Source organism: Lethenteron reissneri, chromosome 12, assembly GCF_015708825.2.
Source record: "Lethenteron reissneri isolate LAM-NWPU_2019-01 chromosome 12, ASM1570882v1, whole genome shotgun sequence".
In the NCBI taxonomy this organism is placed as follows: domain Eukaryota; kingdom Metazoa; phylum Chordata; class Hyperoartia; order Petromyzontiformes; family Petromyzontidae; genus Lethenteron; species Lethenteron reissneri.
The window spans coordinates 731864-787067 of NC_083790.1; the positions used below are offsets into that span (position 1 = coordinate 731864).

The 55204-nt window shown below is 58.5% G+C and overlaps 2 protein-coding genes across 7 annotated transcripts; one reads left to right on the forward strand and one right to left on the reverse strand.

Moving 5' to 3' along the window:
* Positions 1 to 287: 287 nt before the first annotated feature.
* Positions 288 to 33186, forward strand: AK1 (adenylate kinase 1). 5 transcript variants are annotated; one of them, XM_061550329.1, is made up of 15 exons: positions 288 to 450; positions 9889 to 10084; positions 10878 to 11132; positions 11287 to 11459; positions 11765 to 11878; positions 12435 to 12626; positions 13080 to 13170; positions 17620 to 17690; positions 23115 to 23169; positions 29352 to 29732; positions 30184 to 30219; positions 30360 to 30523; positions 30845 to 30961; positions 31964 to 32155; positions 32541 to 33186. In XM_061550329.1, exons 1-15 carry the CDS (start codon positions 391 to 393, stop codon positions 32607 to 32609), a joined length of 2166 nt encoding a protein of 721 aa, XP_061406313.1. In that variant the 5' UTR covers positions 288 to 390; the 3' UTR covers positions 32610 to 33186. The 5 variants fall into 5 exon arrangements, with proteins under 5 accessions (XP_061406313.1, XP_061406314.1, XP_061406315.1 ...); XM_061550330.1 differs by lacking the exon at positions 29352 to 29732 and having other exon boundaries at positions 289 to 450; XM_061550331.1 differs by lacking the exons at positions 288 to 450; positions 9889 to 10084; positions 10878 to 11132; ... (2 more) ...; positions 12435 to 12626; positions 13080 to 13170 and adding an exon at positions 16821 to 17164.
* Positions 33187 to 34079: 893 nt separating this feature from the next.
* Positions 34080 to 53865, reverse strand: ZZZ3 (zinc finger ZZ-type containing 3). 2 transcript variants are annotated; one of them, XM_061550328.1, is made up of 11 exons: positions 53727 to 53865; positions 50206 to 51713; positions 49585 to 49723; positions 48893 to 49043; positions 47514 to 47884; positions 46866 to 46967; positions 45205 to 45300; positions 43873 to 44052; positions 43616 to 43750; positions 37938 to 38038; positions 34080 to 37850 (listed from the first exon to the last, which is right to left on the reverse strand). In XM_061550328.1, exons 2-11 carry the CDS (start codon positions 51654 to 51656, stop codon positions 37703 to 37705), a joined length of 2874 nt encoding a protein of 957 aa, XP_061406312.1. In that variant the 5' UTR covers positions 51657 to 51713; positions 53727 to 53865; the 3' UTR covers positions 34080 to 37702. The 2 variants fall into 2 exon arrangements, with proteins under 2 accessions (XP_061406312.1, XP_061406311.1); XM_061550327.1 differs by having other exon boundaries at positions 43873 to 44055.
* Between the last annotated feature and the right edge of the window lie 1339 nt (positions 53866 to 55204).

Consider the following 55204-nt stretch of genomic DNA (forward strand, 5'->3'; position numbering starts at 1 on the left):
GGGGAGAAAGGGGAGAAAGGGGAGAGACGGGGGGAGGGGGAGACGGAGGGGGGGGAGACGGAGGGAGAGAGAACAGCGAAACAGAGCGAGAGATGCACACAGCGAGAGAGAGGAGAGTGAGAGACACGGAAAGAGGAGAGAGTGCGAGAGACACGGAGAGTGTTAGAGACGAAGAGAGTGAGAGGCACGGAGAGAGTGAGAGAGACACGGTGAGAGTGTGAGAGAGAGTGTGAGGAGTGAAAGGGGGAAGAGACGGGACAGAGCGAAGAGGTGGACGAGAGGGGTGGTGGTGGTGGGGGGGGGTGACCCCCTGGTCGGTATAATCCGAAGCAGCAGGGAGACCCTGGGCTCAGATCGGTTCGGCTGCAGCGGAACTCGCCCCCAGGCGCCATGAGCACCAGCGAGGCGAAGGACTACCTGGCCAGGAAAGACATCCCCCAGCTGTTCGAGGTGGGTGGCCAGCACCACACCAGTCTACAAACCCCACCAGATACTCGTTTAAGGCTGAGTCGACGTAGGGGACGCCCACATATAATCAGATAATCGTCACCGGGGTTGGTGGCCGTGAGTGGGGACTGGACCTCGGCTCTCGCCCGAGTCGCAGCCTTAGTGCGGTAACCACTGCGCCACCGCTCCCCACACACACACAATGTACACACTGCAAAAATGTACATACGCAAACATGCAACACATACACACATGCACCACGCAATACATGCTCACACATACCCATTGCATACATTGCATAGGTACATGCACAATCATTACATACAAATCACACGTACACATTGCTATATATGCACCACACATCACATACACTATACCACTACAAATACACACATTATAAACACACATCAAATACATACATAGACACACACCACATACATCACATACACACATCACGTGCATAACATACAGACATGACTACGTACACACATTACATACACACCACATGCATATCACAAACCACATTACACATCATTCGTAGGTCTGTGCATGATGATGATTCAGTGCGGATGAGAACGCGGTGAGGTGGTGGCGTGAAGGAGGGGGTGGTGAGTGGGTGGTGAGAGGTGGTGAGTGGGTGGTGGGGGGTGGTGAGGGGGTGGTGAGGGAAGGAGGAAGGGGGCGGGTGTGGGGGGGGGGTCTTATCGCTGAATGTTTGGTAGAACCCATCAGCAATTACGACTGCATCTCGCGGGGGCGTCTGGGTGACAACATCTGTGTGTATGTCTGTGTGTATGTTTGTGTGTGTGTATGTTTGTGTGTGTGTATGTTTGTGTGTGTGTATCTGTGTGTGTGTCTGTGGGGAGCGGTAGTGTAGCGGTTAGCGCGCTGCGCTATGAACCTGGCGACCCGGGTTCGATTCCCGCTCACGGCTAACACCAGTGACGATTATCTGAACCGGTCCTGGGCCTCCCCTAGGTCGACTCAGCCTTAAATGAGTACCTGGTGCGGTGTGTAAACATCGCCACTAGGGAGACAAAGGCGGTCGGGCGTGGTGCTGGCCACCCACCCCCTCGTGTACCGTTCCGGCCTTCATAGGTGCTCGCTAACAGCACTTGCCCCTACAGTCTGTTCAGGCTATACGGGGGATCTTTATCTTTGTGTCTGTGTGTCTGTTTGTGTGTCTGTGTGTATGTATGTGTGTGTCTGTGTGTGTTTGTCTGTGTGTGTTTTTTGTGTGTGTCTACGTATTCATGCTGAGCTACGAACCCGGTGAACCGGGTTCGATTCCCGCTCACGGCCACGAACACCAGTGACGATTATCTGAACCGGTCCCGGACCTCCCCTAGGTCGACTCGGCCTCAAATGAGTACGTGGCGCGGTGTGTAAACATCGCCACTGGGGAGACAAAGGCGGCCGGGCGTGGTGCTAGCCACCCACCCCCTCGTGTGCCGTGCCGGCACTTGCCTGAACAGTCTGTTAAAGGTTACGCGGGTGATCTTTGTGTGTTTTTAGAGCGGTGGCGCAGCGGTTAGCGCACTTCGCCACGAACCCGGCGACCCGAGTTCACGGCGAACATCAGTGGCGGGTGTTAACTGAACTGGGGTTTGGACCTCCCCTAGGTCGACTCGGACTTAAATGAGTACTTGGTTCAGGCTGTAAACATCCGCACAGGGGAGACAAAGGCGGCCGGGCGTGATTCTGCCCACACCGTCCCCTCGTGCGCACTGTCGGCGAACAGAACCTGCCGCCAGTATTCTGTGAAGGCGATAAGGAGGGAGGGTCGTTGTGTGAGTGTGTAGGAGGTGTAGTGTCATGGCAGTTAACCAAGGCTTCTGCTAAGAACGCCACTGGGCAGGGGGCAGGAGGCAAAGTCACCCTCCAGCAACAGCTGAATGCACGAGGAGCGACGCTCACAAGAGCGAGCGGAGCGCCGGGCAGATAAAACTCGGCGAGGTAGCACAGTGGGATCGGTGCACCAGGTGGTGCGTCTCCCGGTCATCTCGTGGTGGCGGTGACACCGTGAACCTCCTCGTGACATCAGGCAACGAGAGCCTTACACACGTCTCGTGGTCGCCTCGAGGTGCACCTAGCCTGGCACAAGCTGCGTGGTGACGTTGCCGCCACTTCGTGAAGAATGGCGGCTGCTGTTGTTTGCATGCTCGAGTGATTAGATGGCAACATGTGAGAGTGTGTGTGTGTGCAGCGTGTGTGGGTGTGTGAGTGTACGGGTGAATGCATGTTGGTGTGTGAGTGAATGTTGGTGTGTGAGTGCATGTTGGTGTGTGTGAGTGCATGTTGGTGTGTGTGTGAGTGAATGTTGGTGTGTGTGTGAGTGAATGTTGGTGTGTGAGTGCATGTTGGTGTGTGTGTGAGTGCATGTTGGTGTGTGTGAGTGCATGTTGGTGTGTGTGTGAGTGCATGTTAGTGTGTGTGTGAGTGAATGTTAGTGTGTGTGAGTGCATGTTGGTGTGTGTGAGTACATGTTGGTGTGTGTGTGAATGTTGGTTTGTGTGTGAGTGCATGTTGGTGTGTGTGTGAGTGAATGTTGGTGTGTGTGTGAGTGCATGTTGGTGTGTGTGAGTGCATGTTGGTGTGTGAGTGAGTGAATGTTTACTGGGCAGGTGGAGTTTGATTCCCGCTCAGGGCTACCAACATCGGTGACGGATGTCTGAACCAGTCCCGGACCTCCCCTAGGTTGACTCAGTCTCAAATGAGTACCCCGTTCGGTGTGCAAACATCGCTACTGGGGAGATAAAGGCGGCCGAGCGTGGTTCTGGTCACCCACTACCTCGTGCGCCGATACGGCCTTGATGCTCACTAACAGCACTTGCCCCAACAGCCTGTGTAGGCTACACGGGGGACCTTTGTCTTTGTGCGAGTGTGTGTTTTCATGGGGGTGTGTGTGCGTGTGTCAGCGATCGTGTTTGTGTGTGTTTGCGTTGGTGGGGGACGGCTGTGTAGAGGTGAACTCACTGGGCTACGAACCCGGCGGGCCGAGTTAGATCCCCTCTCACGACTCGGGCCTCCCTTGAGTCGACTCAGCCTGAAACGAGTAAGCCTACCTGGTGCGGTCTGTAAGAACATCAGCACTGGGGATACGGAGGCAGCCTTCAAACTAAACGAGAAGTATTACGTCTGGTAGATGTATTAAATCGGTGTGCGTAACGAACCCGCCACCTGAGTTTGATCCCCGGCCACCGCTAATTAACATCAGGGAGAAATTGGTTTCTGAATCGGTCCTGGACCTCCGCTAGGTCGACTCAACCTTAAAATATTACCAGCCGTGGTGCGTCGTCAACACGAAGCGGCCGGGGCGTGTTGCTCCCTAACAACACTTGCCCCAACACGTCTATAAAGGCTACCTAGGAGACATTTGCCTTTGTATGTTGATGATTGTGTAAGTGGGTGTCTTGGCGTTGGTGGGTTACTGTGTGTGTCCGTGTGAATGTATGCGTGTAAATAAGTGTTTGGGAGTGTGTGGAGCGGTGGCGCAGCGGTTAGCGCACTGGGCCACGAACCTGGCGACCCGAGTTCAATTCGCGCTCACGGCCGACAATCAGTGACTAATATCTGAAACGGTCCTGGGACTCCTATAGGTCGACTCAGCATTAAATGAGGTTCTGTAAAACACCAACCAGCGCTGGGGAGACAAAGAGGGCCGGGCGTGGTGCTGCCGTGACGGCCCATTATAGGTGCTCGCATCGTGGTGTGTGTGAGTGTCGCATCTTGGTGTGTGTGCGTGTGTGAGTGTCCCATCTTGGTGTGTGTGTGAGTGTGTGAGTGTCCCATCTTGGTGTGCGTGTGTGAGTGTCCCATCTTGGTGTGTGTGTGTGAGTGTCCCATCTTGGTGTGTGTGAGTGTGTGAGTGTCCCATCTTGGTGTGCGTGTGTGAGTGTCCCATCTTGGTGTGCGTGTGTGAGTGTCCCATCTTGGTGTGCGTGTGTGAGTGTCCCATCTTGGTGTGAGTGTGTGAGTGTCCCATCTTGGTGTGAGTGTGTGAGTGTCCCATCTTGGTGTGTGTGAGTGAGTGTCCCATCTTGGTGTGTGTGTGAGTGTCCCATCTTGGTGTGTGTGAGTGTGTGAGTGTCGCATCTTGGTGTGTGTGTGTGAGTGTCCCATCTTGGTGTGTGTGTTAGTGTGTGAGTGTCCCATCTTGGTGTGCGTGTGTGAGTGTCTCATCTTGGTGTGTGTGAGTGTGTGAGTGTCTCATCTTGGTGTGTGTGAGTGAGTGTCCCATCTTGGTGTGCGTGTGTGAGTGTCCCATCTTGGTATGTGTGTTAGTGTGTGAGTGTCCCATCTTGGTGTGCGTGTGTGAGTGTCCCATCTTGGTGTGTGTGAGTGTCGCATCTTGGTGTGTGTGCGTGTGTGAGTGTCCCATCTTGGTGTGCGTGTGTGAGTGTCCCATCTTGGTGTGTGTGTGTGAGTGTTGTATCTTGGTGTGTGTGTGAGTGTTGTATTTTGGTGTGTGTGAGTGTTGTATCTTGGTGTGTGTGTGTGAGTGTTGTATCTTGGTGTGTGTGTGTGAGTGTTGTATCTTGGTGTGTGTGAGTGTCGCATCTTGGGTTGTGAGTGCGTCGCTGAGGCTCCCGCGCCGTAGCTCCTCCTCCTCCTCGCCGCTGACACTAATTGCTGATTAATTGGGTTAATGACTCGCGCGTTAGCCACCGCCGCTGTCTCTCGCGAGACAGCTGTTACGAAGCGAGCGTCGTCAACACCTCTGGGCTGAGTGCTCTCAGCGGGCACCTATTAAGATCAACTCGGCAGCGCCCTGCGCCCGTCCGCTTTTGTATCCCCCACATCATCCGTGCCGATCCCTTACACGAACCACAAACCCGCGTAGTCATATCGACGAGCTGACAAGACTTCATCATGTCACGGAGCGAATTGCCACCGCCAGTTGTAGAAATTCCACATTCCCATGATGGGACGACCACCTGTGACGTCGCGCAAATAATTTCTCAGTTTTATCGGAGCTGGGGTTCGTAACGGCCGTGTCAGAGACACAGATCCGGCACCGCTGTGAGCCTGGGTTCGACTCCGGGGTTCGACTCCGGGGTTAACCGGCCCAAGGAAGCAGCGACCGGCGGCCGAGTTCGCGGGTGGAGAGCGCTGGTCGCCAATCAGTGGCGCACACTCCGATCCATCAGGACGATCGTCTCACATTAAATCCACTTCACGGGAACAATACTTTCCACTTGAATTACGCGAACAGCCGGCTAATGATTTTTTTTTTGAATCGCACAATGGGGATTAGAAAAACATTCAGCCCGTCCGCACGACCAACCCAACCAACCACTCGCTCCATTAAACCTTCCCGTCCGGTGCAGTGCACCAGGCACGTGCGATGGAATGGGGCCTTTGGTGCAATGGATGGCATGCAGCCCCACCTCCCCACCCATCCAATGTGCCCCCCTATTTGTGTCGGCTCGGCGTCTGAGCCCCGACGCAGTTGCACCGCCTGCGCACTCGACAGCTACCCCGCCGCGTGCGCTCACCGAATGGCGCGCGATCCTTTTGCTGCCACGCGCCGTGTTTTGTAAACCCAATGAGTTGAGCTCACGAAACGCTCTCCCCCCCCCTCGCTCTCCCCCTCTCTCTCGCTCTCTCTCTCCTCCCCCTCTCTCTCGCTCTCTCTTTCCCTCCTCTCTCGCTCTCCGGTCTTTCTTTTTCTAATCGGTTGCCCCCCGTCGCCCCACCCGGAGTGGCTCGGACCCCACGTGGCGCCGAGTAAACAGCGCGGGACGCGACGCGAACATTGGGCGCAGTGCGAACCAAGCCCTGGGCTCGAGACGTGCGCGGAAGTTCCCCTGTCCGTCTCGGGCCAAGTTTCAAATATATTGATAATCTACAGAGTAATCGATAACCCACGTAGGCTCTGAATGTCAGATAAATTGTTGATTTTGTAAACAAATATGTAAATTAATGAAAAGAGGTAAAGGTGCAGCCCGGCAATTGCTTGCTCAAGGCCCTGCTGACAGAAGGGCCTCGTCTATGGCGAACTGTGGATGGTATTTCGGCCGACTCTGAGACGTGGAGCAGACGTGTTGGAGTCGGTGGGCGTACCGACATTTTACCCCACCATACGTGACCTGCCCATCAACTAAACTGCGATGTACCCATTTGTAGCACTGGGCAGAAGGGGGCGGTGGGTGTGGAGATTTGTGAGACTTTACCCATTCATGCATTCAACTGCCGCTACGGGAAATGGAATCGAAGCGGTGACCCTGTGGATCGCAAGTCCAGCGTGCTGCGAGCCATCACACCGCGTTGACACCTCCTGTGGATGAATGCATAGTGACATACTCACACACACAACGCTCGCACGTTCTGTGCCGGGTGTAACAGTGCGAGGTGTGTATCTGTGTGACTGCAGGATACTTACTGTGGAGTCAAGGCGACGGTCCACGGCCGGGCATAGACACAGACATCCGCGGAAGCTCGCGCGCAAAAGCCACTCGCGGGCCACGGACTTGCGCAGATTTCTAAAAATGGGCTCGAGTGAGGTTCACATCGACTTCTAATTAGGCGCGGCTGCTGTCCTACACGGAGAGATAATTATAATCACTCTAATTACCGATGCAGCACGCCTCGTATCAGGGTCAGCGCTGCGTCAGTGGGGCAAGCCCCAAGTCCAACCACAGCGCGGCCCAACGCGGAGATGAACCACAGCCCGAGTCCCGCTGCTACCCCCGTGCTATATTAACAGGGGGTTACATCATCGGCCGATAACCTCGACTCTGCCCAACATGGGGATAAATCATGGCCCCAACTCCAACCTAGAGACTGTCTAACACGGGGCTAAACCATAGCCCTAACCCGGACCCTAACCTTGACATTGCCCAACACGGAGTTAAACCATAGCCCTAACCCGGACTCGAACCCTGACGCAGTCCATCACGAGGCAACACGGGCCTGGTGGCCATTTGCACGAAACACCATGAGTGGAGTGTCTCTGTCAAGGCGTTAATGTCACTCGGCTGTCACGAACAGCGAGTGGCCTTGGGCAGGACGCGCCACGGGCAGGAGGAACGGGAGCCGGGGGTCGAGACGAATGGTGGAGCGGCAGTCGCAGCAGGGAACGCGCCCGAGAGGACGTGCACCGCGGAGATGGAGCGGTGCGCTCAGCCCGCGTGCAGTTACACACGAGAGGGATTGTTGCATCGCGGGACCGCGAGGAGTGGTGACGACTTGGGGGATGGCTTCACCCAGTGGATAGAGCACGGCTGATGATATTGAACCGGTCACCCTGACCCTTAAATCAGGGTTAGGGCCAAAAGTCCTGACCCTGACCCAGCCCAAAGGGGGGAGGTATAGATGTGAATTTACGATATTTGTTTTTATTCAACTGGATCAGACCGTTCAGCTGGTGGGAAGGCGCTGTCCCAGGTGCTGAATGCACTCACAGTGACCCCACACTGACCAGCGTGGCCTGCTGACGAGATACCGAATGTCTTAAACGATTCAGAGTTGAACCAATGCTGCTGAAACTATGCACTCATAGAAGGCCTTGTGGTTGATGGGATGTGCAAACCTACCTGCGATCCCGCACTGCGTAGGCAGCGAGAGTTGGTGGATCACCGCACGAATGCCAAAATATCACGACACTCCCTTCGCGTGCGCATCGGGGAGGTGCCGTGCCCCTGGCTTGCCAGCTGAACGCAGCACAGCGAAGTGTGGAATCATAACGCCTGTCCCCTCTGTACGGTGGGATCGAGTGTTGCCCCCTCGCATGCGTGGGTTTTCTCCGGGTGCTCCGCTTTCCTCCCACGTGTAAAATAATCTCTCCCTGCTAATTGCCTGGAAACATCTTAGTACGTAGAGAACAGCAGAGCGAGTGTTGGTAACGCCGGCGCACCGCCTGGCTGCAGCCTTCCAGCTCTCGTCCGTGGTTCCTCTTCAGCGATTGTCAGATGCGATTTGCATGAATGACGCCAGCTCAATATAAAACTACTAATTCTTTGTCTTGCTTTACAGTAGGGGCAGACTCGAATCGTATACTCGTTTATTGTCTAATATTCTCCGCAATGACGCGAACGATTATTTAGCGTGGTGAAGACTGGTCAAATACCTCTCCCCCCCCGCCACCACGACCCGCACAGGGGTGGGGTGACAAAGGGGGCTGTGCGTGCAGATTACACTCCGCTCAGTACCCGCCCGCCCGCCCGTGCCAATGCAACCCAGCGTCACGAGTCGGCTAATGGCGAGCGCCGTAAGGAGCTCTCGATAATTGCGACCGGCCTAAGTACATCGTTTGTCATTGAGACCCCGTGCACTCTCGCAGAGGGCGACGTGAGAACAGTTGCATTGTTCGGCTGGTGGCGGCGGTGGTGCTGGTGGCTTCGCTGCTGCGCGTGGCTGCCTGTTGCACCTGCAGCACTGTGGGGGCAGCGTGCCAGGGTTGGTGGATCACCGCACAGATGGCTGTGAAACTCGGTTCTCGTGGGCGTAGAGGAGGAGCCGTACCACGCCTCGCGGGGTAGAAGGCAGTACAGCAAGTGGACTAATATCATCCGTCCCATCTGTTCGGGATAGAGTGGTGCCGATTCGCATGCGTGGGTTGTCTCCGGTTTCTTCCCGCATGTATCAACAACTCATTCAATTGGCTGAAAACATCTTCAATGACACTCGAGCCAGAGTCTTTCGTCAAATGTATGTACGTTGAACTTCTTTCGCGCCGTACGCAGCCAACCGTGCTAATTGGAGCTCAAACGCGCATGGTGGGGCATCGCTTCATCTCAGTTGGCAGCCTCAAGCCAGCGCCGTACGTTCCGCATTCACATGACAGGAGCAAGTCCATCCGCGTGAGCTCGAACACACAATCACCTCCACCACCCCCCACGATTCCTCCATCAGACCCCCGCCCCCTGCACTTCCTCCGCATCCCTCCACCTTGGCCCACCTCTCATTCCCCCTTTGATGCTCATTAGGGTTGCCATGGCAGCTGTGGATGGGAGCGAGTCGGGCTGGAGGCAATCTCTGATTGGCGCTCGCGACGATCAATCGCCCGCGGTGATTATTCGACAGGAAGCGACTGTGGGCGTCGTCTGCATTGCCATTGTCTCTGTGCAAATTTTATTCTCAATGGTGACATCGGTGTCACGAGATGAAACACGAGGTCCATTTGGAACTCTCGCCGAGCAGTGCGTCATCACAACCACCACCAACCACACCACCGCCACCACCAACAGCACAACAACCCCAGCTCAACCACAACCACTACTCTCCAGGGTGACGCCACCGTCACCACCACGACCCCACTACCACAAGCAGCAGCAGCACCACCACCACCGCCGCTCCGGCTCAACCACCACCACTACAACCAAACCACCGCCATCCTGGCTACACCACAACCACCACCGCCGCTCCCCCCTTACAACCCGGCCCCCCACTCCCGTGCCCCCCTCTCTCTCCACCACCCCGTGCCCCCCTGCTGTGTAGAGCATGCTCACGGGGCTCATGTTCCACCGGCCCGACGACCCCCTGGGCTTCCTGGAGGGCTGCGTGCGCCGCGTGCGCGACCTGGGGGGCCCCTCGCGCGTGCGCTGGGACACCTTCCTGGCCGCGGCCTCCGAGCGCCGAGCGCTGCCCCCCATCAACGGCTCCCAGGCCAAGAAGGGGGTCTGCCGGCCGGCGGGTGAGGCCCCCCCCCCCCCACACACACGGGGAGAGGGAGGGGTCAGGGAGGAGAAGGGGACAGGGTTACAAGGTGTTCAGGAAAGACGGGACGTGCACGGGGTTCATCAGAGAGTTCAGTGGGATGGGGGGGGGGTACAGAGAGGGGGTTCATGGAGGTGCGGGGTTACGGGGAGAGAGGGGATTGGGTATAGGGAGAGAGTGGTCTTGGATAGAAGGGTCGGGCGGAGTGGAGATGGGGGAGAGAGCTCATTGGGGGAGGGGATAGCGATCAGAGTTGGGGGGTAGGGGGGGGGGCGAGAGGAGGCCCGGGAAGGAAGAGATAAGAGAGGAGGCTTGGGGGAGGAAGTGAGAGCAATGGTGCTGAACGAGTCATCACACAATGGTGGTGATGGATGATTATTACCATTCATAATGGATAGGTGACTAACAGATGATGATAAGAGGTTATATGACGATGGTGATTACTATTATTATTGTTGAATCTGGCCGGGTGGCTCAGCGGCAGGGCCAGTGGCTACCGATAGAAAGGTTGCGAGTTTAAATCCTGGCTGGGTGGATTGGCTTGACTCTGCCCATCATCCTACCCTGTGGGGTCGATAAAATGAGCACCACTTTGCGAGCGAAGTCAGCATATGAATGAATGAACAGGGGTGATCTCATGTATACTGGCACTCGCCATAGGAATGTGGAATGTCCACCATTGGCTCAGGACTGCAATCAGCAGAAGATCCCTCGACCGAAGGTAACCCGGTCTCGTGGCGTTCTCACTCGTCCCCCCTTTGTTCTCGTAGCAGCTGACGGGGGTCTGTCCGGTCTCCCCGGGCTCCCCGGGGGCGCCGGAGGAGTTGGGGTCTCGGGGGCATCCGGGGTGGGGTCCGGGGTGGGGTCAGGGGGGGTCCCGCACCGCCGGTACGAGCGGCTGCCCCCGATCCGGGCGCAGTTCTCCATCGACAGCGACTCGGACCTCACGGAGACGTCGGGCCTCATCCACGAATACGACGTGTTCGACCCGAGCGCGGCGCGGCCCAAGATCATCTTCCTCATCGGTGAGCGCGCCACGGGGCGCCGGTCATCGCCAGTGCCATCGTCATCATTAATGAAAGAACATAATCAACTTCGTGCTGTGACCAGTGCGGTGTCGCGACCGGGGCGGTGTCGTTACCGGTTCGGTGTCACGACCGGGCGGTGTTGTGACGGCAGGCGGGCCGGGCAGCGGCAAGGGCACGCAGAGCGCGCGCCTGGCCGAGCACTTTGGGCTGCTGTGGCTCTCCGTGGGCGAGATCCTGCGGCAGAAGCTGCTGGAGCACGCGTCCAGCGACCGCAAGTGGGGCCTCATCGCGCAGATCATCTCCAACGGAGAGCTCGCCCCACAGGTACCGCGTGACGAGGGGCGACGAGGTGCGACGAGGTGGGATGCAACGTGGCATGATATATGATGGGCACAGCTACGATGAGATGAGATACGAGGCAATAAAATACAACGACGTGGAAGATGCAACGCGAGAATGAGAAGCGATAATATGAGATAATGAGGGTTTGGTTAGTGATGCAAAAATTGGGTCTTGACCCGCGTTATTTGTCTGCTGGAGCGATGGGTGGGATTGTGGCGGGGCGCAGGAGCGATGCGTGGGATTGTAACGGGGTGCGCGAGCGATGGGTGGGATTGTGGCGCGTGCAGGACACGACCATTGAGGAGCTCAAGCACCAGTTCTTGCAGCAGGCGGAGCGGCGTGGCTTCGTGGTGGACGGCTTCCCCCGCGACATCGGCCAGGCGCTCGTGTTCGAGGAGCAGGTAGGGTGGGGAGCAGGGCGGTGGGGGGGGGGGGGGCAGAGATAATAATCATAATAACAATAATAAATCGGATCAACGTTGGGAGGACGTTGCGGTCAAGGCGCTGGTTTCCCCTCCTCCGCCAGATCCAGCAGTAGAGAAGCATAGCAGCGGCCTCCTCCATCTGCCTTGACTGTCGCGCAGAGACCCAGAGACTCGCATAGAGACCAATAGACTCGCAGAGAGACCCATAGACTCGCACAGAGACCCATAGACTCGCACAGAGACCCATAGACTCGCAGAGAGACCCATAGAGCTGCCCTAACAGTCTCTTCCCCTTGGTCACGGCACTCACGACGACCACTCCGATGCCTCTGTCAGCAATCTGTTCTGCACACACGAGCCGGTAATCGAACCCAGGCGGTCCGTGCCGCGAGGCACGAGCATTTTACCGCTGCGCTGGCGCATCCCTGCCTGCCTGGGGCCCAGTTTTGATTTGTGAAGAGCGACCGATTTAAACTTTGATTTTACGTTGAAAGTGACCCTGGCGGTCTCCCCCATCGGACGCCCTCAACAGCTGGGCTCCCCGGACCTCGTGGTGCTGCTGCGCTGCTCCTCGGCGAGGATGCGCGAGCGCCTCGAGCAGCGAGCGGCGCGGCACGGGCGGCCCGACGACAACGCGCGCGCCATCGAGCGGCGCGTGCACACGCACCGGCACAACATCGCGCCGCTCGCCAAGTACTACCGCGACAAGGGGCTCCTCGCCACGGTGAGCGCTCGCATCCCCACGCGCGCGGACTCGCCCTGGCCACAGCGGCTCGCTCGCTCGCTCGCTCTGGCGATCGCTCTCTCTCCTCTGTCTCTCTCCCCCTGCGCCTCACTCTCACTCTGCCCCACCATGCAACTCGCTCGCCCTCCCTGTCGGTAGCGTGGAGTGGTTGACCCAGTGAACTATATGGGCCTCCTCACCCCCCCCACCTCCCCCCCGCACCTCCCCCCCGCACCTCCCCCCCACCTCCCCTCCACCTCCCCATCCCATTTCACTCGTGGGGCTTACATTTTCACGGAACATTTCCTGGGGTCCCGAGGGGTGGGGGGGGGGGGGTTGGGCGGGATTTTACAGAGTGGCCCCACTGCATCCCGCGTATCACCACTGACGGTCGCCCATGGGGCCCCGTGGATCCCTGTGGGTCCCCGTGGCCCCCGTGTCTCCGCTGTGCAGTTCGACGCGAACCGGGACGAGGGGGAGGTGTTCGCTGATCTGGCCCAGGTCCTCGAGGAGAGGCTCTTCCCGCAGTGTCTGTCCTCGGCTGGTGAGCGACATCACACGACCTGACACATGACCTGACACACGTCCAGACACAACCTGGCTTGACCCGACCTCATTTGTTACGATCTGGTGTGAGCCACAGCGTGACCTTATCTGACCTGTGCATACCTGACCCAACGTGCCTCTCTCTCTCCCTTAAACGGGTTGGAGGACAGACGAGAGGTGGAGACATCGTGTTGACCGCTAGGTAAAGTGAGCCGGGCTTGGTCCGGACGCGTCACGGGGGGTCGAGACTAACGACGGAGTGGCAGCCGAAGGAGGGAACGCGTCCGAGAGGACGCCCAGTGTGGAGACGGAGCGATTAAGTGAGCCCTTGTGCAGGAGCCAATCGTCAGAGATAGAGACCTCCATCACCACGGCAACCCACATCACCGTGCTCCCTGGGGACCACAAGTTCAGACCGTGACCTCATGCATCTCATTTAGGCATGGATTGCTTGGTGGCTGTGGGGTGGGAGGAGAGAGGGAGGGAGGGAGGGAGAGGAGAAAGAGGCAGGAGAGAGGATGAATGGAGAGATTGGTTTGTCACTGAGAATTTGTTATTTCACCTGGTAAAGGGCCCACTGAGCTATGTAGTTCTTATTTACACGCTTTTATTTAACTCACTCTGTCTGTTGTTGTTGTCTTTGTTGTTGTTGTATCCTCAAATCTTGTAACTCAATTTTAACCCACTTCCCAATGTGATATCGACTGAAAACTAGGCAAACGTATGTTATACTAATGACAATACTATATTCTATCATAAAAATAAAAAACATGTATTTAAAAAAAAAAGAGAGAGGAGTGAGGGGGGACGGAGGGCGGAAAGAGGAGAGGGGGTGGCGAGAGAGGAGACTCAGAGAGAGTCGTGGTGGCTGGGGGAGGAGCGAGAGAGGTGAGGCAGTGGGAGAGGAGAGGGCGGAGATGGGGAGTGTGAGATGAGAGTGGGGTTCATGGGCGGGGGGAGGGGCTCGGTGGGAGGCGGTGGGAAAGGGGAGGGTTCGGGTGACGTCACGCATGCTAATGAGGGGGTGTGGCGGCACGCGGTACCGCCCCCCTGGCCAGGCTCACGGAGGCGCACATCCGAGCTCGGAATTCGTCAGAACTTTTACCAAACAAAAACATGTTGACGTCTGATGAGACTTAATAACAAAGTAGGCGTCACAGTGAAAATGAAATCACCGTGCCTCAAGTTCACGGCGAGCAACGTAGACGCTTTCCGTGTCGAATGTCGCCCCCTCGTGGTGCACCCCTCAGCTGCAGCGGCTCGCCACTGAGGGAGCCACTCAGGGGGCAGCAGCAGCAGCAGCCTCCTGCTGCGGGCAACAGTGGGGCACGGGGAGGGGAGGGGGGAGGGGGAGAGAAGGGGGGGGGGAGGGGGGGGGGAGGGAGGAGAGGAGGGGGGAGAGGGGGGGGGAGAGGATGGGGGAGGGGAGGGGGGAGGGTGAGGAGGGGGGAGGGTGAGGGGGGAGGGGAGGGGGAGAGGGGAGGGGGGAGAGGGGAGGGGGGAGGGAGGAGGGGGGAGGAGAGAGGAGGGGGGGAGAGGCGAGGGGGGAGAGGTGGGAGGGGGGAGGAGACGGGGAGAGGGGAGGGGGTGAGGGGAGGGGGAGAGGGGAGGGAGAGAGGAGGAGAGGGGAGAGAGGAGGGGGAGAGGGGAGGAGGGGGGAAGAAGGGGGGAGGAGGAGGGGGGGAAGGACACAGGATCTCCCGTTGTGGGAGTAGATGAGAGGGAGCATAGAGAGAGAGAGGCAGTGGTTAGAGAGGAAGAAAAAAAAGAGAGGAAGAGAGAGCGGCGGTGATGAGACAGGAGAAAGACAAGGATGGAGAGGGGAGAGTGTGGGAGGCGGGGAGAGTGTGGGAGGGAGACGGGGAGTGGTGGTGGTGGTGGTGGGAGAGGCGAGAGGGGAGAGGAACTAGGGGCAGCTGCTGCCAGCGGCGATGTTCGCCTCTCTGCTCCTGTTGCTGCTCGCGCCTATAAGGCCATGGCTGCACCGCGCAGGTCTCACGGTGTGAGAGAGTGTCAGGGTGAGAGTGTGTCCGAGTGTGTGTATCTGAGAAGGTGTGAGTGTCTGTGTGTGTGGGTGTGTCTGAGGGAGAGAGTATCTGTGTGTGTGTCTGAGGGAGAGAGTGTGAGTGTCTGTGTGTGTGTGGGTCTGTTTGTCTGAGTGTGAGAGTGTGAGTGTCTGTGTGTGTGGGTCTGTGTGTCTGTGTGTGTGTGGGTCTGTGTGTCTGTGTGTGAGAGTGTGTCTGAGGGAGAGAGTGTCTGTGTGTGTGTCTGTGTGTCTGAGACTGTAAGTGTGGCTGAGAGAGTGTCTGTGTGTCTGAGTGTGAGAGTGTGAGTGTCTGTGTGTGTGTGTGAGAGAGTGTGGCTGAGAGAGTGTGTCTGTGTGTCTGAGTGTGAGAGTGTGAGTGTCTGTGTGTGTGAGTGAGTGTGGCTGAGAGAGTGTGTCTGTGTGTCTGAGTGTGAGAGTGTGAGTGTCTGTGTGTGTGTGTCTGTGTGAGAGAGTGTGGCTGAGAGAGTGTGTCTGAGTGTGAGAGTGTGAGTGTCTGTGTGTGTGTGTCTGTGTGAGAGAGTGTGGCTGAGAGAGTGTGTCTGTGTGTCTGAGTGTGAGAGTGTGAGTGTCTGTGTGTGTGGGTCTGTGTGTCTGAGGGTGTGAGGGTGTCTTTGTTTGTGCGTGCGGGTCAATGTGTGAGACTCTTTAACAGTGCACCTTGTACAGTGTGCAATGGGGAGACAAAGGCGGTCGGGCGTGATGCTGGCACGCCACCCCCCATGTGCCCGTGCCGGCCTTCCCAGGTGCCCCTAACCGGCTCACAGGCCCCAGCAGTCTGTACGGGGGGTCGTGTGAGAGAGACAAGTGTGCGAGTGTGTTTAACCGAGGCTATACGGGGGACCTTTAGCTCTGTGTGTGCGCGCTGCATAATTCCTCTCATCTCGCACTCACCGATAATCCGCCTCCCGCACCAACTAATCCATCCACTAACGACGAGTGCGGCGTGGCGAAGCGCTCGCTGTCAACACGGCTCAGCCGTGGTCAATCCACTGCTGGACGAAGACACCCCCAAGCCCTGCTGACACCTCTCCCCATCTTGCGATGTAATAACAACCACGAACCCTCCCCCCGCCGTCTCACCTGTCTCAATAATTTAAATGATAACGGAATGCGCTGGACTGTAAGGCGTCATTGTTAATCCACGCTGGTCATTGCGGGTTGTTGGAAGGTGGGGATGGCGGGAGGTGACGCACAGGAACTGTTCCGATATCACCAACTCGCTGCCACTGGTGTTGGCCGTGAGTGTAAATCGAACTCGGGTCGCCGGGGTGGTTCGTGACGCAGCGCGCCAACCACGGCACCACCGCTCTCTGACCCGTCTCGCCTCCCTCATGGAATACTCGCTCGCGGTTGGCTGGAGCGGTTAAACCGGCGATAAATACTCTCTCGCGATTGGCCGGAGCGGTTAAACCGGCGATAAATACTCGCTCGCGATTGGCCGGAGCGGTTAAACCGGCGATAAATACTCGCTCGTGATTGGCCGGAGCGGTTAAACCGGCGATAAATACTCGCTCGCGATTGGCCGGAGCGGTTAAACCGGCGATAAATACTCGCTCGTGATTGGCCGGAGCGGTTAAACCGGCGATAAATACTCGCTCGCAATTGGCCGGAGCGGTTAAACCGGCGATAAATACTCGCTCGCGATTGGCTGGAGCAGATAAACCGGCGATAAATACTCACTCGCGATTGGCCGGAGCGGTTAAACCGGCGATAAATACTCACTCGCGATTGGCCAGAGCGGTTAAACCGGCGATAAAAACTCGCTCGCGATTGGCCAGAGCGGTTAAACTGACAAATTCTCGCTTGCAGTTAAACCGACTAAACAGCGTGGTGTGTGACAATCGATGCATGAATCGAATCCATTTTGAGTGGATTGCAGCATGGTACAGAACCAAAACAGAGTAACCCATTCCACATATATTCTGTACAACCGTCGGTGTGAAAAGTAAGTGTACTGTATATTGCTGATATATGAAAATGTGTTATCTTGTCAATGGTGCCATATGTAGTTATTAGTTGTTTATCATGTAAAGTCAGTTCACAAATACGTAAAAATAGTCGTTATGAATAGGATATGTGGCAAAAAAACATGTATGAGTACACATGCGAGAGACGATGACCAGTCAGAGACGCCATCTGGCGCCTGAATGTTTGCCGTTGAACGTAAAACATTTCGTGGCTTCATGGTTCAGTTCGTCAAATCATTACAAAATAATTATTAATTAAGAGATTGCAATTACGACGCGTTCAATGTTGTGTGTGCTCTGACCTGTGATCAATTCCCGACGAATTATTTTCCGGGGCTAAGTCCCGAACAGCTCCGTCCGGAGTGATTCCCTTCACCCTGCCCATGCCCCCCACCCCGCCCCCCTTCCCCTCTCGTGGCCCATTTCCCTTCAGGTTTCGTGGATCTGGACCTGAGTTTGATTGGGGAGGCGGGAGACGCGGAGACCCAGAACCCAGACTCAGAGGTGAGGGTGGCCAAGCGTCAGAGACAGTCTATATATAGACTGCATAGACTGTATACAGACGAACATTCCGTATATACACTGCAGTGCAATACAGCCATAGCCGCTGTTCGCCATTAAGTGGCGGCGACGTCGCCACGGTGCTCGTGCCAGGCTAGGTGCACGTTGAGGCCGTTACGTGAATCGTGGAAGGCTCTCTGTATGCCGACAGGAGGTCACGGCACAGACCCACGGGTGCCATGGTGCTGTTAGCGAGCAGCACCATGAAGGCCAGCCGGCACACGAGGGGGGGGGGGGTTCGGAGTTAGCCCCCCAATGCTGATGTTTTTTTTTTATACCGCACCAGGTACTCATTTGAGGCTAAGTCGACCTAGGGGAGGCCCAGGACCGGTTCAAATATTCGCCACTATTAATATTGGTCGTTAGCTTTGAAGCGAACGCCGGGTGCGTAGCGCAGTGCACCAACCACTGCACCACCACTCCCCCCCCCACACACACACGTCTGCGTGCACACGCACACACACGTGTGTGTGTGTGCGTGCGCGTGTCCACTGCTGCGCGTTAATTTGGGCCGCCCGTGACGCTGGAGTCGCCCGGACAGATTTGGCTCTTGGCTTCGATATATTCGGCCCTGCGCCTTATAGAGGCGTGCAGGGGGTGAGTGCAGGGGGTGCGTGCAGGGGGTGAGTGGAGGGGGTCAGAGACAGGAGGTGGGGTCTGGGAAGGGGTCCAAGGCGGTGTAGCGGGCCTTGGTGTCGGGTTCCAGGACACCCCGCACCCCTTTACCGCCTTGGAGCGGGGGGCAGATGACCTCCAAATGTGTAATCGCCTGGTCAGACAGGGACACTGGTCACTGTCTTGTCTTAGCGATGCACTGGTCAGTCAGTGGCCAGACGGAGACGTTGGTTAGGCGCGGGTCAAATGAAAGCATCACCCTGCCCGAGAGAGTGTTGGTCGTGGTGAGGAACGAGCGGAAATTCCACGTTACCCTGGCCAGGACGCAATAACCGTTGCATCGACCCCAGGGGAAGGATGGTTTGGTGATGATGCAACGACGATTGTGATGATGGCTTGAACCAAGGGTCAGCAGCCTGCGGCTGGGGAGGGAGCTTCGTGACTTTAGTTATTGACGACCACCGTCTCGCATTCACCGCGCATTGCGACTGCTCTTGAAATGTTGAGGGGGGTTTTGCACTTCCTCTTGTCATTTTGGTTGGCGACCCTCGGCCTAAGTGGGCAGCCGACTCTCAACAGCCTCGCGGAGTTGCTAAGGGGGACCACAAGGACCCCCATGGAGAGACCACGCGGCTCTTATACACCCTTCGGTGTTCGCGTGGAACGCATTTGCAGAGCCGGCGGGTTTAAAAATAGAGGCGAGAGGCCGGAGAGAGAGAGAGGATAGAGGGGGAGAGGAGTAGAGAGATGTCGAGAGAGGAAAGAGAGAGCGAAGGGAATGGTGCGGTGTGGAGAGGAGAGACGAGGCTGCATTGTAGATAAGAGAGAGAGAGCGCACGCGCGGATAGAAATAGGAGACGAAGGGACGAGAGATGACTGAGAGAGGGGATTGAGATCGAACGAGAGAGCCAGGAGAGAGAGCGGGAGAGAGGGGGGAGATCGAGTTGGACGTATATAGAGAGTGGGAGAGTGGGTGGAGAGTGGGAGGAATAGAGAGAGGGGGGGGGGGGGGGTGAGAGGGAGGAGAGAGACACACACAGAGCATAAAGGGCGGCGCCAGGGAGCATCTCGGTTCCCCGCTCCTCGCTCCGTAGCACCCGGCAGCAGCAGCAGCAGGTACCACCCTGCGACACGGCGGCGTCCTGCACGGGCCACGGGGTGCCGGGAGGGTGCAGGGGGGTGCAGGGAGGTGCAAGGGGCTGCAGGGAGGGTGCAGGGAGTCGTGTCGATAATCAAGGGTGTGTGTACTGTGTAGGCAGTGCAGGCTGGTGCAGGGAGGTGCGGGGAGGGAGCGAGGGGGAGATGTGTAACGTCGGAAACATGCAGGGCGGTCATCTCGAGGGAGATGATGCATGGGATGTTGCGTGGGGATTGAGAGAGTGCAGCAGGGAGGTGCAGCAGGGAGGTGCAGCAGAGGCTGTCGGCCCGCATGCACGCAGCGAGTGTGCGAATGCCTGTTAAGGTGGCTCGCCTCGGGTTTATAAACACAGCAATGGTAATGATGCCGATGCTGATGGTGATGCCGATGCTGATGGTGATGCCGATGCTGATGGTGATGCCGATGCTGCTGCGGCTGCTGCGGCTGCTGTGGAAGGGAGGGAGGGAGACGAGGTAGGCCAGCGACGCTGCGGCAGTGAGCGCGGGAGGGGCGGCGCGGTCCAAGGACGAGGGACAAGGAGACACACGGAGACAACCAGAGAGGGAGACAGAGAGACAGGGAGACATGGGGGGTAGAGAGCCAGGGACAACCAAAACACAGCAATGGATAAAGAGGGGCAAGAGACGTGCGGACGAGACCTAGACACGCGGACAGATGGGGAGACCGAGAGACAAGGAGGCACAGGGACACAGCGACAAGCGGGCGAGACGAATGCGGGTCAACAATGAGACGAGAGAGACGCGTCGAGGGGTAGGGAGACGGACCGGGAAACAGGACGAGAGAGGGCGGCCCTGGCATGGGAACGTCCAGTGGGCGGCTGTATTATTTATAGTCGGGGTCTTGGGCGGGGTCATGGGAGGGGCTCGTAACGTGACCCCCCGCGGGAGGGGAGGGGGGGGTTGGGGGGGTATTTGAGCAGGGGGCGGGGGAGCGGTGTGGGGGGGAGGGGGAGACAGGGAGATTAGACAGAGAGAGAGAGAGAGACACAGGGAGATAGACACAGAGAGACAGGGAGACACAGGGAGATAGACACAGAGAGAGACTGGGAGACACAGGGAGATAGACACAGAGAGAGAAGGGAGACACAGGGAGACACAGGGAGATAGACACAGAGAGACAGGGAGACACAGGGAGATAGACACAGAGAGAGACAGGGAGACACAGGGAGACAGGGAGACACAGGGAGATAGACACAGAGAGACAGGGAGACACAGGGAGATAGACACAGAGAGAGACAGGGAGACACAGGGAGCTAGACACAGACAGACAGGGAGACACAGGGAGCTAGAGATACAGAGAGACACACGGAGACAGAGACACGAGGAGACACGGGGAAACATGGAGATAGAGGCACAGGGAGACAGGGAGACACAGGGAGACACAAGGAGACACAGGGATACACAGGGAGATAAAGAGACACAGGGAGACACATGGGAAACATGGAGATAGAGACACATGGAGACAGAGAGACACAGGGAGACATAGAGACACAGGGAGACAGGGAGACACAGGGAGAGAGGCGGTTGGATGCTATGGGCAGCAGCAGAAGCTGTTGCAGCAGAGGGAGGAGCACGTGGCTGCGTTTTTGCGGATGGCATCGAGTTTCCCTGCATGCCGCAGGGGCGGGCGTGGTGGTGATAGTGATGGTGCACGCCTGTGGATCCAGCACTCGGCAGGAGGCGAGGGTTGATGGATCACATAGAGGTTTGTGAGACTCCCAAACCAGCTGGCCTGCTAGGTAGTTGTACAGCTTCTGGGAGTGTAGCAAGTGGGATTGTAAACCCGACTGTGTGAGGAGCGTTGGGCGTTGTTATCCCCTCGTATGCGTGGTGGGTTTTCTCCGGACACTCCTCCCACAAGCAAACATTCCATGAATGGGATTGGCCAAACATCCAAATGTAGCAGGAACCTCTGAAGAATGTATTGAGACTCAGGGAGGAATTTCCTAAATAAACAACATTATTAATATCAGTATTTTATATAATGGGATGCGTCTGAGAATACGTCCAGCGTAGCGATGGAGTGATGAAAATCAGTTGTTATTATTATTATTACATCGCAGATTCGTGATAGGTGGGAGGCGGCTTGGGGAGGCCTTCATCCAGCAGTGGATTGAACATGTCTTGCTGATCACGATGATTTTTTACGGATGCGAAAATGCCGCTCGGAAGCCTGAACAGTTGCAGCATGCAGCACTGACACTCACTTCCGGCTGCAAGTGAAGCGCAATATTCTAAGTACGAAGAGTGGCCACAGCGCTTCACTCACTCCCCCAGGGGGTGCCTCCCCAGTGACGAGGGGACATGGGGTGTTGGCTGGGGTGAGGTGGACGGGGGGGAGGAGGGAGAGATGGACCACGCAAGCATCCGCCCGCTCTCATCTCGCTCCGTTGCCATGGTTGCATTAATGTGATCCGTTGCCATGGCGATGGAGGCTGGGGGGTGGTATGTCACAGCCCCGTGCTCCGGAGACTGGGGAGCAATGCGTGTTTGCGGAGAGGGAGGTTTGAGGGTTGGAGGGCAGTAAACACGAGCGTCTGGAGAAAACCCACACAACGTCAGAGTGGATATCAAAACAACGACCCCACCCCCACGTATTCACAGAGTTGCTGCTGCAAGTTGCTCACAACAACCGGTTGCGGAGACGTCCCACGCGTGAGCGATTCGGGTTGCACGCGACCGCTCAGGCGTGGCCTCTGGCTGTCGGCCCTTGACTGGTCACTGAGACGGTTTCTCATTCATAAGTAATGACCTGCATTCATTCAGTAATTCATTCGTAGAGGCGCTGGCTATATATCCACACGCACAGCCCTGGTGTAAATCCACTGCTGGATGAGGGCCTTCCCACGCCCGTCTGGATCACGGCGGCTATTTGTCCATACTTCCCCATTCCGGTCGGTGTGGGTTGGCTGGTGTAGGTGGGTGTGGGTTGGCTGGTCTAGGTGGGTGAGCGTGGACGGATTTGTAGCGCAGCGCGCCAAACACCGCGCTTCCGCCACCGCAGAGAGAGAGAGAGTTCGATTCCCGGGCACGGATAACATCGGTGGTGATTACCTGACTCCCTAAGTAGACTCAGCCCTAAGCGAGTAGCTGGTGCGGTGCATGTAAACAACAACACTGAGACAAAGGTGGCCGGGCGTGGTACTGGACACCCACACCCTCGTGTACTGAGCCGGCCTTGATAGGTGCTCGATAGCAGCACTTGCCCCAACAGTCTGTCAAGGCTATATGGGGGATCTTGTCTATATGGGGGATCATGTCTATGTGCGTGTGTGTGCACGTGTGCGCGCCTGTGCGTGTGCACGTGCGTGTGCACGTGTGTGCGTGTGCACGTGCGTGTGTACGTGTGTTTACGTGTGTGCGTATGTGTCTGCGTGTGCACGTGTGTGCGTATGTGTCTGCGTGTGTGTGTGCACGTGTGTGTGTACACGTGTGTGCCCACATAAACTAGGGAGACAAAGGCGGCCGGGCGTGGTGCTGGCCACCCACTCCCTCGCGTGCCATGCCGGCTTTCATAGGTGCTGCTCGTTCACAGTACTTGCCCCAACAGTCTGTGGAAGCTTATGGGTGATCTTTGTCATTGTGTGCCCACAGCGATCAGACATCACAGCAGCAGCAGAGAGGGACGACAGAGAAGGAGCCATGGCAGGTGAGGCCTTGAGGGGACGGACGACAGTCGCGGGGTTAAACGTCTGCTCTTCCACTCACCACTCACCGCACCCTCTCACCACTCACCTCACCCACTCACCACTCACCTCACCCACTCACGCATCGTGGTCTCATTGATGGGTACGGCAGAGACGCGTGGCAGTGGAATCGTCTGGAGTTTGGAGGTGAGGAACGTGGGGAGGTGAGGGGCGTGGGGAGGTGAGGGGCCTGGGGAGGTGAGGGGCCTGGGGAGGTGAGGGGCGTGGGGAGGTGAGGGGCGTGGGGAGGTGAGGGGCCTGGGGAGGTGAGGGGCCTGGGGAGGTGAGGGGCCTGGGGAGGTGAGGGGCCTGGGGAGGTGAGGGGCGTGGGGAGGTGAGGAACGTGGGGAGGTGAGGGGCGTGGGGAGGTGAGGGGCGTGGGGAGGTGAGGGGCCTGGGGAGGTGAGGGGCCTGGGGAGGTGAGGGGCCTGGGGAGGTGAGGGGCCTGGGGAGGTGAGGGAGGTGAGGCGTGGGTGAGGGGCGTGGGGAGGTGAGGGGCGTGGGGAGGTGAGGGGCCTGGGGAGGTGAGGGGCCTGGGGAGGTGAGGGGCCTGGGGAGGTGAGGGGCCTGGGAGGTGAGGGCCTGGGGGAGGTGAGGGAGGTGAGGCCGTGGGTGAGGGGCGTGGGGAGGTGAGGGGCATGGGAGGTGAGGGCGTGGGATGTGAGGGCGTGGTGAGTGAGGCGGGGGAGGTGAGGGGCGTGGGGAGGTGAGGGGCGTGGGGAGGGTGAGGGGCGTGGGTGAGGGTGCTGGGGAGTGAGGGGCAGTGGGGAGGTGAGGGGCGTGGGGAGGTGAGGGGCGTGGGGAGGTGAGGGCGTGGGGAGGTGAGGGGCCGTGGGGAGGTGAGGGGCGTGGGGAGGTGAGGGGCGTGGGGAGGTGAGGGGCGTGGGGAGGTGAGGGGCGTGGGGAGGTGAGGGGCGTGGGGAGGTGAGGGGCGTGGGGAGGTGAGGGGCGTGGGGAGGTGAGGGGCGTGGGGATGGTTGAGGGGCTTGGGAGGTGAGGGGCGTGGGGGAGGTGAGGGGAGTGGGGAGGTGAGGGGCGTGGGAGGTGAGGGCGTGGGGAGGTGAGGGGCGTGGGGAGGTGAGGGGCGTGGGGAGGTGAGGGGCGTGGGGAGGTGAGGGGCGTGGGGAGGTGAGGGGCGTGGGGAGGTGAGGGGCGTGGGTGAGGTGAGGGTGGGGCGTGGGGAGGTGAGGGGCGTGGGGATGGTGAGGGGCGTGGGGAGGTGAGGGGCGTGGGGGAGGTGAGGGGCGTGGGGAGGTGAAGGGGCGTGGGGAGGTGAGGGCGTGGGGAGGTGAGGGGCGTGGGGAGGTGAGGGGCGTGGGGAGGTGAGGGGCGTGGGGAGGTGAGGGGCGTGGGGAGGTGAGGGGCGTGGGTGAGGGTGAAGGGGCGTGGGGAGGTGAGGGGGGTGCGTGGGACGGTGAGGGGGCGTGGGGAGGTGAGGGGCGTGGGGAGGTGAGGGGCGTGGGGAGGTGAGGGGGGGTGGGGAGGGTGAGGGGCGGGGGAGGTGAGGGGCGTGGGGAGTGTGAGGGGCGTGGGGGAGGTGAGGGGCCGTGGGGAGGTGAGGGGCGTGGGGAGGTGAGGGGCGTGGGGAGGTGGGGGAGGTGGGAGGTGAGGGGCGTGGGGAGGTGAGGGGCGTGGGGAGGTGAGGGGCGTGGGGAGGTGAGGGCGTGGAGGTGAGGGCGTGGGGAGGTGAGGGGCGTGGGGAGGTGAGGGGCGTGGGGATGTGAGGGGCGTGGGGAGGTGAGGGGCGTGGGAGGTGAGGGGCGTGGGGAGGTGAGGGGCGTGGGGAGGTGAGGGGCGTGGGGAGGTGAGGGGCGTGGGGAGGCGGGGGGCGTGGGGAGGCGAGGGGCGTGGGGAGGAGAGGGGCGTGGGGAGGTGAGGGGCGTGGGGAGGTGAGGGGCGTGGGGAGGTGAGGGGCGTTGGGGAGGTGAGGGCGTGGGGAGGGTGAGGGGCGTGGGGAGGTGAGGGCGTGGGGAGGTGAGGGGCGTGGGGAGGTGAGGGGCGTGGGGGTGAGGGGCGTGGGGAGGTGAGGGGCGTGGGGAGGTGAGGGGCGTGGGGAGGTGAGGGGCGTGGGGAGGTGAGGGGCGTGGGGAGGTGAGGGGCGTGGGGAGGTGAGGGGCGTGGGAGGTGAGGGGCGTGGGGAGGTGAGGGGCGTGGGGAGGTGAGGGGCGTGGGGAGGTGAGGGGTGTGGAGGTGAGGGGCGTGGGGAGGTGAGGGGCGTGGGAGGTGAGGGGAGTGGGGTGAGGGCGTGGGGAGGTGAGGGCGTGGGGAGGTGAGGGGCGTGGGGAGGTGAGGGGCGTGGGGAGGTGAGGGGCGTGGGGAGGTGAGGGCGTGGGGAGGTGAGGGGCGTGGGGAGGTGAGGGGCGTGGGATGGGGGGTGGGGAGGTGAGGGGGCGGGGTGAGGGGCGTGGGGAGGGGGTGAGGGGCGTGGGGAGGTGAGGGGCGTGGGGAGGTGAGGGGCGGGGTGAGGGGGGGCGAGGGGAGGTGAGGGGCGTGGGGAGGTGAGGGGCGTGGGGAGGTGAGGGGCGTGGGGAGGTGAGGGGCGTGGGTGAGGGGCGTGGGGAGGTGAGGGGCGTGGGGAGGTGAGGGGCGTGGGGAGGTGAGGGAGGGGGGTGGGTGAGGGGGTGGGGAGGTGAGGGGCGTGGGGAGGTGAGGGGCGTGGGTGAGGGGCGTGGGGAGGTGAGGGGCGTGGGGAGGGGAGGGGCGTGGGGAGGTGAGGGGCGTGGGTGAGGGGCGTGGGGAGGTGAGGGGCGTGGGGAGGTGAGGGGCGTGGGTGAGGGGCGTGGGGAGGTGAGGGGCGTGGGGAGGTGAGGGGCGTGGGGAGGTGAGGGGCGTGGGGAGGTGAGGGGCGTGGGGAGGTGAGGGGCGTGGGGAGGTGAGGGGCGTGGGGAGGTGATGGGGCGGGGAGAGGTGAGGGGCGTTGGGAGGTGAGGGGTCGGGGGTAGGTGAGGGGCGTTGGGAGGGTGAGGGGCGTGGGGAGGTGAGGGGCGTGGGGAGGTGAGGGGGTCGTGGGGAGGTGAGGGGCTTGCGGAGGTGAGGGGCGTGGGGAGGTGAGGGGCGTGGGGAGGTGAGGGGCGTGGGGAGGTGGGGGCGTGGGAGGTGAGGGGCGTTGGGGAGGTGAGGTGACGTGGGGAGGTGAGGGGCCGTGGGGAGGTGAGGGCGTGGGACGGTGAGGGGCGTGGGGAGGTGATGAGGGGCGTGGGGATGGTGAGGGGCGTTGGGGCGCGGTGAGGGGCCGTGGGGAGGTGAGGGCTGCGTGAGGAGTGGGTGAGGGGCGTGGGGCGGTGAGGGGCCGTGGGGCAGGTGCGGGAGGTGAGGGCGTGGGGAGGTGAGGGGCGTGGGGAGTGTGAGGGGCGTTGGGGGAGGTGAGGGTTAGCGTTGGGGAGGTGAGGGGCGTGGGGGAGGTGAGGGGCCGTGGGAGGATGTGAGGGGCGTGGGGGGAGGTGAGGGGCGTTGGGAGCGTGAGGGGCGTGGGGCGGTGAGGGGCGTGGGGAGGTGAGGGAGGTGAGGCAGTGGGTGAGGGGCGTGGGGAGGTGAGGGACGTGGGGAGGTGAGGGAGGTGAGGCGTGGGTGAGGGGCGTGGGGAGGTGAGGGAGGTGAGGCGTGGGTGAGGGGCGTGGGGAGGTGAGGGGCGTGGGGAGGTGAGGGAGGTGAGGCGTGGGTGAGGGGCGTGGGGAGGTGAGGGAGGTGAGGCGTGGGTGAGGGGCGTGGGGAGGTGAGGGGCGTGGGGAGGTGAGGGAGGTGAGGCGTGGGTGAGGGGCGTGGGGAGGTGAGGGGCGTGGTGGAGGTGAGGAGGTGAGGCGTGGGGAGGGGCGTGGGGAGGTGAGGGACGTGGGGAGGTGAGGGAGGCGTGGGTGAGGGGGTGGGGAGGTGAGGGAGGTGAGGTGAGGTGGGATGAGGCGTGGGAGGTGAGGGGCGTGGGGAGGTGAGGGAGGTGAGGCGTGGGTGAGGGGCGGCGTGGGGAGGGTGAGGGGCGTGGGGAGGTGAGGGAGGTGAGGGCGTGGGTGAGGGGCGTGGGGAGGTGAGGGAGGTGAGGCGTGGGTGAGGGGCGTGGGGAGGTGAGGGGCGTGGGGAGGTGAGGAGGTGAGGCGTGGGTGAGGGGCGTGGGGAGGTGAGGGGCGTGGGGAGGTGAGGGAGGTGAGGCGTGGGTGAGGGGCGTGGGGAGGTGAGGGGCGTGGGGAGGTGAGGGAGGTGAGGCGTGGGTGAGGGGCGTGGGGAGGTGAGGGGCGTGGGGAGGTGAGGGAGGTGAGGCGTGGGTGAGGGGCGTGGGAGGTGAGGGGCGTGGGGAGGTGAGGGAGGTGAGGCGTGGGTGAGGGGCGTGGGGAGGTGAGGGAGTGAGGCGTGAGGTGAGGGCGGTGAGGCGATGGGTGAGGGGCGTGGGGAGGTGAGGGAGGTGAGGCGTGGGTGAGGGGCGTGGGGAGGTGAGGGAGGTGAGCGTGGGTGAGGGGGTGAGGGAGGTGAGGGGCGTGGGGAGGTGAGGGAGGTGAGGCGTGGGTGAGGGGCGTGTGGAGGTGAGGGAGGTGAGGGCGTGGAGTGAGGGGCGTGGGGAGGTGAGGGGCGTGGGGAGGTGAGGGAGGTGAGGCGTGGGTGAGGGGCGTGGGGAGGTGAGGGGCGTGGGGAGGTGAGGGAGGTGAGGCGTGGGTGAGGGGCGTGGGAGGTGAGGAGGTGAGGCGTGGGTGAGGGGCGTGGGGAGGTGAGGGGCGTGGGGAGGTGAGGGAGGTGAGGCGTGGGTGAGGGGCGTGGGGAGGTGAGGGAGGTGAGGCGTGGGTGAGGGGCGTGGGGAGGTGAGGGGCGTGGGGAGGTGAGGGAGGTGAGGCGTGGGTGAGGGGCGTGGGGAGGTGAGGGAGGTGAGGCGTGGGTGAGGGGCGTGGGGAGGTGAGGGGCGTGGGGAGGTGAGGGAGGTGAGGCGTGGGTGAGGGGCGTGGGGAGGTGTGGGGCTCAGCTGTAGTGAGCAAGCGGCAGCTGCGGATGGAGGAGCTCGGGGTCAATGGCCACCCCAAGGTGCCCATGCTCTCTGCCCGCGTGCCGGGGGTGCGCGCCCGTGGGTTTGATGGACGAGAGGTTGGAGCCGATCCACCGTGAGACCGCGTCAAGGCCGGGCGTGAGTGGGGTCCATGGCGGAGGGGGGGAAGGAGGGAGGGAGGTCAGTGGCGATACAGGAGCTGGGTGTGATCGTCGTGGAGACGATGTTCGATATTACACCTGGAGGTGACCTCGTCGGGCAGAACGGGCACCCGGGGGTGGAGCCCCGAGGGATGTGGCGACGAGGGCGAGACGGAGCGGGTTGAGAGGTAGGAGAGGAGCCAGGAGATGAGGTGCTCGCGGAGGTCGGGCTGAGTGGTGTGAAGAGCCGCAGAGAGGGCCAAGGGAATGGGGAGTGGGAGCCAGGTGGGGGAAGTTCCACATTTCTATGCCAGGGGGCAAATATATCCGTAGCCCACGACTCACAACCTTGTGATTGATTGCGAGGCAGTCGCTCGACCGCTGAGCTGGCCGGGTTAAAGGCAAACGAACTCCATGAACACCGATGGGGATGTCCAGTGCAGTACAAAAATTGTGGTTAACAAAAAACACTAAATACTGAATACATACTTAGCTAACGAACGTATCCATCCCTGATTACCCACAATCCACTGAGACAGGACGTCACCTGTGCTCGACTCCTCGCGCCGCACTGCATCTCCTCCACTTCCTCCTCCGGGAAGGAGACTCGCTCGCTCACGGACGACTTCTGCCGTCTCCCTCTCGGCGCTTTGTCAATCCAATGCTGGATGGGTGCCTGCCTCCCCGTGCCGCGTGGGTCGTGGGGGTTTCTCTCCATCTCAGCAGAGTCACCTCCACCCTCTGCTCGGCTCCACGTGGACCTTCCTGATCCTCCTGATCCTCCTCGTCCTGATCCTGATCCTCCACCACCTCCTCCTCCTCCTCGTCGTCGTTCCATGGCTTCTTCTCTGTGACCGGATCCACTTTATTTTCAAGTTTGTGTTCCTGCCGCCTTCCAATTTTTTGTTGCTTCATCCTCCGCGGCCTCCTTCTCCTCGGTTCGTTGCTCCGCTCCTTTCCATTTGCCGTGACCGGAGCGAGCGAGCGAGTTAGCGAGCGCGCAGCGAGGGGGGGCCCACCTCCCCGCTCGCTTTCTACCCCCAAGTCCCGACCGAGCAGGCCGCGGCGGCCACCACCAGGGGGTCCACTCGCGACGGTCCCGACGAAGATGATCCCGCAAGTCCCGGCGTCTACCAGGACCTCGTCGAGCTGGCGCACGAGAAGGAGGAGGCCTCCGCCGCTGCCAGAGCGAGGCGTGGGGGGGACCCCGCGGCACGGGAAGACGCGGTCGCGGCCGACCGAGCCTCGGGCCCTCCCAGTCTCCAGCCGGACGATGGCGACGACGACGTCGACGACGACGGCGAAGATCTGTCGTTTGACGACCCGCCTTCACCCGAGATGCCCCTGGGGGACGGGGACGGGCAGGAAGAGTCCCCCATCGAGGCGGTGCACGTCTTCCCGCTGGTCGGGAACGAGGACGCGGCAGGTGAGGAGGAGGTCACGAGGAGGAGCGGTTGATCCTGGATGGGTGGACTCCAGATGGACTGCAGGAGGATTCTAGGCGGGCCGTTTGTGACTTCGGCGCCGTGAGACGAAGGGAGAGGAGGGGCGGTGCATCGCCCATGAGGTGGGCGATGCACCGCCCCTCCGCGGGAGTTCAAGCGGGTGCAGAATGTGGCAGGCGGCAGGGAGCGATGGCGCGGAGGCGTCGGTGGCATCTTCTCGAGTTTGGCACTGCATGTAGTGACACACGCTTGCGCGTGTTCACGTCTACGTATCTGTATGTGCGTCTGTATCTGTGTTCATGTGTCCATGTGTCCATGTGTACGTGTCCGTCTGTCTGTGTGTGTGCCTGTCTGCTGTCCGTGTATATCTGCGTGCGCCTCTCTCTCCATCCGTCCATGCGTCCGTGTGCCTGCCTCCGTCTGCGCGTGCAGAGAAACTCAAAAACACCAAGATCGTGTTCGTGGTCGGTGAGTTCCCAGCTTCTCTTTGTTCAACTCGCACACCCTCACGGGCAACACACCAGCGGGGTTCGGACGACGGGGAGGTTCGAGGTGACCTTTTAAGTGGTAACCGGTGACCTCCCCCCCATGACCCCACAACCCGTCAGGTGGCCCGGGCTCGGGGAAGGGCACGCAGTGCGAGAAGATCGTGGCTAAGTACGGCTACACGCACCTGTCCACGGGCGACCTGCTGCGCGCGGAGGTCATGTCGGGGTCGGAGCGCGGGAAGCACCTGAGCGACATCATGCAGCGCGGGGAGCTCGTGCCGCTGGTATCGACTGCGCCTGAACCATCTCTCCCCTCGGGGTCTCGCTTCACTACCTGAACCGTGTCACCTGCACCATCTAATCCCGGCCTCGCATGTGAACCACCTGACCCAGTCTCTCCTGAATGTTCAAATGTCAATTTCCTCACCTGAACCGGTTAATTCCTAACCATCTGGCTTAAACCACATTAACTCAAATCATCTCACCTCAACTCGGGAACTTTAACCATCACACCCGCACCACGTTACATGAACTCAATTCTCACGCCTTAACCGCAATTCCTCCTCCCACCCACATGTGCTGTGCGTCTCAACTGTCGTACCTAGGACACGGTGCTGGACATGCTGCGCGACGCTATGATCGCTAACGCCGACAAATCCAAGGGTTTCCTGATCGACGGGTACCCGCGCGAGGTCAAGCAGGGTGAAGAGTTTGAGAAGAAGGTACGCCCGTGCCAGGCTAGGTGCTCTTTAAGGTCATCACGTGAAGGGCTCGCTAGGTGTTATGGGCTGACCGACTGGCAGATGCATCACCTGTGCTCCCCACTGTGCCAACTTACTGTATTTTAGCTGACCCGGTGCTCTGCTCGTTGTTGTGAGCGTCGCTCCTCCGAACTCCGCTGTTGTTGGGAGGGCAACTGCCTCCAACCGCCCAGTAGCATCCTTCACGAGCCTCCTCCACAGAGGCCCACCTTGACACCTCTGGTACCGGTCATCGGCAAGTCGACTAAGCTCCACTTCCTGCTGTACCGCATCAACCCAAATCTTCTCTAGCCCGTGTCACGCCCATTTAGCCCTCTCTAACCGGCCAAACAGAAACTGCTTGGGCAACCGGTGGTTGGGCATACAGGCAACATGAGCCAGCGAATGCAGCCTCACCTGCCGGAGGAGCTCACTGATGCAATGCCCTGGGTGTTCTCGGCCACAGCTATGCCCTCCCTTCTCTATGCTCATGAAACGTGGAGCTCTGTAAAGTAACATCCATGTCTGCTTGAAAAATCCAAGCTGGCCCTGCCTCGGAAGTTCAGAAGTTTATTATCCGAGTAACTTACCCATCGAGCTATTCAACTCTTTTTCAAGGGTGACTCAGCCAGCAGACAGACACGGCAGCAATAATTTAAGACCCATGATCACAGGGTGAGGAGCTTGCAGATCTATGAATGACGTGGACACGCAAAGCAAAACACCCCCCTGTACAGCTATAACATACTTTTATGGCAAGTGCTGTTAGCGAGTAGCACCTGACGGACGGCACAGCGCACAAAAGGGATGGAGTCGCCAGCACTACGCCTGGCCGCCTTTGTCTCCCCAGTGTCGATGTTTACTGCGCCGTACCAGGTACTCATTGGAAGCCGAGTCGACCCGAGTGGTAACGCGCACGCACGCACACACGGTGCTCTACACACACCCGCCCGCCGTAACGCGCCCCCCGTCCCCCCCGCGCAGATCGCGCAGCCGGCGCTGCTGCTGTACGTGGATGCGGGCAGCGAGACGATGGTGAAGCGCCTGCTGAAGCGCGGCGAGACGAGCGGCCGCGTCGACGACAACGAGGAGACGATCCGCAAGCGCCTGGGCACCTACTACTCGGCCACGGAGCCCGTGATCGCCCTCTACGAGAAGCGCGGCATCGTGCGCAAGGTGGGGGGGGGGGGGGCGCCAGTGCCGTGGGGGGGCTGGCGGATGGCGGGGGTAGAGGCTGGGTGGTGATCTCAGTGCCCCTCCTCCACGCCGCTATCGCCATGGCTGCAGCGATGGCCAGGGACACGTGGGGGGTACAGATGGGTGTGCCGAGTTTCCCCTGTGCGTGCGTTTGGTGGTATCGGTGGGTGCTGGGCCTCCTCGAGATGAGCTCAGCTTCAAAATGACAACCACGTGTGCTAACCACACGGTTAAGTACCCAAGCAATCCGCGCGTTCATTCAGATAAATTGAATCGTAATCATGACGTCACTGCCGCTGCCCCTCGTTTTCCTGCTGCCCCCCCCCCTGCCACCCTTGTCCCCTCGCCCCCTGCCCCTGGGCAGATCAACGCCGAGGGCTCGCCGGACGAGGTGTTTGCCCAGGTGTGCAAGGCGCTGGACTCCCTGAAGTAGCGGCGTCTCGACGAACTCGGAAGACGACCCAGATCATCGTCATCACCTGCTCCACCCAACGAGAATGATCCCTATTGCCACCGTCTTGCCGAGAGGCATCATCGTCAGCATGAGCACTATCTCATCGTTTGTCATCATCGTCATCGCCCCGTCACCTTCATCGAATCACCATCAACCCTATTGGCATCAGCATTGTCTTAATCACCATCATCATCTTCACCACCGCAACCACCATCATCAACACGATCACGTATGGCTTCCATCATAATCGTCATCTCCACCACCACCATCATCGTCATCATCACCGTCATCGTCCGTACAAGATCAGCATCGATTAAAAACCGTCCATCTTATGGTCTCAGCGTCTGCTGTTGCTCCGAGCGCGCGCCAGCGTCGCGGTGCCAACACGCCCGTCGGAATCATCTGGCGTCGCTTCCTTCCCCGTGTCCTCCCCAAACAGATTCCGAGCGGCCTCCAGACGCGACCTCAGCCAATTTTGCCGACAGTCTTAACTCTACCGCCTCCACTGCGTTTCGGAGTTTCTGTAATAAAGGATATTTATTGTTCTATACACAAACATTGGTCCTCGGTGTGGTCTGGTGAAGGTCTCCTATTCAATCCCCTGGTCCCAGTGTGGTCTGGTGAATGTCTCCTATTCAATCCCCTGGTCCCAGTGTGGTCTAGTGAAGGTCTCCTATTCAATCCCCTGGTCCCAGTGTGGTCTGGTGAATGTCTCCTATTCAATCCCCTGGTCCCAGTGTGGTCCAGTGAAGGTCTCCTATTCAATCCCCTGGTCCCACTGTGGTCTCGTGAAAGTCTCATATTCAATCCCCTGGTCCCAGTGTGGTCTCGTGAAGGTTTCTTATTCAATCCCCTGGTCCCAGTGTCGGCTCGTGAAGGTCTCCTATTCAATCCCCTGGTCCCAGTGTGGTCTGGTGAAGGTCTCCTATTCAATCCCCTGGTCCCAGTGTGGTCTCGTGAAGGTTTCATATTCAATCCCCTGGTCCCAGTGTGGTCTCGTGAAGGTTTCTTATTCAATCCCCTGGTCCCAGTGTGGGCTCGTGAAGGTTTCTTATTCAATCCCCTGGTCCCAGTGTCGGCTCGTGAAGGTCTCCTATTCAATCCCCTGGTCCCAATGTGGTCTGGTGAAGGTCTCCTATTCAATCCCCTGGTCCCAGTGTGGTCTGGTGGTCTCCTATTCAATCCCCTGGTCCCAGTGTGGTCTCGTGAAGGTCTCATATTCAATCCCCTGGTCCCAGTGTGGGCTCGTGAAGGTCTCCTATTCAATCCCCTGGTTCCCACCTCTTCCAAATTTCTTTCCAGCATGGCAAAGTGGGCAAAAATACCCTTTTGGATGGCTGGTGCCAGGGCCATGGAGGCCCTGTCACCAGCAATTGCAGGGCTGCACCTTGACCTGAATGAACTCTCACGATTCAGTCATAAACCACGCACGCGTTACGCTGTCGCAGGTTTCCTTTAACGCTCAGGCGCTGAAATGTTTTCTTTATTTCAGATTTTTTTTATTTTACACGTGACAATATAAACATGTCTAGTGCTGTACAAACGTCGCTATGGTCGCTACGATTAATGAACGCAACTCGCGAGAGGAAGCTCTGCCAGTCACAAACGCCGCTGCCACCTCTCAAAAACAAAGTCGCGGCCAATCGGAACTCGCTGTGGCCGAGGGGGGCGTGACGAGGGCGGCATGGTATAACTATATATGGGCAAAGGTGGCCAGTACAGTTAGTGTTAGCAGAAGCCGATTGGCTGAAGTATGGTCTTTCTTTTCTTTGAAGGAAAAAACGCAGTAGGAATGACTCCATGATTGTCGCCCCGGAGAATAGCGCGGCTGTCCTAATGCGTTTTCTGGTCGTACCACGCGTTGTTCGGCGCGACGTCAGACGTTTCGCCCCACGTGCCTGTTTGCCCGCCTGAAGAAGCTCCCCCGGCACGCGGGGGCGAAACGTCGGGCGTCATCGCTAAAACCCGAGCGCACGCTGGGGGAGGAGCCACGCGGCTGTGCCAGCCGCGAGGAACCCCAACGCAGATCAGTAGCAGCATTGATGGGGCAGGCTCATGGGCGTAGCTGGTAACCATATGGGAAGAAAGGGATCGGGGCACCCGATTGGCTGTAACGGTATGCTTCAGAGCAGCGGTATTTGGCACCGCAGCGCCGCCCACCGTCGAAGGCGGGCAGCCCATCGCGTACCGGGTGGCACCGGGGCAGCCACCCATGGACTCGTGAGCTCCTCGCCGCTCGCTCTCCCTCTTTAACACGTTTTAAAATCTTTTTTTTAATTAGGTTGGGTTAGGAAGGGGGGGGAGGAGGGGTGGCTGGCTGGGATGTGCGCCGGAAACTCACAGAGACTCCGCTAAGCGGAGGGACACGGTCAGTTTTCATACAAAGGTTCTATGTACAATTTCAAACTCTTAAGATGTTATTCATATTAACTTTTTCAATATACTTTAATTTCAATTTATACTTTGTTTTAAATAAACAGTGCGCAACTGCACAAAGTGTGGCTGGCAAAAAAACAAACTAAAGCCATGGCACCTTCAAAGAACTTCGCGCACACATACGCACGTGACAAAACTCATTAACCCAGAGTCTGGACTGATCACAACCGCGGGTTATTAATAAAAATACCCGAAGACTGGCGGCAACAGCAGCAGTAGCCGCCTGTTGTTGTGGCGATGGTGAGAACCCACGTGGGACGCACGACTCGGCGGCGCTGAAGCTCCTAAGGCAGCCGAACCCCTTCCAAGTGTTTTGGGGCAAGCGCCCCGGGCAACCGAGGGGGCAGCTGCTGAGAAAGGATCGTCAGCGGGAGCCGCAGCCCAAAGCGAACACGGTGGCTAGCGTGCAGGCACGTGCCGCGGGCGTGTGCCCGTGCATGTCCGCCGCAAGTCCGAGGGTTCGTTAGCGAGAAGGAAACTTTAAAGTGACTTTTAGATGGGCTTCCGGTGACGTCGCTGTTTCAGTACAATAGTTCACTGCGGGCAAATGAAACGTCGCAGTGATTTCCTGCTCAAATGAGCATTGAGATGGAACTCGTATTCTGTTTGCAGCCAAGCGAGCAATGGAAATTCCAGGTTCATATGGTGGGGGCGAGTCTATCCATAGGACAAACACCGTCGGCTTGCCCACAAAGCGGTAGTCCCCAAGAGGGCTGATGGGCTGAATCACAGCAGTGGCGGCAATAGGATGCTACTATGGTGGCACTCCTAAAAGTCGATTTAAAGTTGTTCTCGTGAGTGAACATTAGAACTCGTGTCGGTCAGCCCGGGACACAGGGCAAAGGTCTACAAAAGCTGTTTTGGGCCGAGTCTTCCTTGAAGAAACCTCGATTATTTGTAGATTTTGGACAATACCGAGGGTTGCGCGCAGTGGCCGAGGAATGTAATTTAACCACGTCTGTCGTGCATCGCGTTCCTTCCGACCGGAGCCTGAAGGCGTCACCCGAAGGAAGCAGTTCCTTCTACAGATTTTTACCTTCTCCGTAATAACACCGCTTTTTTTCCACAGCACATCCGAGCCGTGCCGTGGCCGTACCGAGCCAGTCCTGGGCGGCTCAGGAGGGTGCCAGGTTGTTTTTCGAGCCGTGCCGCGAACGTCACGTGCCGATAAACGATTACAGTTTCGTCTAGACGGCACGGTGACACCACGCTCAAAACGAACTGACCGATGTCGCGTACAACGGACGCATCATCATCATCGCTGGCCCTACTTGGCCACATTCAGATGTCTTGTGAGGCCAGCGTTCTGGCTCGGCTCAGCACGGCACGAAGCCAGCGGTCAACACCCCGTGAAGCAAGGGTCCCCCGCGCTGGCTCGGCTCCGACGCGCCGGTGGAAAATGGGTACACAAGTTGCGAATGTGACGGCGAGTGAAATGTTTTAGACGATACGAAAACACTGCTGGGCAGATGCAGGAGAGGGGGGGGAGCTTGGGAGCGGGCGGGGGGAGCGAACGTACAGGGGTAATTGGGGAGTAATGCAGCGCGTGGGATGAGCGAAGAGAGCGCATGAAGCGAAAGAGAGACGGGGGAAGTGTCGTAGTCATCACCGGCCGTAACACCTCGTTTGACAACACTGAGAGCGAAGGAGATCGGAAATGACGTGAAACGAAATGTGAAATCGCCCGTCGAGGCAGCGAGACCGAGGAGAGGAACACACAAAGCCCACAGCAAAGGAATGTCTGCGTCGTATAAAAGGTACAATCGGAACACAAGTTTACTGCCAAAGGCTTCCGAGTAGCCTCTCGGTCATGGAGTAGAGTAACAAAACACACACACACACGCGCGCCCACTCACACAGCCCTCTCGTACACGCTATATACACACGCACGGTACAGCACACCGATCACTCGTACACACGCACAAATACACACACCCCCACTCAAACGCTATGTACACACACACACACATACAGACAACAACAACGCACACCCATACATACACTCCGTAACACACACTGAATATATACATACACACACCACAACACACCAAGACACGTCCACACGTAAAGATTTTCCCTCCATTCACACTCACGCACTCACACACACTTGAGTCCCCATGAAAAAAACGAACTCCACACACTCGCCCATGCGCCCACACAAGTGCCCACACGCCTGCCCGCCCGCCCACCCGCTCGCCGGCCCGCCCGCTCGCCACTTTCGGAGTGAACACCGAGGTTTGTGCTCGGCATCCCTCAACCACGGCCACTTCTGTCCGGCGCGGCCGCCACCGCCACGACCGGAGTGACGGCTGCGCGGTCGCTGGAAATGGGCGAAACCACGCGGAGCGCGAGTCCCAGATGGGCGTCCAGAGTCTGGTCAACGCTGGCCGAGAACATCGACCCACCGCCAACCACAACCGCCGCCGCGACCGCAACAACCGCGACCGCGGCGACGGCCGCGCAGGCGTTGCGGAACAGCTGACGCCAGAGGTGGGAGGAGCTAAAGTCCCGGTCGGAGTTCGAGTCGGCTCACGGCGGCTCGCTCTCCGCAGGTCGGGCGGGGTGGGGGGGCCGTGGGGTGGTGACCTCCAGCGTTTGTGGGGGAGGTGGCTTGGGAGGGGCGTGGCCGTCCCCCTTCACCTGTTGGCCGGGTAGTAGTTGGGGTCCAAATAGTTGTAGCTGCCGCTCTCCGCCATGCAGTAGTCTCGGTCCAGGAGGCCGCACTCGGCGCGGTACACGGGCTCCAGCCTGTGCGCCGCCTTGTGCGAGTCCGTCTCGTACAGGCTGCAACACACCGCGTCGCGTTAAAGAGGGGTCGTCGGGCGAGTGAAAGAGTGAGCGAGCGAGCGAACGAGCAAACGGGGAACTCACCAGTCGGCGCAGGAGTCGCAGAAGTCGATGGTGCGATCGGCGGGGCACTCGCTGCAGCGCCACCGCACGCCCTGGATGGGCTCCGCACCGCACGCGTCGCACTGCACGCACACGCGAACACACGGACGCGCACACACAGAAAGACACATACCGCTGAGGGGTCAAATCCAGTATGGCAACACACTAGCACACAACAACAACAGCTGCCATTCGCCATTAAGTGGTGGTGATGTCATTACGGCTAAGTGCTCTTGTGCCAGGCTAAGTGCACTTTGAGGCTATCATGTGCAGTGTGCAAATCTCGCTGGCAGGAGGTCATGTAACAGACCAGGGTGTTATGGGTTAACAGACTGAGATGACCAGCAGTACATGTCCAAGCTGGACAAAGCTCCCGTGTACAACCTACAGAGACTGTTAAAGCCGGTTCTGTCCAGCACGCCTCGTGCCATACATCAACAATTCGCCATTCGCCTCCAACTCCTCCTCTGAGTGAGCCGCAATTACCAGGTCATCGGAATACATAACGTGGTTGACCAATAGGGAGCCATCCCTTGACCGCACACGGGCATCGATCAGCCTCCCATTGTATCTGTACCAGATGGAAATTCCTCCGGTACAGCTACTGAAGGCTTCACGAACTACGTGGTTCAAATAGATGTTAAATAATGTTGGAGCCAGAGGACATCCCTGCTGCACCCCAAGGTGTACAGGGAATGGCTCTGACTCCCGGCCACGTAGTTTTACCCGGGCCCGCTCACCATCATGAAGGTCCTTAATGAGCGTGAGCAGAGGGTCAGGGACTCCGAAAGCACAAAGGACAACCCAGAGCCCAGGCCTACTGATGGTATCATAGGCCTTGACCAGGTTAATAAAGCAGAGATGTAGGTCTTGTTGGAATTCCCTACACTTCTGCTGTAGCAGACAGACATAAAATATGGCATCTGTGCAGGACCACCCACACACACACAACGCGCACTCACACACGGACATACCCACTGTTCCGTCCAGGGCCACTGAACCTCAAATATAAACACATGGCCCGAGCATGTAGCTACAGGGTAAGAGCCGTGAGATTCCGTGGGTCGCTCTTTCTCGTTGAATAACTCCCCACAGCGGCATAGTGGTGAGGATTCGGCGCTGCCCTATCACTGTAGCAGCCTGGATTCGCTTCCCGGAACGCGTTGGGGGCAGCGACGCGGCCCAGCACTCGCGTGTTCGCTGCTCGTTGCAGAAGTTCGCGATTTTAAACCGGCAGGCTGTCCTGATTAATAGTGCAGCACGTATGTTAACCGTACAATGATATTTGTAAACACATGTTCAACTAATGCTATTTGCCATCTGCTTCACAGTGGACATTACAGATTCCCCTGATGTCGATTGAAACGAGGAATCTATTGCGTGCCAGAGTCTAAAGTTGCCAAATTTGAAAAAAATTGCTGCACAAATTACTCGATTGGGATGAGACGTCTCCCCCGACTGTAAAACTACTAAACACAGCAGCGCCTTCCATCGTGACCGCCTTGTGCAATACAAACAACAGTGCCAACACCAAATGTACTCAATTATAGTGATTAATTATGATTAAATGCATTGAATAAATTATCTTACAGGTCGTTTGACTTATTGCTGGAAATCAAAAACACAGCTCAACCCGTCTCGTGATATTCAACCGTAAACGAGTTAACCAGGATAACAGGAAAGAGATGTACGTGACGACCGGTAGCAGCGGTGGCGGTGGCGAGAAATCATTTCCGTTGCTACGATGAGTGATGACTCACTTTGAATCCAGCCTGGAGCGTTCCACGCAGAGATTGACCCCGGTCAGCTGCAGCTGAACAAGTCTCGCTCAGACACGGAATTCTAATTCGGAGGTGTTCGTGTGTGTGTGTGTATGTGGGTAGGAAAGCGGTAGTGTAGTGGTTAGCGCGCTGCGTTACGAACCTGGCGACCCGAGTTCAATTCCCGCTCACGGCCAACACCAGCTATCTGAGCCGATCCTGGGCCTCCTCTAGGTCGACTCAGCCTCAAATTAGTACCTGGTGCGGTGTGAAAAACTTCAGCACTGGGGAGACAAAGGCGGCTGGGCGTGGTGTTGGCCACCCACCCCCTCGTTTGCCGTGCCAAACTTCATAGGTGCTCGCGAACGGCACTCGCCCCAACAGCCTGTTCAGGCGATACGGGGGATCTTTGTCTTTGTATCTGGGTGTCCATGTGTATTTGGGTGTACATATGTATTTGGGTGTATGCTTGTGCATGTATGTACGTGTCCCATGTGTGTGATCATGTGTTTGTGTGTACATCTTCTGTCCACGTGTGTGTCTATGTGTGTGTCAGTGTGTCCGTTTCCCCGTTTCTATGTGTGTCCGTGTGAGTGAAGTGGTTAGCGCATTGCGCTATGAACTCAAGACCAACATTAGTGACGATTATCTGAATCGGTTCTGGGCCTCCCCTAGGTCGACTCAGCCTAAAGTAACTTCCTGGGGCTATGTGCAAACATCACTACTCGGGAGACAAAGGCGGCCGGGCGTGGTGCTGCCTCCCCCCCCCTCACTTCATGCGCCGTGCCGACTTTATAAGGTGCTCGCTAACGGCACTTTCCCTGGCAGTCTTTTAACGGCGACACGGCGGATCTGTGTCTTTGTCTACCGTGGGTGCCTCGGTGGTAAGGCGGCTCCACACGTGGGTGTGCGCGGGGGGCGGGAGCGAGGGGGGGATTAGCGGCGGTGGCCGACGGCACAAATCCTCCTCCCACACGCTCGGCTCGTGCCGCAGCCCGCTCGCCCCCGCGGGAGGGGTGCCGGCAGTCCCTCGGAGATCAATCGCACCACGTTCCGCTCGCGTCACGCGCTGCGCATTGCGTCGCACGCGGCGACCCTCGCAAGCCAATTTGTATTCTAAATTATTCATCGCCATCTTCGTCATCACCATCGTCAAAAACGGCGCTTAATTGCTCAGGGAATATTCACCGGCCCCCACCCCCACTAAATCGCCACAACCTCCCTGAGAGTAGGGAGTAGGTAAATGTTTTCCGGAACTCAGCCCCCGACAGCTCCAGCTGAAATTAAGCCTGAATAATAAACCTTTTCTATCACAGAGACAGAGTTGGTGGTAGTTATTGAGGAGTGAGATTGTTAGTCTCTCCCGCAAACCAGACGGTGTTGTTCGATTCAAGAGTTCACTGGACCGAGTGTTCCAGCTAACATGATCTCCCGGCGCAGCAGCTAAAACAACGGTGAAAATTCCTTCAATCCGCCCCCTCGCCACCACCCCACCCCGCCCCTGTCCACCCCGCGGTATAAGCGGGTTCCACCGCAGCCACTTGATCGGCAGGTGGTGTGTGGTAGGGTCAAGTCTGGGTACTCCCCACCTCTTCCAAGAAGAGGAGCGAACCAACCCCCCACCTCTCGAGGGGCCCTCTCGCGCTCCCCCGAGTGGAGGCCCTCACACCGGCAGCGGCGTGAGCGACCGTTCGCAGGGGCTCCGGGTCGTAGCGCGTGACGCACAACCCAATAACACATTCGTCAATAACACCGTGGCCTCTGACAAGAAAGCGCACATCGTCAAAAGTCAACTCTACCTCCTCTGTGAAGAAGGGCCATTGACCGAAATGTTGTCCATTGAACATTTTTTAAGGCCAGACTGTTTTTAAAGACGAGCGTGTTGAGAGTTTTCTTGTTTGTGCTTGTGCACCACTCGCTGCCAACGCAGTAGCAGCAGCAGCGTCTCTAAATAATTAGTTTAGCCCAAAAAGCACACGGGAGATCCATTCAACGGCGACAACTCCTCTGGCAGCGGGAGGAGACGTCGGCGAGACTCGACAAGTCGCGCGCCTCTCAATTCCAGCCGCGTTTAACGATGCGGCACCACTCGTGAATCGGAGACAACGGGAGGAGAGAGCGAGCGAGAGAGAGAGGAAGATTTGAGATGGACAAACAGGCCGAGGACCAGACGCAAAGAGAATGAAGAGGAGAGAGAATGAAACGAGGGGAGAGGCGGGGGTGAAGCGGCGACCGGGATGGGCTTGGCAGGCGACGCAATTATTTCCCATGAGCCGTTTACGAGGGGCACATTTTGTTACGCACTTGAACAAATTAAATGTGGGTCCTATTCCGCAAGATCCATTAGCCGGGAGGTTTCACGCATTTGTTGTGTGTGTGTACGTGTGTGTGCGCTGTGAGAATAAAGGGTGAAAAAAGGCACGACGACGAGGGATCAATGGAGAGTACGCACTCGGCATGGCGGGGGACACAGAAATGCCTGCAGACGGACGAGCCATTAGCGCGCCAACCACTCCCCCACCACTCCAGGGCTCTGTCCCCTCCTCCCCCTCCTCCTCCAGCTATTCATTCTCCACCACCTCATCCTCCTCCTCCTCCCCAGTTCTCATCTCCCCTCCTTGCCCCCTCCTCTCCTCCCCTGGTCTCATTATTCAGGAACAGACGATCGGTGCCCGAGGGCACACGCGACCCGAGTCACCCTCTCCTCACCGGCATGCTGCCGGGAGCGCCAGCAATGGTTTTCTCTGCACCCCGCAAGCTTCTGCGAGTGGCTGCCACAGCACAGCACACACTGCCTTGCTAACAGCCAACATCGTCGTCAGCCATGGTCAATCCACTGCTGGATGAAGGAAGACACAATTCATCCCGCTCCTACGCTCGAGCTAGTCCCACCGCTCCATCTCCTCCGGGGGTCGTACTGCATGACCTTGGCGTGCTCTGCGAACTGGGTAAAACCGAATTCGATTCCCGGCCATGGTTAGCATCAGTGGTGAGCGATATCCGAATCAGTCCTGGTCTTCTGCCTGTTTGACCAGGCGACGGAGGACTCATTTAAAATAAAGTTGTTGACTGTACTGGAAATCAATACAGTTATTCAAATTCTCGTCACATAAAAAGGCCACGTATATAGATCTATCTAAAAGACACCCTCCCCCCCCACCGTTTGCTTTAGAAAACAGGAGAATACGGTACTTCTCCTTCTTACCACCACCACCACCATGACTGCTGCTGCCATGATGACGTGCAGCGTGTAAATGTCAGCAGGCCCCCTGGGAGGCGGCCGTTTGACTGAGAGATTGACCGGCGGCTGGGGCCACCTCACCCGGATGGGCGTGCGGCTGACGGCGAGTAAAGTAAAAACTCAATCTCCGTCTCTGTCTCTCTCGTGCCCGCGCGCGTATGTGTGTGCGTGCGTGCATGCGCCTGGGTATTTACGACAAAGATGTACGGGGGGCAGGTGGTAAGTGCCCCCGATCACGCCCGCGCAACACCTCAGCCGTAACTGAGGAATGGGAGACGGAACAGTAGGCCTCCAGCGCAGAGCAATCCGCACCCTTCGCTGACGCCCGATAATCCAACCCTCCCCAACCGCACTCCCGCAACTGTGAAAAACACGTCTAGCAGAGTGCTTGTGACGCTGTGTTAGTGAATGTTGGCGCAGTGGGGAGCACAAGTGGTGCGTCTGCCAGTTATCTCGGCCAGTCATCCCACAACACCTGGGGTCCTCCTCCTGGCAGCAGCGCGAGACTTCCACACTTCTCAGTGACTCAAAGTGCACCTAGCCTGGCACAAGCGCCTGGTGACGTCGCCGTTACTTAGTGGCCAAGTCCGACTGTTGTTGTTGTCGTTGCACGTGTGCGTTAAGATGCGCGTGTGTGCGTCTGTTTGCGTGCGAGTTACCTTGTATCCGTGGTGCTGCACGTACGCGCTCTGCGCTTGCATCGCCTCCAGCCTCTGCCTGCGCAGGCGCTTCAGCTGCACCAGCTCCTGGTACTCGGGCGTGAGCCTGAGCGCCGGCGGGATTCCCTCCTCATCCTGACGGCGCAGCACACAAGGCAGAGTTACGGGCGCCCGGCTCTTACTTTCCGGCGGGGGCGTCTTCCGCTCCGGAGAATTTGGTGAACGTGGCAGGGGTTGCGGCTCTGCCGCTGCCTCACCGACGAGTCGTCGTCCACGGCCGCCCCCATGCGGCCTCCCACGAGGCCGTGCATGCAGCCCTCGTCACCCTCCTCGTCCTCCTCCTCCTCCATGTAGACGGGCGGGTGGTGGGAGCTCATGAATGTCGACGGCCTGAGGAGGTGGCGGTTGAGCGGGTGGTGGCGGCGGCTGGGGCCCTGCTGCTGCACAATCACGTTGCCAAGTAAACGACTGACTGTTAAGCAGCAGTGACAACAGACGATGCGTTCTCCCTCTTCGCCCCAACGCTACACAGAAAAACAATAAACGTGCGTTTAAACCCAACGTTACACAGGTCTTGCATTATCCCTGTTTTTTATTTCATCCAGCAGTGGATAGGCCATTACTGATGGCAATGAGGACCGTGATTGTGAGCAATGAATCAACGAATCACTACCTGCCTAAATAATGAACAGAGTAATTGGCAGACGGAGCGAGACAGCCCTTGGCGTTGTGCGTTAACAGATCAGGATGATTGGCAGGAGATCAGAGGACAGCCTCAGGTGCTGCGAGTTAACGCACTCGGCTGACTGATGCTCACAGACACAACTGCGGTGACTCCAGCTCACGGGAACGCAGCACAGCACAGGCTTAACGGGGCACAGTGGGTCTTTTTGGAAATAGTTTTGTGGCTTTCCCCAATTTGGCCGCGACTGCGCCATCGCCGTCGTGTCATCAGTGCACGACACGCTATGAACTCGACAACCAATGCTCGATTCCTGGCCACAGCTAAATTCGGTGGCGAGCAATATCTGAACCGGTGCTGGGCCAACTCCCTTAGTCAACCCGCATTGGCCAGTGTAGTGAAATATGGGCAAACAACGCCCATGACCGACACAACGTGGGTATGCCTTCATTCAGCATTGGATTTAACAATGCTGATGATGGTGTACACGAGTGCAGGAACACATGTAATCATGGTTTTTGTGCGGTCATTGGTGACCAGGTTGACACCAGTATCTCGCCACACTTGAGAACCCGGTTTAATCACAGGTAGCTCAAACCCAGGATCTCAACAATGCCGACTCAGTGCTCTGACCTCTTAGCGACCCAGCAACCTCGTTGCAGGCGAGTGTTGCAGCTGAGTGCTGCAGATGAGCGGTGCAGCTGAGCGGTGCAGGTGAATGTTGTAGCTGAATGGTGCAAGTGAGTGTGTAGCCGAGTGTTGCAGGTGAGTGTTCCAACTGAGCATTGCAGCTAATTGTGCAGCCGAGTGGTGCAGCCGAGTTGTGCGGCTGAGTGAGTGGTGCAAGGCGCAGGGTGGGGGAAGCAGGGGCAGCAGGCAGGGGCTGGGCCGCGGATTGCGAGCGCACCTTCTTGGTGTACATGAAGAGGTTGGGAGTGCGCCCGGGCACGGGCAGGCCGGCCTTAGCCAGCTTGATAAAGTACTTCTGCACTCTGCTGGCCACCTGCGGGAAGCACACAGAAGCCCCAGCGCAGCCGCAGTCACGACACGGACGCGCGACGAATCTCTCACCGTATTCTCCACTTTCTCTTCCTCTCTCTTTACAACCCTAGCGACCGTAGGAATGTAATATATTAATTTATACAAGCCTCACAGAGGAGTCTCAATCTCTTGTTCAGAGGGGTCCTGCATTGGGCTATCATTATTTTGTACGACTGCTTACAATAATAATTCACAGCCCCTTGTTAATCCACTGCTGGTAGTGGAGGCCGTGTCAGTGATGCTATTTTTTAACCATACTTTACCATGCTGGTCAGTGAGGGATGGTGAAGGGGTGGGGGGGATTACTCTGCCAAGACCGGTTCAGATGTCATTCACTCGCTGCCAATGTTAGCCTTGGCTTGGAATCAAACTCAGGTTGCCAGGGTAAGAGGGCAATACACAAACTGCTGTGACACTCCTCCTCCAGCAGCAGTGGTGGCACAGTGGTTAGCGCACTGTGCGACAAACATGGTGACCCGAGTTAGACTCCCACTCAGACTCCCACTCACGGCCAACACCAGTGACGAATATCTGAACCGAGCCTAGGCCTTCCCCTAGGTCGACTCAGTCTTAAATGAGTACCTGGTGCGGTGTGAAAAACTTCAGCACTGGGGAGACAAAGGCAGCTGGGCGTGGTGTTGGCCACTTAACCCCCTTCGTGTGCCGTGCCGGCCTTAAGAGGTCCTTACTAACAGCACTTGCCCCGGCAGCCTGTTAAAGGCTATATGGGGGATCTTCGTCTCTGTAGATATAAATGGAATGCTATGGTAATGCGGCTGCAGGCACAGGGCGGCGAGGTAAGACGTGGAGTGGAAATTGGCTTCCTTGTGTCATCATAACAACCCGCTGTGCAGGCATATGCAGAACCCATTAAAAATCAATGCAGACTCCTGGTCCAATTCATGTTTATTAAATGCGTGTGTGCTCTGTTTTGTAATCATGTTAACCTCGAATAGAACATTTACATTCACATGCATCACGTGTAACGGTACACATACATACATAATATATACGATGCTTCCACACCTTTGCTCCCCGCCTTTATCTATCCCCAACGAACAGCGTGGTGAAGTATGGTCAAATAGCCTTGCGAGTCACATGGTGTTGGCATGCCCTCATCCAGCGGTGGATCAACACAAGGGCTGTACGTGTACACATTAACCCAATCGCTATAGCTGCACAGCATCGGCTCACACCTACTAGGTGGTTGGCGCACCGCATCACGAACCCAGCGACCCCAATTCAATTTCGCGGCATCAGTGGCGAGTGATAACTAAACTCGCACCAGTCCTAGGCTTCCCCGAATATAACGTACAATAATCATCCCTGGGAAGACAAAGGTGGCCAGGGGGTCGTGCCTGCAAGCCACACCACGCCCTTGCGGTCTTTCAGGCCTTCACAGATGCTCGCTAGCAGCCCTTGTCCCAACAGTGTATTAAAGGCTACGCAGGGGACATTTGTATTTGTCTGCGTACATGCACGTGCGTGGGTACATAAACATGCGTGCTTCTGTACACACACACACACCTGCTTGGGTGTGCGGTTGCCAAGGGCGGTGGCGATCTTCTGCCAGCGCCGAGCCTCCACTTCCTCGGGCGGGTGCTGCACCAGCAGCTCCTCGAGCCGCTTTCTGCAACGGTCGCCATGGTCACCATCGCCACGGTTACCATCGCCAGGGAAACAATGCAAGCTCTCTCTCTCTCTCTCCCGCACGCCCTGTGCTCCACTCCCCAATTACTGCCGAGGCAGCAAGAATACAGCTGGCACTTTGTGGCTGAAGGAGTGTACTGGTGGGTGGGATGAGTATATTCGGAGGTACTAGAGGGTGGGAGATGGAAAAAAACAATGCTGGGAGATGGGGGATCAGGCTGGGAGGTGGGAGATGAGGCTGTTAGAGAGGGGAATAAGGTGGAAGACGGAGGGTCAGATTAGGAAACAGGAGCTCATATTGGGAATGGGGGATCAAGGTGGGAGATGATGAATCAGGTTAAGAGGTGGGAGGTCAGACAGCAAGACTGGGGGATCAGTCTAGCAAGTAAGAGCCTATGCTGTTGGATTAGGGAGCTGGTTGATGGGTGCAACGATGAGAAAGCAGGCGAGACAGGAGGCTGGTGGGTCAGACGGAGACAGCAGGTGTGACACAGCAGGTGAGACATATGCTGGCGGCTGGCGTACCTGCTCCTCCACCGTCCACAGCTGGTTGAACGTCTCAGGCTTTTGGCCCTCGCACAGACGTCCCCGTACCACGAGCCCCATGTGCGATGACCCCGGCGTCAGCCCGTCACCCCCCAGACTGCACTCGCTGCCACTGTTGCTGCCACTGTTGCTGTTGTTGCTGCAAATGTTGTTGACGTTGTTGCTGCCGCTGCTGCCGCCACCGTTGTTGTTGCTGTTAGGGGGAAGAGCGGCCGAGGAGCTGGCGGCCTCGGCGAGGGGCGGGAACAACTTCGGCACGCCCTGAGACTCGCCCTCGGCCTCCCGTGGGCCCTCGATGCACGCTTTCCGTTTGGAAACGTCGAGAGGACTTGCCGGACGTATTGGGTAGCCTGCGCACACAAAGACCAAGATCCCCGTATAGCCTTAATAGACTGTTGGGGCAAGTGCTGTGAGCGAGCACCTATGGAGGCGATCGAGGCACACGAGGGGGTGGGTTGCCAGAACCATGCCCGGCCACCTTCGTCTCCCAAGTGGCGATGTTTACACATTGCACCAGGTACTCATTTAAGGCTGAGTCGACCTAGTGGAGGCCCAGGACCAGTTCATACATTAGTCACAGTTATTAGCCATGAGCGGAAATCGAACTCGGGTCGCAGGGTTCGTAGCGCAGCGTGCTAACCGCTCCCCACTACCTGCGCACACATGCACACTGATACATGGGCAAAACAAACAAGGAAGAATACTCACGCTCACGCATGGATTCTATCTCCCTTTCAAACCTGCGTTTGCCCCCCGGTTCTGGCCATCTTCCCAAGCGCCCGTCTGCGGATTTCCGCACCCCCTTGCGAAATCTGTGCCCGTTACAAATTCTACAGCGTCTTGAGATGCAATCTGCATAAACGACGATGCTGTATGAAAATAACAGAAGATTACTTGTCCTGGGAAATGTTTAGCGATAATAACGTGACGCTTCATGCCGGACAACAAGGTGACGTCACGCGTCATAGTGTCATGTTATCTCCTTTGCCAAAAAGGCACAGCCATTTATCACCGTTATTGTATTATTAATTTTGCTGTTTTTAGAGGGTATGTGCCTTAGCATGAATCTTATCATACATAGTATGTATTATATACACTGGATATTTTTATTCTGTAGATGTTTCATATCACAGTCAGTTTTTCCCAAAATTGATAATCAAATATGAATCGGGTCGCCTCACTGAACAACGTATTGCTTTGATTCGCACGGTTGACTACATACGGTGCAAAAGATATTCAACATACACATTTAAAAAGCTACCCCCCCCCTCACCTTGCTATTGCACATATTTGTAACTTCGGATTAAAAGCCATGTTTGGGCCAGTGGCTCTAGGGTCAATGGTGTACCAAGCCCCACCTTTGTCGAAGCTGAGCTTGAGTCTGCGTGTGCAGTGCCTCTTGCCGGAGGCCTCCTCCATGGGGAAGGCGGCGACCCCCGACGTGTAATGGTCCCACGCCAGCGGAGGCAGCTGCACCACCCTCTGTGGTGTTGGCAAGCCCAGAGGTTCCTGGGAACGCACAACAATTACAGTTGCTAGTGCCAGGCTAGGTGCGCTATCTTTATAACGGATGCATTTGCCCTCCGAGTGGTCCGCACACCCATCCGCTTGGATGCACATGTGAGGAACGCGTAACAATTACAAAGACAACTGCAACACTTGTGCCAGGCTATGTGAACTTTGACGGCAGAGGTATGGCCCTACGAGTGACCGGGTTGGCAACCAAAAATGTTCCTGGACGGGCGTGGCGACAACAACAGCTGTGATGCACCTACAGCAGCACATGCGCCAGGCGAGAAACTTTCATTGCAGACTCACAGTCCCAGGAGCTAGTAATGTCATCGAGTAGATTCCAGGTCGCTAAACTCTGGGACGTGCAATGTGATTAGCCACGGCCATATTGAGGGGTATACTGGATGTGGAGAGCCGCAGAAACTTGGCTGAAATTACTCCCTCGGGGTCGGCAACCCGAGTTGTTCAATCATTACAAGCCGTGCTAATGAGCTCAGCGACGAACGCAGGCAAAAGATTTCCGTCGTCGCCCGCGCACCTTGTTCTGTATCTGCTGCACGAAGGTGATGGGGTCAGCTAGCGCGGCACGCTGCTGTGCTGTCATGCTGTCCACGTCGCGGATGGCCTGCGCTCGCTGGGCCTCCAGCACCACGATGGTTTGTAGCAGCCGCTGGTAGCTGCCCGGGACGAGACATGGCATGGGGTCGTTAACGGGGATGATTAGTGCAGCGCGCGCCACGTGCACCAGAGTAAACAAACGGAAGTTGACGCGGGCGTTCGTGCGACTGTTATACAATGACAACTGCAGCACTTGTGTTGACACCGGCAACGCCGTACCAACGCCATAAAGCGAAAGCTCGCTGAACGAACCTTGAATCGTCGCGAGAGAGATTCCAATGATGTCGCAAATGCCACGAGACAATTTACAAAGTATAGAAAAAAGTGACCTGATACTGGATCATGTCACTAGACACTTTACCAATTTTCTCGTGGATGTTGGAGCATTGCACTGCTTCCAATGGAAACGTCTGCAACTCAACGTATGATGCAGAGAGCGCAAGCGCTATATAACTTCTATCAAAATATGAAATAAAAAATATTTCACGACAAACATTAATCTCTGCGAGCAACCCACCCAATCGTGACCCAGCAAACTCACTCCTTGTTGTGTTTTAAGGCCACGTGATCCGACTCGAAGTAATACACATCTGGATCCTCCTCCTCTTCCTCCTGCTCCTCCTCCGGTTCCTCTACCTCTGGCGCCGGCTGCACTTTGCTCGCTTTCTCGCAGGCCTCTGCTTGCGCCACCATCGCACAAGTCGCCTCGCTCACCGCCTCCGCCTTCTGCGGCATCTCGGTAGGGCCGGGCGATGCTCCGGCCACACTGTCTGCCGCCGCAGCCGCCTGGCCCGCGTGCCGACCTTTGCCCTTTCGCGGCGAAGTCCTCAGCGGCGTTTTGGGAGCTACCGGTGGGGCGGCGGTGGTAGCGGGAGATGCAACCACGGTGACTCCAGGTGCTTTACACTGCTGCTGCTGTTGTCGGTCAGGAGAGCTTGGGCATCCCTCCGTGACCGCGCCCACATGGTCCGGGGCTGGTGCTTTCACACCGTGGGGCTGGTGCGCCGTCGTGGCACTTGTACCAGCTGTGCGAGCCTCCTCCACGCACAGCCCCACCGGTGGTGACGCGGCACAGGGGGGCGCGAGGTGTGGTGTGGGCTCGGCGCAAATGCTGGCTCCTCCGTTCGCGAGCTCGCTCAACTCGGACACCAGCTCGCCCGTCACCAAGACCGCGCCCCGCGCGTCGCTATCGCATCCGTTCGTGGTCTCCGCGTTGTCGGCGCTGGCAATGGGGGTGGCGCTGGCCTTTTCCACAGCGTCCAGGCCACCGTTGTCCAAGCGGACCAGCAGATTGTCCTGTGCCTCGCATTTGTTACCACCACCACTGCCTTCGTCGTCATCATCATCATCATTGGCGCAATCCTGGATGGAATTCTCAGTTGTTCCAGCGTTTTTTCCGCCGCTGCACACACCGGGGGTAATCGGCAGCGCCTCCTTCTTCCTGTCCCCACTCGTCGGCTCAATGGTCTCCGAACGAGAGCAGCGCTTGGCTCGCTTGGGCACCGGCGGAGGCACGGCCGCCGCCGCCGCCACCGCCACCACGGCAGCCGAGGAGGGCGACAGTTCCGTGTCCTTGGAGGAAGGCGTGCGCTTGCGCGTCCCGGGGGTCCAGCACGAGCCGTCGCGCCCCCCGGCCGCTCCGCCTCCGGCTCCGGCTGCCGGTCCGGGCCCCGTGGCCGCTGGCGCCACCCCAGACTCGGGCCTGCACCGCGTTGGCGGTGGCGCCGGCGGCGGCGGCCCCGCCGCGGCGGCCTGCGTCGTCCTGGACGCCTGAGAGGCCTCGTCCTCGCCGGGGGGAGGCGGCGCGGGGGCCGGCGGCGCGAAGACCGGTACGGGCGGCGTGGGCACCGAGGGGGGCACCGGTGGGACCGGGGGAGGGAAGCTGACGGTGCGGTTGCGGAGGCTGCGGCCGCAGAAATTGTCGTCGAGGCCGTTGGCGCCGCCGCCGCTGGCGGTGGAGCGCGTCAGGCGCTGTGGTCTTGGAGCGGCCATCTCCCGCCCAGCGCCGTCAGCATGCTGCAGTCCGCGCCGCTCACACAGATGTTGAACCTGCAAGGGTCCGGGACGACATCAGGGTTGTAAAGAACAGACAACAACAGGGTTCTTTAGCTAGAGTTTATCCGGAGGCCGACATGATTTAATCGGCATGTGCTTGCGCGCCATCTTATGTTATGGCATTGCGCGGTATTGTGACATTGTAACGTCTGCACACTTGACTACTCCAGGTTATTCACCGACTCTTACACAAAGCAAACGAATGTAAATAATTTACAACTGACTTCCAATAGTTGCTCTTCATAAGCCAAACGAAAGGTGAACACCACCCCAGGTCTCTCACCTCTAACTCTTGTAAACCTCTTGTTCATCTCCCTAATCTTTATCTCTTGTCTACAGCTCTCTCCTGCCTCTATATCTTGTTAATCTGTCATCTCACCAATTTGTATCTCTTCTTGTGAGCTATATCTTCAAGCAATCCAAAGCCTGGCAGGATATTCCAAGAGCCTTCCACAAGTCACATTTGACCCAGATGTCGCCAGTTTAAGAAGCCAGCTCGAAAATGCTGATTGGGCTCATAAATTGTCGAAAGGACACCTTGGCCGTTGTGAGCAATGCTGTACTAATGTGTCAAAACGATGCCGAAATTACCCGCAACTAACATTATTCTTTACATGAAAAACACAGTCGAACATTATTAACCTGTACTCACTCAATCATCAGTTTCCTCAGGACAATAAAAAGTGAAAATGGTGCCAAATAATTTTATTTTAACAATTGTACTGTTCATACACTACTTACTTCCTAAACGGTTTAATACAAATGTTTGATTGTATGCCATTACCAGCACAGATGCTAATGCCAAAACAGAATTTCATCATGACTCTGGGGTGTTAGTTACGCTGAAAAAAAATGGCACGTCACTTTTACAAGTTGAAAAAGTGACTTTTACAAGTTGTACTTGTAAAAATAGCAGCAGCGTGGCAGAACACATGTTTACATTTAGTAGGACACATAATTCAATTTGACACATGTAGTACTATAATATCCACTGACAACCTTCCACTGCAGACACTCACCACCAAATCACCCTGAATGCACCGGGTCTTGTAAGAGCAATGAAGCTAATGTCTTACCCAGGTTAGTACTTGGATGGGAGATTGCTGAGTCTACAGTACCAGGTGTCACACGATTGAACTATTAAGTGGTCAGAACATATCGCTGTGTCGCAGTGGATTAATGAGATCTATCTGTGCTGAGCTTTGAGTGTTACCCCCCTCGTATGCATACGTGGCGAGTTCTTTCTGGGTTCTCCAGTTTCTTCCCACATGAAGCTGAACAATCATTGATGGAATTGGTCAAACATCCCAGAGTACCAGTATCCTCCTGACAGGAGCCTCGAGATTCAGTGAGGCTCTTCTGGAGGCGCTTGGCACCACACACACACACGGTTGCATGCGCATGGGCCCCACACGTGCACGCACGCTGAAGCACAAAACACACAACAGATTCATGCCACACCCTCCTCCTCCTCCCCTTCAACCACGCGCTCCACGAACACCAACCAAGTCCACACGCACAACACCATCCCACACCTCTCGGCTCACACCACCAAAACACCGCTCACGTGGACCACGCGCCCCCCCCCCCCACTCTGCACACCCCACTCTGCACCCCCCACTCTGCACACCCCAACACCGTGCCCACTTCTCCACCCAAACCTCGCACCCACCGCACTCCACACGCCTCGCAGCATGCACCTTCACTCTGCTCACTCGCACCCTTTCCATGCACAGCCCTGACACCACGCACACACCACCACCACTGCCCCCCCCCCCACCTCGACCGCCCCCACCCTGCCGCCCTCCGCGCGCCCCATCCCCGCCGCGCTTCTAGCCGAGCCCGTGGTCTCGCCGCGATCCCCGGGGCTCGGCTAGGCCGCACCACCTCCCCGCCCTCCGCGCCCCCCTTCCCCAAACCCTCGAGGTGGCCGCGTCGGCCGCCTCCCTCCTCCTCCTCCTCGTCGTCGTCCCGCTTCTGGCCCCCGCGGCGCGCTGGCCACCTCACCCAAGACGGCCGAGAACGACAGCGAGCAGCGAGGAGCGGCGACGACGAGGAGGAGGAGGCGGCTGCTGCTGCTGCTGCGAGCGGGCAGCTCAGCGCCGAGACGCGGGAACAAAAGCCATAGTGGCACAGGCCGCGCCGCCTCCCAGCATGCACCGCGCCGCGTATGGCGGCCGGGGGGGAGGTAGGGCAGGGCGGGGGGGCAGAGCGGGCGGGGGGGCAGAGCGGGGGCGGGGGGGGGCGGGGGGGGCAGGGCGGGGGGGGCAGAGCGGGGGGGGGCGGGGGGGGCAGGGCGGGCGCGGGGGGGGGGCAGGGCGGGGGGGGGCGCGGGGCAGGGCGAGCGGGGGGGGCAGGGAGCGGGGGGGGCAGGGAGCGGGGGGGGCAGAGCGGGGGGGGGGGCAGGGAGCGGGCGGGGGGGCAGAGCGGGGGGGGGGGCAGGGAGCGGGCGGGGGGGCAGAGCGGGGGGGCAGAGCGGGGGGGGGCGGGGGGGGCAGAGCGGGGGGGGGCGGGGGGGGCAGGGCGGGCGCGGGGGGGGGGCAGGGCGGGCGCGGGGGGGGGGCAGGGCGGGGGGGGGCGCGGGGCAGGGCGAGCGGGGGGGGCAGGGAGCGGGGGGGGCAGGGAGCGGGGGGGGCAGAGCGGGGGGGGGGGCAGGGAGCGGGCGGGGGGCAGAGCGGGGGGGGGGGGCAGGGAGCGGGCGGGGGGGCAGAGCGGGGGGGGGGGCGGGGGGGGCAGGGCGGGCGCGGGGGGGGGGGCAGGGAGCGGGGGGGGCAGGGAGCGGGGGGGGCAGAGCGGGGGGGGGGGGCAGGGAGCGGGCGGGGGGGCAGAGCGGGGGGGGGGGGGGCAGGGAGCGGGCGGGGGGGGCAGAGCGGGGGGGGGCAGAGCGGGGGGGGGCAGAGCGGGGGGGGCAGGGAGCGGGGGGGGCAGAGCGGGGGGGGGGGGCAGGGAGCGGGGGGGGGCACCGCGGCAGTGGGAAGCGTCCCACTGCCGCGGTGCCTCTTGGTGGTCGCGCGCTCGTTGCGAGGCGAAATGAATGAAAACAAAAGTGAAATAATGAATGTGCCAATCGATTTGTGAGGGGACGGTTTGTTTTGGTGGCAGTGGGTGTAAACTCATTTAATCATAAAACACGTTATATTGACAATTTTAAAGTAGATTTTTTTGTTTAGGGAAAACAACTCAAACGTTGTTGTTGGGGAAATATCACTTTTGTTGAGAACAAGCGTCAGACTTTTGTTTGGGAATGGTCCCTTTTTAGAAACTAGAATATTTAGTTTTGCTGGAAAATGTAAGTCTTTTTAGAGGGAATACATTTGAGACTTTTGAGAAACTTTGCTTGCCTGGGATCTATATTTTTCTAAGGGAAAATAAAAAAATGAATCAGTTTTTGCGGATACTTTGCTGTTTTATTGAAAATACATTTGAGTTTGTGTTAATTTCAATCCTTGGTTGGAAACAAAATGCAAATCTCTAACTTGGAAATT

What these genes read in the sequence shown, in the direction of transcription:
- AK1 (XM_061550329.1), top strand. Translation starts at nt 391, where the DNA reads ATGAGCACCAGCGAGGCGAAGGACTACCTGGCCAGGAAAGACATCCCC. An exon ending in CGCTCGTGTTCGAGGAGCAG is followed by an intron (nt 11,879 to 12,434) that starts GTAGGGTGGGGA and finishes CGCCCTCAACAG; the next exon opens with CTGGGCTCCCCGGACCTCGT. An exon ending in CGGGAACGAGGACGCGGCAG is followed by an intron (nt 29,733 to 30,183) that starts GTGAGGAGGAGG and finishes CTGCGCGTGCAG; the next exon opens with AGAAACTCAAAAACACCAAG.
- ZZZ3 (XM_061550327.1), bottom strand. Translation starts at nt 51,656, where the DNA reads ATGGCCGCTCCAAGACCACAGCGCCTGACGCGCTCCACCGCCAGCGGC. An exon ending in GCAACCGCACACCCAAGCAG is followed by an intron (nt 45,301 to 46,865) that starts GTGTGTGTGTGT and finishes TGCTTCCCGCAG; the next exon opens with GTGGCCAGCAGAGTGCAGAA. An exon ending in TCTTCATGTACACCAAGAAG is followed by an intron (nt 44,056 to 45,204) that starts GTGCGCTCGCAA and finishes GTGATTGTGCAG; the next exon opens with CAGCAGGGCCCCAGCCGCCG.